The 71968-nt window shown below is 40.7% G+C and overlaps 2 protein-coding genes across 2 annotated transcripts; both read right to left on the reverse strand.

Annotated features, from left to right (window-relative positions):
- Window positions 1–4825: 4825 nt before the first annotated feature.
- Window positions 4826–26071, reverse strand: LOC100707516 (leukemia inhibitory factor receptor). The gene is made up of 17 exons (XM_019361350.2): window positions 25745–26071; window positions 22326–22477; window positions 22084–22234; window positions 21729–21992; window positions 21489–21615; window positions 18306–18442; window positions 18079–18224; window positions 17826–17988; window positions 17688–17749; window positions 17182–17404; window positions 8988–9167; window positions 8806–8907; window positions 8568–8726; window positions 7478–7606; window positions 7283–7376; window positions 7129–7186; window positions 4826–6772 (listed from the first exon to the last, which is right to left on the reverse strand). The coding sequence occupies exons 1-17, from the start codon at window positions 25806–25808 to the stop codon at window positions 6302–6304; spliced, it is 2682 nt and encodes an 893-aa protein (XP_019216895.1). The 5' UTR covers window positions 25809–26071; the 3' UTR covers window positions 4826–6301.
- Window positions 26072–28940: 2869 nt separating this feature from the next.
- Window positions 28941–60727, reverse strand: LOC102080920 (uncharacterized). Its single transcript, XM_019361349.2, has 39 exons — window positions 60106–60727; window positions 58702–58847; window positions 58460–58610; window positions 58108–58371; window positions 57882–58008; window positions 56904–57040; window positions 56680–56825; window positions 56428–56590; window positions 56279–56340; window positions 54789–55011; window positions 54196–54375; window positions 54014–54115; window positions 42198–42343; window positions 41956–42106; window positions 41605–41868; window positions 41158–41284; window positions 40286–40431; window positions 40061–40206; window positions 39809–39962; window positions 39663–39724; window positions 39143–39365; window positions 38549–38728; window positions 38367–38468; window positions 37089–37234; window positions 36847–36997; window positions 36496–36759; window positions 36049–36175; window positions 35177–35322; window positions 34952–35097; window positions 34700–34853; window positions 34554–34615; window positions 34034–34256; window positions 33441–33620; window positions 33259–33360; window positions 33021–33179; window positions 31719–31847; window positions 31524–31617; window positions 31362–31428; window positions 28941–31031 (listed from the first exon to the last, which is right to left on the reverse strand). The coding sequence occupies exons 1-39, from the start codon at window positions 60212–60214 to the stop codon at window positions 30564–30566; spliced, it is 6129 nt and encodes a 2042-aa protein (XP_019216894.1). The 5' UTR covers window positions 60215–60727; the 3' UTR covers window positions 28941–30563.
- Between the last annotated feature and the right edge of the window lie 11241 nt (window positions 60728–71968).

A 71968-nucleotide genomic window follows, 5' to 3' on the forward strand; every position in this document is an offset into this window, starting at 1 on the left:
CAGTGTGGAAAAAACTGCAGTTCCTCCAACATCCACTAGAGGCAGGATCTAAAAATGAGTCAGTCCCGTTAAAAAGTCGAATTTCACAGCAGAAATAAACACGTTTACAGAGAAAGGTTTTGCTATCTATAGACAATTGGATCCTTCTTAACTACATGTGGGGAACTTTTACTTAACATAATTGTTTGAAAAATTAAAATTAAAATGTGGACTTAGCTGCTGGCTATTTCGCCTGTTCTATTTCCTGGAGATAAAATACTGCCGTTTTGTCAAAGCGTAAATAAAATGAATTGCTCTCAATTTAAATATGTTCCAGTTTTTGTTGTGAGGGGTTTTATTTTTACATAAACCATAATCTTTTCATCTAAACCAGGGGTGTGAAAATCATTTTACATCCTGGGCCACATACAGACCTGTTTCCTTTTCATGTGGCAAACCACTAAAACTGCTGCCTAAAGATCTATGAAAAACACACGCCCAGTTACTTAAAGTACATAAAGCAGTTTAAGAACACGTCAAACACTGCTCAGTTTTTCTACCATATAAAAAAAATGTTGCTGCAGTAAATCAAAGAAACCTGTTTGTGAAGCTCACCCTAAGAAAAGATTGTGGGGACTGATTCTCTTCTGGAGCCAACCTCATGTGGACGTTACAGGAACTGCAGGTGTTTCTCCAGTGTTTCATTTCTCATCTTGGTCAGAAATCGCATGTATTTCCTCGCTGACTTGTTTTTGTTAGGTTTTTTTTCCTGTGTCATTCCAGGAGGGCTGAGGACATGTAGGAGCACAAAAAGAAGGTTAAACTGTTTTTCTCTTTATCCATCAAATCCTTTTGTTATGCACAGTAAGTACAGCCAAGCAATTTGGGATTTCAGTGATTTTTTTTTTCTTTTCAACAAACAAGTCATCTGAAATGTGAAAGAGTGCCTGACTACACCGCTGAAGTTAAGGCGATTCCTGCCTGCGGCGGTTACTGAAGCATGTAGCTCTTTTAAACAAAAGACTCTGTACATGCAGAAAGAGTAGAAGTACGTCAGAAATACAGCTAAGTGCAAAAATGTATGAAAATGTGTAAATGTATACATTGCACTCCTAATGTGTGACAGCTCTGGCTGAAACAAACTAAAATAAAAATAAAATACATTTAGAGTGTATAGGATACATATATTCTGAAATCTCTTGGTAAGCAAAGTACAATACAAAGAAGCTGAAGTTTGTTCTCTTGGTCTCATGTAATAGTCTTTATGTACTTCCACATTGTCTTGTACCCATAGATTGGTATATGCTTTTTTTTCCGTCTGAATGTAATAAAATTCCTTCCCTTCATAAACAGTCAACAGCCAGATGTTAGAAATGTACATGTCCTGCAGAACTAGTCAAAATGTGCAAAAATATCTCAAAATGTGGAACAAGGAATAAAATAGAACAAAAATGTAGCGCTTTCTCACATGAAGAGGGACACTTAGCCCCCCAAGTGACAGCTCACCCTCATCACTAATGCTGCACTGGCTCCCTCTAGTGTTCATTACTCATTATGACAACATCAGTGCAGGCGGTCACATGTTCTTCGTGGTGCTTTACTGTCAGTTGGAGCTGTTTCTTTACAACTTTTCAAGTTTCATTGGTTTACAGCATTGAATCAAAGGTAATTTCAGGGTTTTTATGAAAACAAATCAACAGAAGAGACCTCTCAGCAGCTACATAAAAGAATTCACAAATTTACAAGGTATTTAAATGTGTCTCCACCTTGCTGAGGTCTGGAAGAAGACCCAGATTGTCACCCTTAGATGAGAGGAAGTTGGTTAGATTTTATCTTTAGGAACAACCCAGGAACTGCCAGCGATCAAGCCTTGCATGAAATGTAAACTCACGAATCACCAGCATGACTGTACACAGAGAAGCCAGTTTTACATCTTCATTGCCTGAGAGGTAGAAAGAAACCTGTGCTTCAAAATCAACATTTTCAAGTTCATCTGAAAATTGCAGCTGCCCACATGGATGAGCCAAATGCCTTCTGGAGAGGTTTTCTCGTCAGACATATTCGAGATTGAGCTATTTGGCCACAATGACAAAAAACATGTTTAGAGAGGTAAAGATGAGGCTTTCAACCCTAAAGGCACATATGTGGTGGTGGTAGCATCATCCAGTGTTTGCTGCCAGTGGTCCTGAACATTGACAAAGTGGATGAAATAACGTATGAGGAGCCTTCACCTCAAAAGTGAAGTTAAAGGTTGGACAGGATTGTATTTTCCAACAGGACAATGACCCTAAACACAATCAAAACTGTTTTTCTAATGGATACGGCAGACTGACATTAAGCTTCTGGAATGGCCTTCCCAGAGCCCCGACTTCAACGCTATTGAAAATTTGTGGACTACTCTAAACAGCTGGGTCCGTGCCAATAAACCAATCAGTTTACACCCTCTCTCTCAACTCCTCCAATCCTGCCAAGAACGGTGGTGAAATACCGAGCCAGAATTATGCCAGAAGACTGTTGATGGCTACAAGAAGTGCCTCATTGAGGTCTGAGTTGCTAAGAGACATAAAACCAAATATTAGGGGGGGGGGTAGGCATTTATTTGAGCCTCAACAATGCAAGGATGTTGCTGTGACTTATAAAATTCCTGCTTTTTTCTGCTCTTTTCTTTTTTCCTTTTTTTTTTTGTTCTTTAAGGCAGGTCAAAAACGTTAGCAAATGTAGGCTAGATCACTAGAAATTATTAGCTAATTTTAGCTTTCGGAGTCATTGGTCTGGTGGCATATCTCTAATTGCTCTGCCAAAGAGCAGATGTACATTGTTATTTTTGTTTGTTAGAGATTTCCATTCCTCTGTAGGGTTAAACTGGGCTACAGTGCTTGGCCTGTCACAGCAGAACAAAATCATAGCGGTGATAGGAATAATGACAGGTCCTTCCAGAATCCAGAGGGTGGTGGTTGGAAGGTAAGATTAAGAATTGGATGGAGCACTGAGCAGCCTGGGTTGCACAAAGGAGTCTGCAAGACGGAGTGAGAGATGAGCAGTGCGATTTAAAGTATGTTGAGTGGAGGCTGATTTGCTTGAAGAAGGCGGGGAGAAAGATGATTAGAGGAGAGCAATGATGTCAGCATGGAGTTTTACAGTGTAGGGAAGTGGAAGTGATGCAAAGAATAGACCAGCAGCCAAACAATATAAAAGCACTTGCATACTTTGCACTCCTGCCATGTAATTTGTGAAAGCTCAGTGTCATCACTAATGAAGTGCTGACTTCCTCTAGTGTTCACTATGCAAACATCTACACAGCAGGTCACCGTCTTCCTTTTGCTTTACTATTTCTCACAACCCAGCACTCTTTGAAGGTAACCAGACACAATCAAAGCATCACATAAAACACTTTTCCTTGTTTTATTGGTTGACAGCATTGAATCAAAGGTAATTTTGTGGTTCTTAAAAACGCAGATCAACAGAAAAGACCTCTTAGCAGCTACATGAAAGTTTCTGTAGTGATGACAGAGTGACTCAGACACACCAGTAATAAAATAAAAGTGCAACCAGCTTGCGTAGACTTCTGAGTTAGCTCTGCAGAGATTTATTTAGATCAATCATAATTGATTTTTTCTCTGCAGAGAGTAAATCGAGCTTTAGAAATACATTTTCTTTATTCACAGTGTTGGCTTTAAACTGTCCAAAACCCCAAAACAGTTAACAGCAAACAAACCTTTAGTGTCCTAGAAATCAGGCATTACCCCCGAGTGACTGGCGAGAGGTTGCTGGAGGTCACAAATCCAGACTGACGACAGATGTCGCCTGTAGTTTGCATGAAAGACGCAGACATGTCTGATAACTTCAGGCTACGTCCACACTAGCCCCGATAGATTTGAAAACGGCGTTTTTGTCTGAAAACGCTCCGCGTCCACACTATCGTTTTCAGTCGTTTTCACAGAGTTGTGCATCCACATTGAAGCGGCCGAAAACGCTTACGTTCCAGTACTGCGCATACGTGAAACGCAAGAAGATTCGGCCTGCCTCATCTGTCTGCCGCTTATTTACTTCCCGGCTCTTTGTTGCGGCAAAATGTTGAGGAAAAGCACCGAGTTTTTTAAATGGACTAACAATGAGGTGGAGTTGTTGCTGGGAGTAACACAAAAGTACAAAGTTGCAAAAGTGAGTGAGAATTAAAGAATTTGAAGAAAAGCTATCTGGAGCATGTACAGACTGATATTAATCTTTAATAGGGCTGTCAAAATTGAGAGCAAACAAAACATCTGCTGTATAATGTACTCTGCTATCTTTGTTTAATTGGTCACATGACTGCATCACATGCCTAACATGCGTCATTGTTTTCGCTGTCCACACTGCGACGCGAAAGCACCGTCTTCAAATGTATGTTTTTCCTTCGGGGAAAACGCCGTCTCAGTGTGGACGGGAGGCCAAAACGGAGAGAAAACAATTAGTGTGGACATAGCCTCAGTCAGAGATAGAGAAAGATGGTGATGTTCACGGTAAGTGTAAGTGTTAGGTCTGCGCATGCAGGCCCCGCTGGTTCAGAGACTTATCACCCGTGAACAAAGCAAGACAAACAGAGTTCAACTGGTTTTTAACTTGCGCACAAGGGAAGCCTGGTTGGAATCAGGCTCTTGGAGCTGAAAGCTCCTCCACCTGTTCCCAGCCAACTCCAAAGAACCAGTATTCCCTGCAGCCTTTATTCAGTGAACACGCACCACCCATTGTAAAACCCATATGGTCATAAAAGGTTAAAACACTGTGTGCGTGTGCATACATGTGCGAGCACGTGTGTATGTGTGTCTGTGTGTGTGACTTCCTGGTTACAACCGTTTTAACAACAACCCTGGTCATAAAAAGGGTCATCTCCCCCCACCCCTGTATACGGTTTAACCCCTTTAACAGTCCACCATATACAAGCATAGGTGAGCTCTTAAATGGCAGGGAGCAAACATCCTTTACCAGATAAGGAAACCAGAACCTTTAGATGGAATGTGCCTGCAGTTAAACACTATAGCTATAACCTCCCCCACCATCTTACATGTGGGGGAGGAGAACAGAAGAATATCTAAACATGCAGTTTAAGGCAAGGTTTACAAGTTTAAGCACAACAATGACAACTTTGATCAAAATCACCCTAACAGTAAGGTTACATCAAGGGTAGCAGAGAATTAAATTTAAGGTGACAATGCTGATTAGTTTTAACTTTAATAGTATAAAACTGTAAGGAGTGTGAAATCTGTCACAATCAGCTGTTTATGATGAATTCAGTCTGATAGAAACACAACGAGCAGCAGCACAGCTCAGCTAATCCCTCTGTACATAAAATCTACTGGAGCTTATGATGTAGATTATTTTGGCTCTTTTTAGAGTCTTTGAGTCGATACACCTGCTGAATCTCACGTTACCCCTGAATGTGATCACTTCTCTTTTAGGTGTGAAGGAAAGTTACCATTTAAAAAAAATTCCTTTGCTTGAGTTTACTACATTCATTAGAATAAGTTGAAATAAAGTTTGCATTTCCTTGTATGTTTTTATTGTTATACAGCATTACAATGACACAAGGTTCAGTAAACTTGACGACAACAAAACAAAAAAACAAACAAAACAAAAAAACTCTAACTGGTAGAAATGTTCTCCGAAGCTACGTTTTACTTCTGATTTTGCACCTAAACAAGTTGAAGAATTGTTGTTAATATGGACCTTTTACCTCTTGGCAACATATATGTGCTGCTTTGGCCTTTAAAGAGGTACACATGCTTACCTTGAAGTCCACTAATTAACCCTAGGGAGGACTTTCCTGTAGGAGCTTTACTGTTCTGCTGTTTCTGAGAACATTCGTTTCTTCTGTACTGACAAAGTGGTGACGCATCCACACGTGCCTGGCATGCAGTATCTTTCTATGGATCCCAGAGCTGTGTTAGTTGGAACAGTGTTTCAGCTGTATCTTTTTCATTCTTAAAATATGTGGTAATGGTGGCTCACAATTACCTGAAAGCATGAAACCAAACAGATTACTCACTATTAGAAAGCTTGTTTATGACTATAATTATCACTTCTATAGAGATTCATACATGCGTGATATATAGTGATCATACCCAGCATCCACCAGGTTAGAGCTGGGCAGTGAGTCTGAGACTTTATTGAAAGGAAACATCTTTTACATTTAAAATGATGCCTGTTTAGCGTGTGACTAAAGCAAAACCCAACCCTAACCCTGGTTGGCTCAATGATGAACTGGTGGATGATGGATGAACTATACAGCAGTTAGCAATGCCTGAAGTACTCACATAAGTTTTAAATGTGTTCACACATGCAGCAGCTACTTGGACATCTTCTGTGGCAACAAAATGTAAGTGGACGAATATGAAAGAGGACTGTCTGGCACGTCCTCGGGCTCAGTTGCGGTAAAGGTCTCTTCAGGACTCTGAGGCTGGTATCCGCTATCAATTATAAGCATCCCGTCCTGGATCTCAGGATGTGATTGTGACTGCTGGTCTTCACCCTGCACTATCAGGTTATATGAAGGGTTAGGAAATACATCATTTCCTGGAAAAAATGGAACGCCTGGCCGAGATGTGAGGCCTGTAGTGGGTAAAGTAAGGCATGGCTGGAGTTTTTTCATAGGCTTATTATAGTAACCTTTGGGAGTCTGAGAGAAGGTAAAAGAATGCATGTAGTCCTGGCCAACAACAGGCTGTGGTGCACTAAAATAATCGTGCAGCTCAGGAACATCCAAGACCTCGCTGTAGTGACTCTGATCAAAGTGAAGATGACAAATGGTATGTTCATCCTGAAAAACAGAGTAAATGACCTCACATTCACAAGAAAGACATCGATCCATATCGATTATGATAATGAAACCAATAAATAATTAATTAGTACAATAGAAGGATGTATAGATGTAGTATTAGTCAGCCAAACACTCCTTAAATGGCTCCAGAAGTGAGTCAGTAAAAGAGTTTTAATTTGCTTGTTTATCACAAAAAACTTTAGAAATAAATTTGGTGGTATTAAAAAAAAAAAAAAAAGAACTTTTACTGATGCAAACATTTTAACTTGAGTTAAAGTCATGTTTGGCACCAGAAACTAATTGGTTAGGTATTGTTAAGTGCCCCATCAAAGCTATCCTATAATGTGACAACTTACTGTTAGCCACTCAGTCAGCACTGGCTTTGGGATTGGAGGACAGACTTTGTGCTTGATGCTGTTGGGTTAAAAAATGAATATAAATAAATGGGGGAAAAAATGAGAAAAAAAGAGACTGAGACTGTTACACTGAAAATAAATGTGCATTGCTTACCATGCCCAGTGTCTGTAGCAGATGATTATGCTGACAGACACAATAAGAAAAACTGCTCCCAGGGATATCAAGGTCAGCATTATCAGTTGATCAGCTGGTGAAAACAATGAATCACATCGAGTAAATTAAAGAAAATGACAAATGTTGACGGTCTTACTAAAGAAAATAGTCCATATGGGGTAATAATTAACCTACCCAGGGGATTCAAGATGACAATGATGGATGTATTACCACAAAGTCCAACTGCTGTTAATGCTGTCACTGTGAAGGTGTATGTACTGATGTTCAGGTTCTTTGCAGTGAGGCTGGTGGCGTCAGGATCATCTAAATCAACACAGAGTGAACACCATTATTACAACATAAATACATGTTTATGATCATTGGGCAACGCTGGAGACTAACTTTATTTATCTCAGTCACAAGCTAATCTTTATGTGTGAAGAAACAAAACCAGGACTTTGATATCAGTAGAGAAAATTAATAGTGTGATTAAGTGTGTCAATCAATTCCAATCAATTTGTAAACGACGCATTGGCAACATGTTCAGGTTACTGTAAGGGTGCAAAAAATGGTGTCTAAGAATTTGGATATTTTGGGGGTGATTTGTGTGAAGAATTTTGTGGTCTGCAATCATTTCAAACATAATTTTTTAGTGAATTTTTGCAATCATGTTTAGCCTAAATCTACAGGCTGAGACCAACAAAAAGGAGGCTTGTTTTGTTTTCTTTTTAGACTACCACAAGGGGGCATTATGTCCATTTGTTAATTCTTGTGTTATTAAATGGTAAATGGCCTGTATTTGTATAGCGCTTTACTAGTCCCAAAGGACCCCAAAGCGCTTTACACATCCAGTCATTCACCCATTCACATTCACATACTGGTGATGGCAAGCTACATTGTAGCCACAGCTGCCCTGGGGCACACTGACAGAGGCGAGGCTGCCGGACACTGGCGCCACCGGGCCCTCTGACCATCACCAGTAGGCAACGGGTGAAGTGTCTTGCCCAAGGACACAACAACCGAGACTGTCCAAGCCAGGGCTCAAACCGGCAACCTTCCGATTACAAGGCGAACTCCCAATCTTGAGCCACGATCGCCCCAAATTAGCCATTTCCTGATCCAAATACTGGAAGAGGAAGGTCATCATATGCCAGGAGGTAAACACTAACAATGCATCTATGCATCTATGCAGCTAACAGAGCATCTATGAAAAAGTGCTGATCCTATGCTTAATGTCCACACTGAAATCTTAGCCGGCCTGAGTGAGTATGCCTTCATACTGTACCTGTGCTCACGTTAAAAACATCCCCGCTCTTGTCCTGGTAGTAGAGAATATATCCATGGATGGAAGCTGTCTGCTTTTCCAGAGGTATGGGCTCCCAGGATACCTCAACAGCCGAGTCTTTCTGTTTGTATTTGAGTTTAAACAGCTCAGCTTCTATTTCTGGAAAGATGTGACATGCATAAAATGAACTGCTGATTGAACCATCACATTTTGTGAGAAATCACTGAATCAGTCTTACTGGTCTCTCTGACGTAGCCCTCTCTTCTCTGTAGTAGCACCGGAGCGCTCTCTGTGCAGGCGTATATGGACAGCAGGTATCTCCGACCATCTTCAAAGTTCTCTGGAATAACAAAAGGAGCTGTGCTGAAACAGATGCAAATATGATCTGCAACAATTTTGTAGGCAAAGATGAGGACGTACTTGAAAAAATTGTGGTAAGAGTTCTGTTGGGAGGCACTTTCATCCACTCGAAGGTGCAATTACCGAAGACTGGACACCAGTCCACTATGTAGCCACAGCTGGCGTTAGGACTAACAGGCCAGGACAGGAAAAAGCTACCATTGCTGCCACTGATCCAGGAGGTCTTCACCTCGGATTTATCTGAAAAATGAGACTCGTTAAAAAACAGTTTTACCCATGACTCTACATGAAAAATGAACATAGTAACTGTGAGACCATCCATTAGTGATGGCCCGCTTGAAGCTGACGCTCCGGAGCGTGTGTCGAAAAAAACAACACACTGGTTCAGAAGCACTGTGTCGAGGCTTGCTTCGTTTGGCAAAAGTCACGTGACCAGTGACGTCCGAAGCTTCATTACGCACGTAACTGCTTCGGTACCTGATTCAAATGGAACGAAGTGAATCATTTGCGGGATTTGTGGAGTGTCTTGATGGTGACAGATAGCGAACCACTGATCATTCTTCTGACAGATTTGGTTCTGTTGTGTGGGAGTATTTTGAGTTGATTCTGGTCAATCGGGTGGGTTTTCCAGCTTTGTGTTCTGGCTGTTTGCTTTTGTTTTGTGCGTGTTTATTTTATCTGAAAATGGGAAAAACTTAAAATGTAAAAAATCTGCTTTTCATAATATAAATATCATTAAATAACTTCCATTTGACTCGTAACATTTAATGTTATAAAAAGATATATTTTATTTAAAAAAATAATCTTAAAATGTTAGTCTACAAAATGTGCAGCAATTTAATTTATTTATTCTCTTTAGCTGATAGTTTGTGGAGCCATAACTGCATCTCTACCAGTTTCTCTGCACTCCAGCCTCTTCTGTGCCATGTGAAGGGATTTTCCTTAAGGCAGGAGAAATTATCTCCACGAAAAGGAACAGATTCGGCCATCGCACAGTGGAACTAATTTTCTTCTTAAATAAAAATGAAAAAGGGTTTCCTTAAATGCATCATGTTTTTAATTTGCAAGTTCATAAGCATTTTCCCTTTCCATTTCACAATCAATTCTACCCCCAGGTCAAAAATATGTGTAGGAAAATTTCCCTAATATAATATTATTTATAAATATACCCCTCTAGAGATTAAATGCATAAGTAGGCCTACATGGAGGCAGGACCTCACAGCAGAAGCATACTGCATAATGTGCATTATTATATGTATGTTATATGTAACGCGGTATTTTTCAATTATTGTATTTACCAACATCAAGAAGTCACAAGCAAAGAAAGACCAAACCATGGTGCATGTTCACACAAGGAAAGTTTACTGGTCAAAATTATTTATTAGACAAATAAACTACATTTTTTAACACCAAAAAATACATGTTCAAAGCAACACAACAGCAGCCCAATATGAGACAGAGTTCCACTCTGTAGAGTGGGCAATCATTATGATGCAGTTGGTTTTATTTTGTGGATTCAAGCTGCTCTTCATATTTTTGGCCACCAGATGTCACCAGAGAGGACTGTGTTGAAAAGCTTCGAGTAATGAACCGTTTTTCAGTACAAGCTTCAGTGCTTCAGAAAGCTTCATTTGGCCATCACTACCATCCATTGTTTTTATGACCTGACTGAAGCAGAGTGACTCTAGGCTGTGTCCCAATTCAGGGTCTGCATGCTTGAAGTACGCATTTCAAGTGCGATTATGTCACCGCCACGTGACTACGGCTGTCCCAATTCAAAGTGCACTTCAAATCCATACTCCAAATGCGCGGTCGATTTCCCCAAATATCAAGCGTGGTCCGGTGCACGCTTCGTGGTCCCATATATCCCACAATCCATAGCGCGGCGGTGAGTGTGGATAATTTTGCCGCAAAATACGGCAGAAGGGAGCAACTGTCAAACGTAAGTACTGAATATTATGTCACTTATTTATGTGCGAATGTTTAAGAACATTAAAACATTACTGTTGGCCACATGTCGGGAAAGTCATGTGACATTAGTGATATTTGTACTTTAAGCGGTAACTTGGTTTTAAAGCCTCTACTTCTAAATATATATATAGGGAGTGCAGAATTATTAGGCAAGTTGTATTTTTGAGGAATAATTTTATTATTGAACAACAACCATGTTCTCATTGAACCCAAAAAACTCATTAATATCAAAGCTGAATGTTTTTGGAAGTAGTTTTTAGTAGAGATGGACCGATCCGATATTACGTATCGGTATCGGTCTGATACTGACCTAAATTACTGGATCGGATATCGGCGAAAAATAAAAAATGTAATCCGATCCATTAAATATCAAAAAAAGCATCTCACAAAACTTGCAACACGGCGTAACTCGGCTCATAACCTTAGCACATCGGAGCAGTATGCCTCACGTGATAGAGCGGCTGTGTGTATTTGTAGCCTCGCTACCAAACCAGAATTTCATCTCAGAGGAAGTTATCCCAGAGAGAAGTAAAGCAAGTACGTAAGTTCATCTCTGAATGTTTGTAAAGCATTCCCACGTTAAGCTTAACAACTGATATATGGAGCGACTGCCTCTCTTTCTCCCTCTGCTGTTGCTACTTCAATCATGAAACTTATTAATGATCAGCTGATCGGCTTTTCTGTCGCGAGTCCGTCTCTCTTCTTTGTTTTTGCCCCACTTTGCACCAGAAAGAGGAAACCAGCGGCGGAACAACAGCAGCACGTTTAAGCTTGATAAGATGTTGTTAGAATTTATTTAATATTACTTTCTACACCAGGATCCTTTTCTACGTAGCTGACAGCTGTGCAGGGGCGGATCTAGCAAAGTTTAGCCAGGGGGGGCCGATAGGGCATGAACAGGGAAAAGGGGGGCACAAAGACATACTTTTCTTTCTTATTCTCATTTAAAATGTCTCTCTTTTAATAAATAATTATCTGAATCTTACACCCAAAATTTTAATCTGATGAAAAATGTATAGAAGTCCATTACTATATATAGTAACTCTTAAGTCTATACCCTAGTAAGCTATAGTACTTTTTCCTTTGGGAAGGTTCCATCTATGAATTCTGCAAATCTGTTGAAGAAAGATGTTGAATCTATTTAATTATTCTTGAAAAATAATTTGTTTCTGTGCATTTTTTTTCACCCTGCATCAAATTAAAGTTGATTACATCGATTAAGCATCATGAGGTGGAGGGTGGGGGGTGGTTCCCTATTTTTTTTTTTTGCTGGGAGTTTACAACCCTATTAGTTAGGTTGCTTAATATTTCTGCTAAGTACTCTTTAAAATACCAGAATAGGAAGGATGGAGTAGGTTTAAGTTAGGTTTTAAGTTAGGTAAGGTTTATTAGATTGATCAGTGTTGCTGAACTATGAAATATTTTGGGCGCAGTGTATTTTTTACACACAGGTATAACAGAATAGCTTTAGTGTTGTTGTTTATTTAAACTTGAGTATGAACTTATACAAAATGCAGGAAGATATTAAAAAAACAGTTTTTTTGATTAAAAAACACACAATATCAGATTCATATCGGTATCGGCAGATATCCACATTTATGATATCGGTATCGGCATCGGACATAAAAAAGTGGTATCGTGCCATCTCTAGTTTTTAGTTTGTTTTTAGTTTTAGCTATTTTAGGGGGATATCTGTGTGTGCAGGTGACTATTACTGTGCATAATTATTAGGCAACTTAACAAAAAACAAATATATACCCATTTCAATTATTTATTTTTACCAGTGAAACCAATATAACATCTCCACATTCACAAATATACATTTCTGACATTCAAAAACAAAACAAAAACAAATCAGCGACCAATATAGCCACCTTTCTTTGCAAGGACACTCAAAAGCCTGCCATCCATGGATTCTGTCAGTGTTTTGATCTGTTCACCATCAACATTGCGTGCAGCAGCAACCACAGCCTCCCAGACACTGTTCAGAGAGGTGTACTGTTTTCCCTCCTTGTAAATCTCACATTTGATGATGGACCACAGGTTCTCAATGGGATTCAGATCAGGTGAACAAGGAGGCCATGTCATTAGTTTTTCTTCTTTTATACCCTTTCTTGCCAGCCACGCTGTGGAGTACTTGGACGCGTGTGATGGAGCATTGTCCTGCATGAAAATCATGTTTTTCTTGAAGGATGCAGACTTCTTCCTGTACCACTGCTTGAAGAAGGTGTCTTCCAGAAACTGGCAGTAGGACTGGGAGTTGAGCTTGACTCCATCCTCAACCCGAAAAGGCCCCACAAGCTCATCTTTGATGATACCAGCCCAAACCAGTACTCCAGCTCCACCTTGCTGGCGTCTGAGTCGGACTGGAGCTCTCTGCCCTTTACCAATCCAGCCACGGGCCCATCCATCTGGCCCATCAAGACTCACTCTCATTTCATCAGTCCATAAAACCTTAGAAAAATCAGTCTTGAGATATTTCTTGGCCCAGTCTTGACGTTTCAGCTTGTGTGTCTTGTTCAGTGGTGGTCGTCTTTCAGCCTTTCTTACCTTGGCCATGTCTCTGAGTATTGCACACCTTGTGCTTTTGGGCACTCCAGTGATGTTGCAGCTCTGACATATGGCCAAACTGGTGGCAAGTGGCATCTCGGCAGCTGCACGCTTGACTTTTCTCAGTTCATGGGCAGTTATTTTGCGCCTTGGTTTTTCCACACGCTTCTTGCGACCCTGTTGACTATTTTGAATGAAACGCTTGATTGTTCGATGATCACGCTTCAGAAGCTTTGCAATTTTAAGACTGCTGCATCCCTCTGCAAGATATCTCACTATTTTTGACTTTTCTGAGCCTGTCAAGTCCTTCTTTTGACCCATTTTGCCAAAGGAAAGGAAGTTGCCTAATAATTATGCACACCTGATATAGGGTGTTGATGTCATTAGACCACACCCCTTCTCATTACAGAGATGCACATCACCTAATATGCTTAATTGGTAGCAGAGATGGGCAGTAACGCGTTACTGTAATCTGATTACTTTTTTCAAGTAACGAGTAATGTAAGGGATTACTACTGCAAAAACGGTAATTAGATTACCGTTACTTTCACGTAGGAACGCTGCGTTACTGCGTTACTAAAACCGTGATTTTTTTGCGAGAACGTCTCATGACAGTGACGTAAGCGAGTGTGACGTTCGTGACAACAGCTGTGTGCAGATCATAATATATTGAGTGTAGCATGCAGCGTTTAAAGCGTGGAAGTACTGACCTTATTTTGAGTTTGATTCCATAAAAAGTAACAAAAACATTAGTGTCCGTTGTGCGTGGGAAGAAAACTTCTTTTTACAGCGAAAACCCCCTAAACTTCCAAGCAAGCACCGAGTGTACTACGACGTAATGTGAAATTCACAGAGAAACTCGCGGATTCTTCCACTGACTGCTGCAGCACACCTGCACCAGGGTAAACCTCCGCCTACCCCAGTCCTGCTTTACAGGTGAAAATAGAGCAACAGGACCGCTAGTCTTTGATTTTATTTATTTTCTGCTGTGTTTTACTTGCATCTATTTGAAAGAGTGAGTGTAAACACAAAAAAATATTTTATTTTATGTGCTGGAATATGCAGAAAATAGGTTTAAATGTTAAACAAATTTCTTCCAGTCAGAGAATGTTGCATATAATTAAGTTTTTGCTTGATGCATAAAGTTAAAAGATTTAAAGTTTTAAGTTTTAAAAAGAGACGTTTCCATTTGATTACATTTTGTATGATGGATTATGCAGAAAAAGTAGAATTGGGCTGAAAGATCTATCGCTTTATCACCTATTCAGGTTGTAAATCGTGTTTTTAAAAAGTAACTAAGTAACTAAGTAGTTAATTACTTTTGAAAATAAGTAATCAGTAAAGTAACGGGATTACTTTTTGGGGGAAGTAATCGGTAATTAGTAACTGATTACTTTTTTCAAGTAACTTGACCAACACTGATTGGTAGTAGGCTTTCGAGCCTATACAGCTTGGAGTAAGACAACATGCATGAAGAGGATGATGTGGACAAAATACTCATTTGCCTAATAATTCTGCACTCCCTGTATAGTTGACCTTAATCTTACAGAGAATGCGATGATTTTATGGATAATTAAAGTCAGTCATATATCCACAAACACAACAAGCTGAAAGTCAGTGATGCTGCTCGGTTTGCAGTCCTGAATATGCACAAGCAGGATTCACTGCACTGTTAATGTTAGCTATGTTATATTGCTGCCTCTGTTCGGTGGTGTCGAGCCAAACGGACTTTAACGTGTGTTTGAACGAGCTGACGGTTCACTCGTTAAGCTCAAAGAAAGATGCTTTAATCACAGGAGTCACACATGTGTCCACTGGACCATCTGGGAAGTCTTCTTGTTTAGCACCTGTAATAACACAAACACTAAATCCTCCTTCTCTTGTGCTGTTTTGTAGCAGTGTGTACACCTGAGACTGTCACCTGTCTGTCTGTCCTGCACTCTCTCTTTTTCTTTCTCTCTGATTGTGGAATAAAAGTATGAACATGTATTTACAAGTTACACTTGTGTTTGAATCCTGCAGCTTATCACACATTTGATTTCCATGTGTGACAACTGCAAGTATCCAGAGTGAGGACAGACTGAGGGACCCACTGCTGCACATCATCTGTGAGGCTTTGCACCCCTGATGATCCACCAGGACAAACTCAGCAGTGTGTGAGGAAGAGGAGGAGGAAGAGCCAGCAGCAGCTGACAGATGGAGAGAATAGACAGACTGTTCCCTGTTTGTGAAGGACTGCTAGGAAAGTTTAACATAACTAATTGTCTGTCCTGAATCAGTCTTATTAGGTAATGTTCAAATAATGTGATCATCCCAGTGTTTTCAGTGTAGGAGAAAGTACTCAGGGCCTTCAAGTTACACACTATGAAAGGCAGCAACAAGTTTAATGTTCAGAAACCTAAAGTATGTATCAGCAGCAGAATGGAGCTAAAAATAAATGTTTGTTTCAGTTCTATGAAGCTTTGAGTATTTTGGATTAGTAGCACTGCTGTGTTTGTTGCATCACATTGCTGTAATTGTTTATATGCTTCATATATTCTGAGGTAAGTTGATCTATAGTGTTACATCATATTCTATAAGGATGTTATGTGTTTGTATACTTTCTGCCCAGTTTGACCCATTTAGCAGAAGTCAGCCTGTTTAAGGCTCTGATATCTATTCTGTATGACTTAAAGCAGTTATGACATGGTCTGATTTTCTCACCCAATAAAGGGATATTTAATATATCAGTCTACTCTTCATTCTATCAGAAACAGTTAGCACAGCTCGTACATTTTCTTTTTACACATATATGTAAGCATTGAGCCAAATTTAGTAATGCCAACATATTAAAAGAACAATGTTTGTTTCTTATATATAATACATCTGTATATACACTGTCAGAGATACTTGTCTTTGAGTGAAGATTTAAGGTGATAGGAGATATAAATAACTGCTACTTGCATCTTTGACACAGTTCAAGCTCATATGTACATATATATATATATATATCTGACAATACATATAATATTGTCCATATTATATTAACATTACCACAGTGAGATGACTTGAGTCTCATGAACAACATTAGCTAATTATTATTTACTAACTAATCTTAAAATGACTGTTCAGTACAGAAATGAAGCCCAACTATCATGTTTTACAGTCCTGTGGTCTCAACTAATCAAAGTGATGTCGTGTCAAAAATGAATGACCAACAACACATTTTTTTCTCCTTCATTTCTGTCAAACAATGCTGTATGAAAAGTTTCTTGCGGTTAGTATCATGGTTGCTAGGCAACCTGAACAGCGCGACGAAGGCTAGACCGTCCCATTTCACAAGCCTCTCACTTCCGCACTTCCCGTACTTGTAGTACGCACCGTACGTAGTATGCGTAGTGTACGTAGTGTGCGTACTTCAAGCGTGCATACCCTGAATTGGGACACAGCCTTAGACTCTCAAACAAGGAGATGCCCCCTTATGGGCATTAGAAAGAATGAAGTGCAGGTTTAGGGCATTTGGCTTCCCTTTTAAGATGAGGCCACAATTTCTATACTCTTCATGAATCACTATTTGTATACTTATAATATATCACATTATTTGAGCAGGAAAATTAATTTTTAAAATTCTGTATTTGTTTGGAAAACCCTTTGCTTACAGGCATCTGCACAGATTAGATAAAATCAAACCTCTTCCCCAAATGGAAATCAAAGTGAGCTTATCTGTAATGTGTGGTGCTCTGTTGCTTCATACCTAGATTGCGGCGGGGGATGATGATGGTCGATGGGGATGAGCTGCCGTTTATGTTTCTAGCCGTGACGGTGACCATGTACTCCTCACTGGGGTCCAGCGTGAGTGTAAGACTGTGATTGCTTCTGGACACGTTGGTTTGGTTTGACTGATTTTTCTCTTTGGTCTTTGCCCAGGACACTTTGTAGTCAAAGATTTCTCCATGGCTCTGATTGGTCAGTGGCACCTGTGGAAAAGTAACATCAAGACCTGAAATGGTAACAGTGTCCTCTGAAACATCACTTTCTAACTGTATAAGTTGTTGCACTGATATTTTTTCAAATAGGTTTATTAAAGATATTTTTTCCACATAAGTTTATTAATATTTAGTATTGCTTTGCAGACTAGCTGTAAGTAAAAGTGTATTTGTAATTCCACTGGTGACCACTTGAGACTGGCTACCAAACTGAGTCAGTTTCCAGACTTAGTGACTTAAAAAAAACACTTTGTAAAAGGCAACTTGGACTCACCTTCCAGGAGATTACAGTCTGGTCTTCCTTCACCTTCATCCACACGTCAAGAGCATCTGGAACTGTGGTGCAACCAGACAAACAACATCTGTTACATTCACACATTTTTAAAGTCTTTTTCTCTTTAAAACAACTTACCATCACCCTTTGTGTGGATTTTGACACTTCTGCTCCAGTCACCCCATTTCCAGAAATGCTGTGCTGTTCCACATCGAACCCTCATGTCATAGTCCCAGTGTGGTATCAGGTCCTTGATAACTGCAGCTGTGAGGCCAACTCCAAAGTTTTCAATCTGGAAAACCTGCAAGGACAAGAATTATGTTAGCTGACTTCAGTGAAGACTTTTACTTTGAAAAGCCGATATGTAAACTTTCTTTTTTAAACTACTCACTGTGGTATTAGAGTCTCCATCGCTGACATCTACTTGGCATGTGAGGTTGAGATTACTGTACTTCTGCACAGTCCAGCTCCATTTCAGACTGATGTTCCTGGGGTTCACAGTTGAAGCTGCCACTTTGTCTGGAGCAACCATGTGCACTAAAACAAGAGATCACAACAATCAGCTGATCTTAAGGACTAAAAATAGTCATTTTTCCCTCATTTTTTCCAAACCTCTACCTCTTTTGGTCAGGTCCGCCTTGTCATGGAGCTCGAGCTTTCCCAGAGGATTAGTAACTGTTAAGGTCCAGTTCCTCTCAGCAGCATCCACCTCCAGTTTTTGGAAGCATTTACCCAAATGTCCACTGATGCATGGGCTAAAATGTAAAAATATACATTGCTTAAATATTAACAACAACACAGAGGCACAAACATACAAAACAATATAAAATCAGGAATGGGGGAAAACAGTTTTTCACAAGTCTACTTAGCTGAAAGCAGTGCTGTTGTAGACCATTCCTTTCAAGGTTAGCCGAAGTGCCAAAAATTGCATTTTTGGCCCTAGAATAATTCAGGCCCCAAAAAAGTGCAAGTTAACACATCAAGTTAAAGCTACTGTCAGCTATTCCCTTTTCACAAGGGGTTACCAGAGCATGTACCCCTGTGTTTTGATTTGGAAGGCTTTTATACTGGATGCCTTCCAAACTGCATCTGAAAAGGTACTGCACTGCAGTGGTTTGTATCATATCTATCTAATAGACTCCAATTTGTACATGTAAATGGAGAGTCCTCTTCACCCACTAAGGTCAATTATGGACACAGGGTTCAGTGCTAGGACCAATTCTATTTACATTATACATGCTTCCCCTAGGCAGCATCATTAGAAGACATAGCATAAATTTTCACTGCTATGCAGATGACACGCAGCTCTGTCTATCCATGAAGCCAGGTAACACACATCAATTAGTTGAACTGCAGGAATGTCTTACAGACATAAAGACCTGGATGGTCGCTAACTTTCTGCTTCTTAATTCAGATAAAACTGAGGTTATTGTACTCGGCTCTGAAAATCTTAGAAATATGGTATCTAACCAGATTCTTACTCTGGATGGCATTACCTTGGCCTCCAGTAATGCTGTGAGGAACCTTGGAGTCATTTTTGACCAGGATATGTCCTTCAATGCACATATTAAACAAATATGTAAGACTGCTTTCTTCCATTTGCGCAACATCTCTAAAATTAGAAATATCCTGTCTCAGAGTGATGCTGAAAAACTAGTTCATGCATTAATTACTTCCAGGCTGGACTACTGTAATTCATTATTATCAGGAAGTCCTAAAAACTCGCTGAAAAGCCTTCAATTAATCCAAAATGCTGCAGCAAGAGTACTGACAGGGACTAGAAAGAGAGAGCATATTTCTCCTGTTTTGGCTTCCCTTCATTGGCTTCCTGTTAAATCCAGAATTGAATTCAAAATCCTGCTCCTCACATACAAGGTCTTAAATAATCAGGCCCCATCTTATCTTAATGACCTTGTAGTACCATATCACCCTATTAGAACACTTCGCTCTCGCTCTGCAGGCTTACTTGTTGTTCCTAGAGTATTTAAAAGTAGAATGGGAGGGAGAGCCTTCAGTTTTCAGGCCCCTCTTCTGTGGAACCAGCTTCCAGTTTGGATTCGGGAGACAGACACTATCTCTACTTTCAAGATTAGGCTTAAAACTTTCCTTTTTGCTAAAGCATATAGTTAGGGCTGGACCAGGTGACCCTGAATCCTCCCTTAGTTATGCTGCAATAGACGTAGGCTGCCGGGGATTCCCATGATGCATTGAGTTTTTCCTTTCCAGTCACCTTTCTCACTCAGTATGTGTTAACAGACCTTTCTGCATTTAATCATATCTGTTATTAATCTCTGGCTCTCTTCCACAGCATGTCTTTATCCTGTTTTTCTTCTTTCACCCCAACCGGTCGCAGCAGATGGCCCCGCCCCTCCCTGAGCCTGGTTCTGCCGGAGGTTTCTTCCTGTTAAAAGGGAGTTTTTCCTTCCCACTGTCGCCAAAGTGCTTGCTCATAGGGGGTCATATGATTGTTGGGTTTTTCTCTGTATGTATTATTGTGCGATCTCCAGTACAATATAAAGCGCCTTGAGGCGACTTCTGTTGTGATTTGGCGCTGTATAAATAAAATTGAATTGAATTGAATTGAAAAAAGGGAATTTGTATCTCTTGCTGAAATCAAACCAGTGGCCTTTACACTATTTTAAAAAACTGGCCTAAAGTTTTCAGAAATGACCTGTGGAAATGAATCTTTGGCTCATCTTTATTTGTTGATGTATAAATGCATTATTGCTGTTTCAATTTATTATTATTTTTTAAATTACAACTCACATTAAAAATTATTTTATCCAGAGAAGAAAATAAAAGCCTTTTGGGTGCATTTGACCATCATGTTGACAAAGGCTTATGTCAAACCATCTCCAAAATACGTCAAATTATCTGTTTTATTATTGATTCACCTTTAATCTAAACACCAACTGCATACTGTAAGTTTGGGGACTCTGATACAACAACATAAAACATTTTAATAGATGAAGTGTGTATTACAGTCATGTAATGACCTTTGTTGCTTAACTGCATAACAGGCTTGTTAAATAATTTGAAACAAATTATAGAAATTAAACAAAGTCAAAAATGAAAAATGAAAAACCATTAAAGGCAGGTAGGTATCATTCAGATCTACAGATGAGATTAACACAAAAGAGGCTGACACCTCGAGATTTATCATTTTTACAGTTTCTACTCTTCTGTATGTATGTTACTAACAAGCTTCAAAAAAAGTTTCAGGATCAAGATTATAACAGTGTGCAGTTCTTAAATTATTAATTTTTATTTTAAAGAATCCTGATAGGTGTCTGATTTTCTTTGTGAATATTAATCACAGTGAGAATAAGGAAGAAATGCTTTAAAACACACACACACACACACACACACACACACGCACGCACACACACAAACACACGCACGCACGCACACACACACACACACACACACACACACACACACACACTGTGAAGTCATCAACTATGCTGCCATTCCAGTTTTAGAAAGACCATCCTCCCACACTCGGACGTCTGGACTCTGTAGTGAACTTTCCAAGTATGAACTATGGGTACTTGATGTCAAGGAATGCTAGGGATGGTTTCTCCCCCCCCCCCCCCCCCCGTTTATATTTCAGTGCTTTCAAGGTTTAAATTTAGCAGTGAGCCATGATCTTCCGACCTCTGCTACATTTGAACAGGGGTTCCTAATAAAGTGCTGAGTGAATCAGTGAATCCTTTGAAGTTGTCAGATTACGTTTTATTTACTTGTTTATAAGTAAACAAGTTAATTGCTTCCATAGTGAACCCTGTGGTTGTATTATACCTTCCATGAAGCTGGTATTTTCTTCTCACTATGTCAAGTTCCTCCATTTTCCTTCCTACATTCCAAAAACAATCGACAGATTCCAGATCCCGGGTTTCACACTGAAGATCACTGTCACCAGGGGGGTCTAAATTTATTTCAAATACCAAGAAAAAACCATAAGAACCAGCAATCTGTATTTAGAAGATAAATTTGAAAGAAAAAAAAAAATATTGTCTCAACCTGCTGCTTCATACTTACAGCCAGCGTGAAAACTGGCTCCACTGATCTCTCCTTTGGTTGTTTCACATATTACATCACTCCAGTTTTCTGATTGTTTTTCCAGGTGAACAGTCAGGGCATGCACATGTTCACTGATCTTTTTTTCGATGCCTTTATACCCATTTACATACATTCTCTTGAAACTTTTTCCTTCTGGCACAATGCAGCAGAATGTGGCTCTGCTGCCTACTTCAAGTATTTTGTCCTTTGGGAAAACTGATATTTCTGCTGGGCTTTGCATCCCTGCCAAACAACAACAATGAAGCATAATAAGCAAGACTGTAAAATGTGTAAGAATTATGAAAATATAAAATGATTTGAATTCAATATTAACCAGGTAGTGTCTTCTGCAACCATGGGCTTGATTGGTTGTTGTATTGGGACCTGAGCCGGACTGAATGGCGAGCACACTGCGATGGTAAATGGGAAGTCCATTTCCAGGAATGAGTAGATCCTATCTGTGCAGGTGTCACAACAACTTCACCCTACAACATTATCATAAACAAATTAGAGCAACAGTTCTTTGTTTGGAGGCTACAGAAATGAGGATTATAGTTACCCATAATAATCTCTTACACTGTGTACAGGTTTGTCTGCAGTGAGAACCTGCAGCTCGTACACGAGCCCATCTCGTATCACAGAGCAAGAAGGGTCATCTTCCCACTTTAACAGGAGTGTCTGATCGTTGTGGGCAAGAGTTACATTCTGAGGTCCACAATGCAACACACCTAAAGGAGAAATTCCATGGTTAAAGTGGAACACTGAACAATTCTTGAGCTTAAAAATGTAATTGTTGGGCTATTTGAACAGCAGTCAGTGAGGACACAGGATAGTGGTCCCAATAGCGTTACACTATTCTCAGTACTGATGTTTTGTTAAAGCCTCTGGTTTCTAGTGATGTCACCTTTAGTGCTGTTGCCTTTATCAGTGGCAATCCACTTCTTCGATCTGATACTATTAGTCATTTCCAGATCAAAACACTCCTTAAACTCATAAAATAAAACAAACACTGAGCCACCACTGAGAGTTAAAAACCAGTGTGGCTTTTCTCCTGGGTGCTACAATAAAGTTTAACACCCTTAAAAAATTACTGTACTGTATACAGTCCTTGTATTCCCTGAAACAATATTTGCTTTTCTGTGAACCTGTATAGAACTGGATCTATTATTTGAATCTGCAGCTACTTTTTTTTTTTTACACTTTTTCTCTCAGATCAATCTTCTGATTTAACTTGACAAGACTGCTCAAAGACATTTTATATCTATCAAAGGACTGTACCACAGATCTTTATGGCAGGGTAATTAAACTACTACTTAAAAAGCAGTCACTTGACCCAGCTAATTATTATAGGCCATTTTCTTCTACAGAAATTCTTGAAAAAGGTTGTTAAACAGCTAATAGTTTATCTGCAAAGGAATGGTTCATATGAAGAGTTTCAGGCAGGATTTAGAATTCATCACAGTGCAGAAGCTGCTAGGCTACTGCTGACCGTAACATTTTATTACAGGGATTAGAACATGCTGTAGGTATTACAGGTACTGCACTGCAGTGGTTTGAATACTTATCTATTTAACAGACTCCAGTTTGTTCACGTAAATGGAGAGTCCTCTTTACACACTAAGGTTAATTATGGAGTTCCACAGGGTTCAGTGCTAGGACAAATTCTGTTTACATTATACATGCTTCCCTTAGGCAATATCATCAGAAGGCATAGCATACATTTTCACTGCAACTCTATCTATCCATGAAGCCAGGTAACACACACCAATTAGTTAAACTGCAGGAATGTCTTATAGACATAAAGACCTGGATGGCCGCTAACTTTCTGCTTCTAAATTCAGATAAAACTGAGGTTATTGTTCTCAGCCCTAAAAATCTTAGAAATATGGGATCTAACCAGATGCTTGATCTGGATGGCATTACTTTGGCCTCCAGTAACATTGTGAGGAACGTTGGAGTTGTTTTTAACCAGGATATGTTTTGCAATGTGCATAATATAACACAAATATAACTAATATGTGGGACTGCTTTATTCAATTAAGGTGATATCCCTAAAAATAGAAATATCCTGTCCCAGAGTGACGCTGAAAAGCTAGTTCATGCATTAATTACTTCCAGGCTGGACTACTGTAATTCATTATTATCAGGATGTCCTAAAACTCGCTGAAAAGTCTTCAATTAATCCAAAATGCTGCAGCAAGGGTACTGACAGGGACTAGAAAGAGAGAGCATATTTCTCCTGTTTTGGCTTCCCTTCATTGGCTTCCTGTTAAATCCAGAAGTGAATTCAAAATCCTGCTCCTCACATAAAAGGTCTTAAATAATCAGGCCCCATCTTATCTTAATGAGCTTATAGTACCATATCACCCCATTAAAGCACTTCAGGCTTACTTGTGGTTTCTAGAGTATGGGATGGGAGGGAGAGCCTTCAGTTTTCAGGACCCTCTTCTTTGGAACCAGCTTCCAATTTGGATTCAGGAGGAAAACACGATCTCTACTTTTAAGATTAGGCTTAAAACTTTCTTTTTTGCTAAAGCATATATTTATGGCTGGATCAAGTGACCCTGAATCCTCCCTTAGTTATGCTGCAAGCTACTGGGGCTTTCCGCGATGCACTGAGTGTTTCATCTATAGTCACTATGTGTTTATACACCACTGTGCATTAAATGCAGTACTTATTAATCTGTAGCTCTCTTCCATAGAATATGTTTGTCCTGTCTTTCTGCCCTAACCCCCAAAGGTTCGGGTCATTTGCCTTGTTCTGTCAGAGGTTTCGTCCTGTTAAAAGGGAGTTTTTTCTTTCCAGCGTCATCAAGTGCTTGTTCATGGGGGAATTGGATTGGATTGGACTGAACTGAATTGAACTGAATATGTGTCTTTGTGGATTATCAATACACACTGATAACCTTCTTGTCCAAATGTGATCACGTCTGGTTTCAGCATGAACATGGTGATGGCCAAAATGCCAGAGTACAAAACTTGCTCTTATAGATTACATGGTGGCTCCATCAAACTTGTATCTGTGTCAGCTTGTTATGTGCTCAATGAAGTAGATTGACCTTAAGTAAATATAAACATCTCATAACTCTTAATACGCGAAGCAATCTGACATAGCAATGTAGAGTTTAAGTTTTCTGGTTCTGTGTCAAACATCCATTCCTGTGCATCTTTTTGTTTTTGTTTTTAAATTCTTTGTGGGAGGAACTCAGAGGGCACAGGAAGTGTAAAACTGGGCAATGACAGCTCTGCCCTATTACTGCACTTAAGACGTTATGCAAGAGAAGATGGGGAATTAGCATCTGATTGCCTGCATTATGTGTGAGGATAAAAAGCAAGATAAAAAGAAAAGCCACAATGCAATTATGTGATGTTGTATAATCAATACAGCTAACTGATTCTCATGATAGCAGCACAGTGTTAAGATGATGTGTAACTGGACACAGAGCAAGTCATATTATTTCTAAAACATTTTCATTAATAATTCTCCAAAATCCAGCTACAGCACAAACAAGGTCAAGAAGTTCACACAAACTAGTGAAAGTAATGCCTAAAAGACACCTCGGCTTTGTTCTTCAGCGCAGTGATGCTTGTTTAGTGCAAACTGTGCATGATATCGATAACACTATTACTCAAAGCCAACCAATTTTCTTTGGCATTCCTGTGACCAGTGATGAGGAAAATAATATAATTTACACACACCTACAAAAATAGTTAAAGACAACACTTATAACACCTGCTTATAATCAAATAATCTCAAATCACTCAATGAACGAGATGATGTAGACATACTTCAAAGTCCCTGAAAATGAGTTGCACCTCCACTGTTGCATGCTGATGTAAATTAAGCTTGCTGATGTGACCAGTAAAAAAAGACTCCACATAAAAATGATCTTGTATGCACAGGCAGCTGAAATCAATATTTCTTGACTTTATTAAACATATCAGATACCTTTCATACCTGTAGATTATCACAGGTCAGATGACGACATACTCACCGTTTTCTTGTCCATCTTGTGTACTTTTTCCGAAGAGTGACAGCAGCAACAACCATGCAATCATTATCGTAATAATCCTGATAATCCTCTTGTGTAGAACTGTTTATTTCTTGACAGAAAAAACTGTCATGAATCAAGCTGACTTGTTGTGATAGCTGTGGCAATAAACATCAGCTCGCAGGTGGTATAAAAGCAGATTTCTGAGGCTTCTTTTATAGAAGCAAAAGCATTTACACAAGGAAGTTCGGGTTCTGTTTGAAGACTCCAAGGGCAAATCAAACAGCAGACAAATGTCACTGTCTGTGTCAGGTTACTTCCTGTAGCCTGCCTTCCTTCATAAACACAGTTTGGAAGTGCATTTGATTTCATAATGATTGTGAAATCCATGCGGACTCCACCACAGGAAATGGAGCAGTTATGTTCTCGTAACTGTGACTCACAGCAGCAAGATCAGACATGCTCTGAGGCTGTTTACATACCTGGAAGTCAATTACTATAAAAACATCAGCCAGAGAGAGAATCCACCAACAGATCAAACAAACAAACAAACAAATAAACAAATCCATCTATCTATCTATCTATCTATCTATCTATCTATCTATCTATCTATCTATCTATCTATCTATCTATACATCCATACATCCATACATCCATATACACCATATTCAATTCTTTATTATTAACTTTGTATTTAATGTAGAAAGTCCACTTCTAGTTCACTTCAAAGTCACTGACAACTAAAAATAAATCAAAAATACAGAAACAAAAGATGCTGTTTTAAAGCATTTATTCTAACACTTGTTTATGCCCTGTACTGCTCACAGTGCATAAACACTCACTCAGTTTCATTTTTTATAGTGCCAAATCACAACAACAGCTGCCTCAGCCTCAACTATCATATGACCCCCTTTGAGCAAGCACTTTGGTGACAGCGGGAAAGAAAAACTATCTTTTAACAGAAAAACCTCCAGCAGAACAAAGCTCAGTGAGGGGCAGGACAGGAAAAAGACGAGCTGTGGAAGAGAGCCAGAGATTAATAATAACTAATGATTAAATACAGAGAGGTGTACAAACACAGTGAGTAATAAAGGTGACTGAAGAGGAAACACTCAGTGGATCATGGGAATCCCACAGCAGCATAGATCTATTGCAGCGTAATTAATGGAGGGTTCAGGGTCACCTGATCCAGCCCTAAGCCATATAAGCTTTATAAAAAAAGGGAAGTGTCAAGCCTAATCTTTAAAGTAGAGACGGTCTCTGTTTTCCGTCTCTATCCAGTTCAGGGAATTCAGGTATTCCAATCACCTCCATAGGTACAGGTGTACGAAATCAAGAATGTAGACTGCTTCTACAAACATTTGTCAAAGAATGGGTCGCTCTCAAGAGTTCAGTGAGTTCCAGGGTGATACCATGATCGGATGTCACCTGTGCAACAAGTTCCGTTGTTAAAATTTCCTCACTGCTAAATTTTCCACTGTCTGCTCTTCGTGGGATTATAACAAAGTGGAAGCGATTGGGAACGACACAGACACAAACGATCCTTGCAAATGATATTTTTAGCTTGGCATGACTTGCAATGAGGGGGAATTCTGTGGAAAATCACCCAAGTCATGTGATTTATTTCACATTATCTCAATAAATTTTTCCTTTGTCAGTCATGTAAACCAGCGCATGGTTGAGGACTTTGTTGCTTACACAGACCACAAAGAGAAAGTTCAGCCTTTCCTGTTCACGCTCACACACGCTTTCTAGAAATTCCCAATCAGAGAAAAATGCTGTTGGTCAGGATGTGAGATTACAGTTATGGTTGTGGTGGTGAACCACACACTTTGAAGATATGTCAGCTGTTGGGAAATGTTTTGCGTTTCTTATTTCCTGACGAATATCCTGTAGAGTTCTCACTGATCACAAGAACCTTCTCAGATTTTAGCATTTAAGACCCTTTAAGTTGGTTTTTGGAGTTACTCTTCTGTAGGATTTAGCTGAAATTGTTTTTTTAACTTTATGAAAACTCAAGTCTCAGGTTGACTTCAGTTGATATGCAGATTGTGGTCATTTCTTTACATTCTGATCACTTCAGTTACACTGGGGAGGTTTTAAACCTTTTAAAAAAGATTATTTACCTAAAGTGCCCATAAAGGGGTCATTAGCTGCTCATTCATAACCCAAGATTATCTAAATGTTGTTACGCAAAAAAAATTACAGTTGACCAGAGTTCAAAACCAATGTGACAGACTTTCATGTTATTGAGGTATACTAGGGGCATAAACAGTGAATACTCAACAAAAAGGTTTTAAGGAAAAAGAACAAAAAGTCTGTGGGCTGAAAATCACCAAAATTCCAGTCAGAAACTGCACATTCACTGACGTGAGTAGAAAATTTGTACCAACAGACAAATTATATTATATTTACTTTGAATGGTCATGTATCCCACTTGTGGTACTGAAGGTTATCCAATATCTTTTTACATGACAAGACCAAGGTCTATTAAGTTCTCATTAGTGATCATGATAGACTACAGCTAGTAGTTTTGAAAGGGATTTGTTTAAAATTGTGAAGATCTCTTAAAGTCCAGACTCATTTTTGGAGCCAGCCTCGAGTGAGCACTGTATTAGCTCTTGGCACTTCAGTGGTGGTTTTCTGCTTGTTTAGGTTGTACATCTTTTACCACCCATGTGGGCTCCATGGAGACACTAATATGTGTAATATAAGGCGACCGTGGCTCCGGGGATTGGGAAGCTCATCTGTAACCAGAAGGTTGCCGGTTAGATCCCCCTGCTCTCTCTGTCTGGTTGTTTTGTCCTTGGGCAAGACACTTTACCTTACCGCCTACTGGTGTTGGCCAGAGGGGCCGATGGTGCGATATGGCAGCCTCGCTTCTGTCAGTCTGTCCCAGGGCAGCTGTGGCTACAACTGCAGCTTGCCTCCACCAGTGTGTGAATGTGAGAGTGAATGAATAGTGGAATTGTAAAGCACTTTGGGTGCCTAGAAAAGCGCTATATAAATGCAATCCATTATTATTATTAATTTCAGGAAGAAATAAAGTTTTTCTTTTTATGATGCACATCAAGTATAGCCAATCAACTTTCGACTTTATGTTGTTTTTCTTTTTTAGCCTTCTTATTTAAAATTTGCCCTCTGAGATCAGCTAACGAGTCATCGAAATGTGAAAGGGTGCCTCGACTACTCAGTTCTCGACTCACTCTTGAAGCTTCTTGTTTTATTGGTTTACAGCATTGAATCAATCGTAATTTCTTGGTTCTTATAAACACAGATCAACAGCAAAGACCTCTCAAAAGCTACATGGAACTATTCACATTTTTCAATAAGGTAGGGCACTCATAAATACATAAAATACACATAAATCAGTCTGTCAGTTCTGAGCTCCTCTATTGTTCATTTTCTCTTCGCTCCAACATGATGAGCTCAGTTTCTGTGGTGATGACAGTCTGATTCACACAACAGCACTAAACTGAAAATGCAAACAGCTGACATTTGTACAGACTTCACAGGATTCACAGGAAAACAAATCAGACTTTAGAAAGGCTTTTCTCAAATGTCTGAGTGGAATTTCTACATACATTTTCTTTATTTACACGGTTGGCTTTTAATTGTCCAACAAACAAACAAAATGAACAAAAAGCAAACTTTAGACTGTTCTAGAGGCCAAGTGGGGACCTCATGGAAACCTCTGGATGACAGGGAGAAATGTGTATTCACTGACAGGTTTCTGTAAACCCAGATAGACAGCAGAGTGCTGCAGTCACCTGCGGTTGCATGGAAGATATTGACTTGTCTAAAAACACATTTGTTCTACTCTTCAAAGTAAAATTTACACAGTTGGAAATGTGTTGTTTGCAATGTAAGGCACAACTTTTACTTTGAAGGCAAAGAGTCAGTTTTTAGCATCATACTTTTCACAGTTTCTCTTGAGCTCAGAGGGTAGTTATTGAGTGTTTGCAGGCAAGGCGGTATCTTCCATTCAAACTACTGGCAACCTGCAATTGCAAGATTTTCGATGCAGCACTGTATAGCTTGTTGTGACCAGTTTCATCCTGTAATGCAGACCAGGGGTGCAGTCCTCAACTTCTCCTAGTTGTTTCCTCAGCATGATGTGCAGCAAATTAGTAAAAGCAACAATCACCTGCTTATAAGCTTCTGGAGTAAACCAATGTGCCACAATAGGGGAGTTTAGGTTTGAGTGTTTCCATTATCCATCACTGAATAAAGCACAAATGTTGTTGAAGTATTTATAGGAGTTTGTATATGTGTAAATATGTCTTCTTTGTATTATATTTTGGTTCAGTTTTTGTTTATGTGGATGTTTATTTTTTTCATTTCTTTGTTACCCCCAGATTTAGGTTATTCCAGAGTCTCACCTGAAGCGAGTAGAGTATAAAAGGAAGCCAGCTGCAGTCACAGGGGTTGGTTAGTGTGTTGGTGTTACTTTTTATTCTAGCTTGCTGTTGTCTGTTTGAATCCACAACTGACCGCTGGCTAAAGTGACTCAGCTGTAACCAGTAAGGAATCACACATTTTACTTTCGTGAGAAATGGTTGACAGATGATTTGAACGCACAACCTTCCTGCAACAAGGTGACAGTGCTAACGAGCACCACTGCACCACAACACCACCAATGTACAAAACTGAACTAAAATGTATCGCATGCTTTGATTGAAGCTAAACATGAAAACAGTAGAGCTCCTTTGAACATCTACCAGGTCACTGTGTGGATGGGGACAGCTTGTGTTTTCTATGCAGTAGTTAAGGTCGCTTCAAGTACGTGTGCAAGGCTTAAATGTGTCCACACATGTAGCTGCTATTTGGAAGTTTTCTGTGGCAACAAAATGTATGTGGACACACAGGAAATGGGACTGTCTGGTTCCTCCTCTAACTCAGCTGTGCTAAAGCTCTCTTCAGGACTCTGAGCCTGGTATCCACTATCAATTATAGGCATCCCGTCCTGGATCTCAGGATGTGATTGTGACTGCTGGTCTTCACCCTGCACTATCAGGTTATATGAAGGGTTAGGAAATACATCATTAATTGGAAAACATGGCAAGCCTGGCCGAGATGTGAGGCCTGTAGTGGGCAAAGTGAGACATGGCTGGAGTTTCTTCAGAGGCTTATTGTAGTAACCTTTGGGAGTCTGAGAGAAGGTAAAAGGCATGTAGTCCTGGCCAACAACAGGCTGTGGTGGTCTGAATTTATCATGCAGCTCAGGAACATCCAAGACCTCACTGTAGTGACTCTGATCAAAGGGAAGAGGACGAACGGTATGTTCATCCTGAAAAACAGAGAAAATGACCTCACATTCACAGGAAAGACTGGATCCATGTTATATTATGATGATGCACTATACAAGGAAACCAATAAATAACTGAATAATACAAATGTGTAGTGGACAGATTTAGCATTAGCTAGCTAATCCTATAATGTCCAAAACACTTCAAATGGCTCTAAAAGTAAATCAGCAAAAAGTGAGTCAGTGTGCAAACATTTGAATATCCTGTTAATGCGCCCAACTCTACATCTGAAATACATCTGAGAGTTAAGTTGAACTTAAGTTTGGCACTAGAAACTAATTGCTTAGATTTAGGAACCAAAAAAAACTTACTGGTGATGCCAGCCAATTTTCAGTCAGCACCGGCTTTGGGATTGGAGGATACACTTTGTCCTTGATGCTGTTGGGAGAAAGAATGCATTAAAATAAATGCCAGACAATGATTGGAAGCAAAAGTGGACAATATTTCACAGAAAATTAAAATGTATTGCTTACCATGCCCAGTGTCTGTAGCAGATGATTATGCTGACAGACAGAATAAGAAAAACTGCTCCCAGGGATATCAAGGTCAGCATTATCAGTTGATCAGCTGGTGAAAACAATGAACCGCATCGATTAAATCAAAGAAAGTGACAAATGTTGACAGTCTTACTAAAGAAAATAGTCCATATGGGAAAATAATTAACCTACCCGGGGGATTCAAGATGACATTGATGGATGTATTACCACAAAGTCCAACTGCTGTTGATGCTGTCACTGTGAAGTTGTACGTACTGATGTTCAGGTTCTTTGCAGTGAGGCTGGTGGCTTCAGGATCATCTAAATCAACACAGAGTGACCGCCATTATTACAACATAAATACATGTTTGCGATCATCGGGCAACGCTGGAGACTAACTTTATTTATCTCAGTCACAAGCTAATCTTTATGTGTGAAGAAACAAAACCAGGACTTTGTTATCAGTAGAGAAAATTAATAGTGTGATTAAAGGCCATTACACAACAAGTGCTTTGCAAGAAAATGGCCCAAAATTCTAAATATTTCAGATGTGAACTCATGTTGTGTATATACACACAGAAAGCTTTGTGTTTTTCTGAAAAACATGTCCTTAAAAAAATCACAATGTGATAGCAATGAAAACATGAAGTGATGATAGCTGGTCCTGAAGTTTTGAACAAGAAAAAGAAGAAAAGATTCTGGTTTAAACCAAAAGGCTGTATCACAGCCACATTTGAACACACTTAAGGATCACAGTGTGATATTTGTGTTGAGCTACAGCACACTAAATGCAGTGGTCTAATTGGTCCAATCTGTGTCTTTGCATCCATAGAAAAATGTTTCATGGTTCAAAAAAAGAAAGGCCATAAATTAATCAAACGAAATTACGTCGTTGGTGTGAACGACTGGATTAAGAATAGGTAAATCTGAAAAATATTTGCACAACCTTTGTGCATCCAGTGTGTGTAAAGGCTTTAAGTGTGCCATCCTACTAGTGCCAGCGATACATTTATAAACAAACTCAGCAAAATATTGCAGTTAAGTGTGCAAAAAAGAAAAAAAGGATTTGGCTAAGAACATAATTATTAAAACTTTTTTGTGTCAGAGACTTCCCCCCCAATCTGATCTTTTCGGCAACCAACTTAAACCATTATAATTCTTAGTTAACTTATCTGATTGCAATCATACTTTGCTTAAATCTACAGACTGACACCACAAAAAAGGGGGGCATGGTTTCTTTTAAACTTGCACCACAAGGGGGCATTATATCCATTTGTTAAGTCTATGTTCCATCCAAATACTCTCTTATTTCCCAAACTCAAACACATTTGAGGCACCACTGACAGTTAAACAGATGCTGGGAAGAATAACAGTTCATGCTGAGGATCCTCGTAGGTGGAGAGAAAGCTCATCATATGGCAGGAAGTAAACATGAAGCTGATCCTATGCTTAATGTTCACACTGAGCCTGAGTGAGTATGCCTTCATACTGTACCTGTGCTCACGTTAAAAATGTTCCCGCTCTTGTCCTGGTAGTAGAGAATATATCCATGGATGGAAGCTGTCTGCTTTTCCAGAGGTATGGGCTCCCAGGATACCTCAACAGCTGAGTCTTTCTGTTTGTATTTGAGTTTAAACAGCTTGGCTTCTATTTCTGGAAAGATGTGACATGCATAAAATGAACTGCTGATTGAACCATCACATTTTGTAAGAAATCACTGAATCAGTCTTACTGGTCTCTCTGACGTAGCCCTCTCTTCTCTGTAGTAGCACCGGAGCTCTCTCTGTGCAGGCATATATGGACAGCAGGTATCTCCGACCATCCTCAAAGTTCTCTGGAATAACAAAAGGAGCTGTGCTGAAACAGATGCAAATATGATCTGCAACAGTTTTGTAGGCAAAGATGAGGACGTACTTGAAAAAATTGTGGTAAGAGTTCTGTTGGGAGGCACTTTCATCCACTCGAAGGTGCAATTACCGAAGACTGGACACCAGTCCACTATGTAGCCACAGCTGGCGTTAGGACTAACAGGCCAGGACAGGAAGAAGCTACCATTGCTGCCACTGATCCAGGAGGTCTTCACCTCGGATTTATCTGAAAAATACTCTTTAAAATTAGATTTTACAACATACTCCATGTAAAAAAGGAAGGGGTTAAATCAGTAGATATAGTTAAACCTTGAGAATTTTTCATGGGTTTTGAAAGCAGTTTAATGCACTTTTAAGGCATTTGGCTTCCCTTTGCAGACCAATAAAATCTGCAAAAATGTATATACTCATCATGACTTGGATATATAGAGTATAAACACACCAATTACAAATTTGTATACTTATAATAGCTATAATCTCAATCATGTGATCATGAAAACTGCTATTCCATTTCTGCATTTGTTTGGAAAACCCTTTGCTTACAGGCATCTGCACAGATTAGATAAAATCAAACCTCTTCCCCAAATGGAAATCAAAGTGAGCTTATCTGTAATGTGTGGTGCTCTGTTAGCTTCATACCTAGATTGAGGCGGGGGATGATGATGGTCGATGGGGATGAGCTGCCGTTTATGTTTCTAGCCGTGACAGTGACCATGTACTCCTCACTGGGGTCCAGCGTGAGTGTAAGACTGTGATTGCTTCTGGACACGTTGGTTTTGTTAGACTGATTTTTCTCTTTGGTCTTTGCCCAGGACACTTTGTAGTCAAAGATTTCTCCATGGCTCTGATTGGTCAGTGGCACCTGTGGAAAAGTAACATCAAGACTTTAAGTTTACCTGAAATGGTAACAGTGTCATCTGAAACATCACTTTCTAACTGTATAAGTTGTTGCACTGATATTTTTTCAAACAGGTTTATTAAAGATATTTTTTTATTGCATCAAGTTGTGAGGCAAAAAAATGAATCCAACATGCAAGTACCAAAACCTCTAGTTTCTCTAATGACCACTTGAGGCTGGCTCCAAAAGTAAGTCAGTTTCCAGATTTAGACCTTACCAAGAGGCCTCATAAAAGCCTTGTAAAAGGCAACTTGGACTCACCTTCCAGGAGATTACAGTCTGGTCTTCCTTCACCTTCATCCACACGTCAAGAGCATCTGGAACTGTGGTGCAACCAGACAAACAACATCTGTTACATTCTCGAATTTTTTAAGTCTTTTCTCCTAAAAAAACAAACAAATACTTACCATCACCCTTTGTGCGGATTTTGACACTTTTGCTCCAGTCACCCCATTTCCAGAAATGCTGTGCTGTTCCACATCGGACCCTCACGTCATAGTCCCAGTGTGGTATCAAGTCCTTGATAACTGCAGCTGTGAGGCCAACTCCAAAGTTTTCAATCTAGAAACATTGCAAAGATAAAAATTATGTTAGCTGACTTCAGTGAAAACTTTTACTTTGAAAAGCCAATACCTTAGCTTCCTTTTTAATCTACTCACTTTGGTATTAGAGTCTCCATCGCTGACATCTACTTGGCATGTGAGGTTGAGATTACTGTACTTCTGCACAGTCCAGCTCCATTTCAGACTGATGTTTCTGGGGTTCACAGTTGAAGCTGCCACTTTTTCTGGCGCAACCATGTGCACTAAAACAAGAGATCACAACAATCAGCTGATCTCTGATTAAAAATAATCATTTTACCCTCATTTTTTCCAAAGTTTTACCTCTTTTGGTCAGGTCCGCCCTGTCATGGAGCTCGAGCTTTCCCAGAGGATTAGTAACTGTTAAGGTCCAGTTCCTCTCAGCAGCATCCACCTCCACTTTTTGCGAGCATTTACCCAATTGATGCATTGCTCCAATTTTGCATGGGCTAAAATGTAAAAATGTAAGCTGCTTTAATCTTAACAACAAAAAAATCGAAGAACCCAGCAGGACTGCACATTTTTTATGGAAGCAAATAAAGGCCCTTTCCTCTCACCAGCCTCCACCGGCAGGTTTTATGAGCATTTTCTCAATGCTGTAATGCAAAAGCATAAGTAGCTTAAATCTTTACCACAAAGGCTTCTGTTGGCTTCTCTGTTTACCACAAAGTAAACACAAAGTATGACGCAGTACTCGATACTACTGTGCCTGAGCATAGTATCCATTTAGCCCATTAGCTTTCATAGTGAGAGAAAAAGAAAAAGACAAACTAACCAATGTTTGTGCATTTTGGACTGTATATAACATATACACTATAAACATAAGGGATTTTCAGTGGTCCCAACTGCGGCCATTCTGATATTCCCCTCTACCTCACTACTCCAACAGAGGTTGCTTCATCAATTATTCAGAAAGAGAAAATGAAATGAAATCTAGTGCAACAAAGACATTTACATCTAAAGCAGGGAGTGAGTGTATAATAGCGCTGATTCATACTGCGCATTGTTAAAGAAGAGTGAACCAACTGGAAGTTTATGGGAAAGACTATTTTTATGAAATCAGTAGTCAGATTACATTTTATTTACTTATTTCGACACTCAGATCCTTAGAGCCTTTCTTTAGTCCCATACTGGATCTCATTGTTACATCAGAGGTGTTGTGTATTTCATATCACCTTCCCTGGAGCAGGTATTTTCTTCTCAGTTTTTCAACATCCTCTGTTTTCCTTGTTATATTCCAAAAACAATCGATGGTTTCCAGATCCTGGGTTTCACACTGAAGACTACTGTCACTAGGGGGGTCTAAATTTATGGCAAATTTCAAGAAAACAAAAAAGAAGAACCAGCATTTAATTATCAGGTACATTTGACAAAACCACAAACCACCCTCAAATGCTACAGTGCAGTGAAAAAGTATTTGGCCTCATTTATTGCCACATTTAAATGTTTCAAATCATCAAAAAAAAATGTTAACAATAGACAAAGACAAAAAAGAGTAAATACAAAATACAGTTTTTTAAATGATGGTTTTGTTTATAAAGACAAAAAGGCTATCAAAAGCTTCCTGGCCTTTGTTGTGTGTACAGTAATTCCTTTTTCTCAGTACTTTGTGTCATACTTACATCCAGCATGAAAACTGGCTCCACTGATCTCTCCTTTGGTTGTTTCACACATTACATCACTCCAGTTTTCTGATTCTTGGTCCAAGTGAACAGTCAGGGAATGCACATGTTCACTGATCTTTGTAGCATTTACATTAGCGCCTTTATAGTTGAGTAGAAACATTGTTTTAATACTTTCCCCATCTGGCACCGTACAGCAGAATGTGGCTGTGCTGCCCACCTCGAACATTTGGTCTCTTGGGAGAACCAGTATTACACCCTGGTCTGAAGAAGCACAATGATAAGAATAAACAAGACTGTGAAATGTTTAAGAATGATGAAAAGATCAAATGATTTGAATTCAATATTAACCAGGTAGCGTCTTCTGCAACCATGGGTTTGATTGGTTGTTGTATTGGGACCTGAGCCGGACTGAATGGCGAGCACACTGCGATGGTAAATGGGAAGTCCATTTCCAGGAATGAGTAGATCCTATCTGTGCAGGTGTCACAACAACTTCACCCTACAACATTATCATAAACAAATTAGAGCAACAGCTTTTTGTTTGGAGGCTACAGAAGTGAAGATTATAGTTACCCATAATAATCTCTTACATTGTGTACAGGTTTGTCTGCAGTGAGAAGCTGGAGCTCGTACACGAGCCCATCTCGTATCACAGAGCAAGACGGGTCATCTTCCCACTTTAACAGGAAACTGTCGTAGTCAAGAGTCACATTCTGAGGTCCACAACGCAAAACACCTAAAGGAAGTGACCACATGACATTTTATGGTTAAAGTGGAACACTGAACAATTCGTGACTCAGGACACAGACTCATACTGATATTTTGTTAAGGCCTCTGGTATCTAGCAGAGATAAACAGTGTCATGAGCAAGCATTATTATAGGCACATCCATTATGGCTGCCAGATGGGGGCGACTAGGACACTAAAACAATGAGGCTTAAAAATCCAAGTCCAAAATCAGCGGGTAAATCATGGTGCCTGTATCATTTTTGGGAGGAGGACCTAAAAGTAAATATAAAAACAACTTACTAACTAGACATTTGAAAGCTCTGCTCTACTTTTAGACTTGACTGATGAGGAATAGCGAGGAAACACTTGAGTTATGGGGAATGGAGTTGGTGATTTTCTTTACTGATTATGTTTATAAGAAGCAAGATAAAAAAGAAAAGCCCCTGTGCAGTCATGTGATGTTGTGCAGCTAACTGATGTGTGATTTAAGGGCAAAGATGATGCGCTGCTGGTTTGTAAAGTCTTTTTTCAAAGCCACTTCATCAAGTCATTGACATCTTGTTTTGTTTTTTAGAGCCCCATTGAACATATGTGTCCACACATGGATGTCTGCTATATATTTCTGAATAATAAACTAACATTTTGCTCTACAAAGCTGAAACAGACTTTTTGGATTCTGTCAATAGAATTAACCACACAGCAAGCAATATTATTTGTCAGATATTTGCATTAAAAATGCTCAAAAACTGATAGACAGGAACAAGAAGTCCACACAAATTAGTTGAGGTAAAGAAGATAGCTTGCAGACTTGTCTGCACCAGCCTGCCAGTCACAATGGCCTTGCTTCTGAAAAATTGCAAACTTTGAACATTTATGTGAAACAAACTTGAATTTTCCCTTTGATTCAAAACAGGAATTAAGAAAAAAATATCATTTTTACACAGACAAAATGTTTAAAAAGAAATGATGCACACGTCCATCCACGAAAATGAGTTTTTGGGCTACCTATTATTTACACACTAAGGTTAATTATGGAGTTTAAACAGCTTGGCTTCTATTTCTGGAAAGATGTGACATGCATAAAATGAACTGCTGATTAAACCATCACATTTTGTAAGAAATCACTGAATCAGTCTTACTGGTCTCTCTGACGTAGCCCTCTCTTCTCTGTAGTAGCACCGGAGCGCTCTCTGTGCAGGCATATATGGACAGCAGGTATCTCCGACCATCCTCAAAGTTCTCTGGAATAACAAAAGGAGCTGTGCTGAAACAGATGCAAATATGATCTGCAACAGTTTTGTAGGCAAAGATGAGGACGTACTTGAAAAAATTGTGGTAAGAGTTCTGTTGGGAGGCACTTTCATCCACTCGAAGGTGCAATTACCGAAGACTGGACACCAGTCCACTATGTAGCCACAGCTGGCGTTAGGACTAACAGGCCAGGACAGGAAGAAGCTACCATTGCTGCCACTGATCCAGGAGGTCTTCACCTCGGATTTATCTGAAAAATACTCTTTAAAATTAGATTTTACAACATACTCCATGTAAAAAAAGGAAGGGGTTAAATCAGTAGATATAGTTAAACCTTGAGAATTTTTCATGGGTTTTGAAAGCAGTTTAATGCACTTTTAAGGCGTTTGGCTTCCCTTTGCAGACCAATAAAATCTGCAAAAATGTATATACTCATCATGACTTGGATATATAGAGTATAAACACACCAATTACAAATTTGTATACTTATAATAGCTATAATCTCAATCATGTGATCATGAAAACTGCTATTCCATTTCTGCATTTGTTTGGAAAACCCTTTGCTTACAGGCATCTGCACAGATTAGATAAAATCAAACCTCTTCCCCAAATGGAAATCAAAGTGAGCTTATCTGTAATGTGTGGTGCTCTGTTAGCTTCATACCTAGATTGAGGCGGGGGATGATGATGGTCGATGGGGATGAGCTGCCATTTATGTTTCTAGCCGTGACGGTGACCATGTACTCCTCACTGGGGTCCAGCGTGAGTGTAAGACTGTGATTGCTTCTGGACACGTTGGTTTGGTTTGACTGATTTTTCTCTTTGGTCTTTGCCCAGGACACTTTGTAGTCGAAGATTTCTCCATGGCTCTGATTGGCCAGTGGCACCTGTGGAAAAGTAACATCAAGACTTTAAGTTTACCTGAAATGGTAACAGTGTCCTCTGTAACATCACTTTCTAACTGTATAAGTTGTTGCACTGATATTTTTTCAAACAGGTTTATTAAAGATATTTTTTTATTGCATCAAGTTGTGAGGCAAAAAAATGAATGCAACATGCAAGTACCAAAACCTCTAGTTTCTCTAATGACCACTTGAGGCTGGCTCCAAAAGTAAGTCAGTTTCCAGATTTAGACCTTACCAAGAGGCCTCATAAAAGCCTTGTAAAAGGCAACTTGGACTCACCTTCCAGGAGATTACAGTCTGGTCTTCCTTCACCTTCATCCACACGTCAAGAGCATCTGGAACTGTGGTGCAACCAGACAAACAACATCTGTTACATTCTCGAATTTTTTAAGTCTTTTCTCCTAAAAAAACAAACAAATACTTACCATCACCCTTTGTGCGGATTTTGACACTTTTGCTCCAGTCACCCCATTTCCAGAAATGCTGTGCTGTTCCACATCGGACCCTCACGTCATAGTCCCAGTGTGGTATCAAGTCCTTGATAACTGCAGCTGTGAGGCCAACTCCAAAGTTTTCAATCTAGAAACATTGCAAAGATAAAAATTATGTTAGCTGACTTCAGTGAAAACTTTTACTTTGAAAAGCCAATACCTTAGCTTCCTTTTTAATCTACTCACTTTGGTATTAGAGTCTCCATCGCTGACATCTACTTGGCATGTGAGGTTGAGATTACTGTACTTCTGCACAGTCCAGCTCCATTTCAGACTGATGTTTCTGGGGTTCACAGTTGAAGCTGCCACTTTTTCTGGCGCAACCATGTGCACTAAAACAAGAGATCACAACAATCAGCTGATCTCTGATTAAAAATAATCATTTTACCCTCATTTTTTCCAAAGTTTTACCTCTTTTGGTCAGGTCCGCCCTGTCATGGAGCTCGAGCTTTCCCAGAGGATTAGTAACAGTTAAGGTCCAGTTCCTCTCAGCAGCATCCACCTCCACTTTTTGCGAGCATTTACCCAATTGATGCATTGCTCCAATTTTGCATGGGCTAAAATGTAAAAATGTAAGCTGCTTTAATCTTAACAACAAAAAAATTGAAGAACCCAGCAGGACTGCACATTTTTTATGGAAGCAAATAAAGGCCCTTTCCTCTCACCAGCCTCCACCGGCAGGTTTTATGAGCATTTTCTCAATGCTGTAATGCAAAAGCGTAAGTAGCTTAAATCTTTACCACAAAGGCTTCTGTTGGCTTCTCTGTTTACCACAAAGTAAACACAAAGTATGACGCAGTACTCGATACTACTGTGCCTGAGCATAGTATCCATTTAGCCCATTAGCTTTCATAGTGAGAGAAAAAGAAAAAGACAAACTAACCAATGTTTGTGCATTTTGGACTGTATATAACATATGCACTATAAACATAAGGGATTTTCAGTGGTCCCAACTGCGGCCATTCTGATATTCCCCTCTACCTCACTACTCCAACAGAGGTTGCTTCATCAATTATTCAGAAAGAGAAAATGAAATGAAATCTAGTGCAACAAAGACATTTACATCTAAAGCAGGGAGTGAGTGTATAATAGCGCTGATTCATGCTGCGCATTGTTAAAGAAGAGTGAACCAACTGGAAGTTTATGGGAAAGACTATTTTTCTGAAATCAGTAGTCAGATTACATTTTATTTACTTATTTCGACACTCAGATCCTTAGAGCCTTTCTTTAGTCCCATACTGGAGCTCATTGTTACATCAGAGGTGTTGTGTATTTCATATCACCTTCCCTGGAGCAGGTATTTTCTTCTCAGTTTTTCAACATCCTCTGTTTTCCTTGTTATATTCCAAAAACAATCGATGGTTTCCAGATCCTGGGTTTCACACTGAAGACTACTGTCACTAGGGGGGTCTAAATTTATGGCAAATTTCAAGAAAACAAAAAAGAAGAACCAGCATTTAATTATCAGGTACATTTGACAAAACCACAAACCACCCTCAAATGCTACAGTGCAGTGAAAAAGTATTTGGCCTCATTTATTGCCACATTTAAATGTTTCAAATCATCAAAAAAAAATGTTAACAATAGACAAAGACAAAAAAGAGTAAATACAAAATACAGTTTTTTAAATGATGGTTTTGTTTATAAAGACAAAAAGGCTATCAAAAGCTTCCTGGCCTTTGTTGTGTGTACAGTAATTCCTTTTTCTCAGTACTTTGTGTCATACTTACATCCAGCATGAAAACTGGCTCCACTGATCTCTCCTTTGGTTGTTTCACATATTACATCACTCCAGTTTTCTGATTCTTGGTCCAAGTGAACAGTCAGGGAATACACATGTTCACTGATCTTTGTAGCATTTACATTAGCGCCTTTATAGTTGAGTAGAAACATTGTTTTAATACTTTCCCCATCTGGCACCGTACAGCAGAATGTGGCTGTGCTGCCCACCTCGAACATTTGGTCTCTTGGGAGAACCAGTATTACACCCTGGTCTGAAGAAGCACAATGATAAGAATAAACAAGACTGTGAAATGTTTAAGAATGATGAAAAGATCAAATGATTTGAATTCAATATTAACCAGGTAGCGTCTTCTGCAACCATGGGTTTGATTGGTTGTTGTATTGGGACCTGAGCCGGACTGAATGGCGAGCACACTGCGATGGTAAATGGGAAGTCCATTTCCAGGAATGAGTAGATCCTATCTGTGCAGGTGTCACAACAACTTCACCCTACAACATTATCATAAACAAATTAGAGCAACAGCTTTTTGTTTGGAGGCTACAGAAGTGAAGATTATAGTTACCCATAATAATCTCTTACATTGTGTACAGGTTTGTCTGCAGTGAGAAGCTGGAGCTCGTACACGAGCCCATCTCGTATCACAGAGCAAGACGGGTCATCTTCCCACTTTAACAGGAAACTGTCGTAGTCAAGAGTCACATTCTGAGGTCCACAACGCAAAACACCTAAAGGAAGTGACCACATGACATTTTATGGTTAAAGTGGAACACTGAACAATTCGTGACTCAGGACACAGACTCATACTGATATTTTGTTAAGGCCTCTGGTATCTAGCAGAGATAAACAGTGTCATGAGCAAGCATTATTATAGGCACATCCATTATGGCTGCCAGATGGGGGCGACTAGGACACTAAAACAATGAGGCTTAAAAATCCAAGTCCAAAATCAGCGGGTAAATCATGGTGCCTGTATCATTTTTGGGAGGAGGACCTAAAAGTAAATATAAAAACAACTTACTAACTAGACATTTGAAAGCTCTGCTCTACTTTTAGACTTGACTGATGAGGAATAGCGAGGAAACACTTGAGTTATGGGGAATGGAGTTGGTGATTTTCTTTACTGATTATGTTTATAAGAAGCAAGATAAAAAAGAAAAGCCCCTGTGCAGTCATGTGATGTTGTGCAGCTAACTGATGTGTGATTTAAGGGCAAAGATGATGCGCTGCTGGTTTGTAAAGTCTTTTTTCAAAGCCACTTCATCAAGTCATTGACATCTTGTTTTTGTTTTTTTAGAGCCCCATTGAACATATGTGTCCACACATGGATGTCTGCTATATATTTCTGAATAATAAACTAACATTTTGCTCTACAAAGCTGAAACAGACTTTTTGGATTCTGTCAATAGAATTAACCACACAGCAAGCAATATTATTTGTCAGATATTTGCATTAAAAATGCTCAAAAACTGATAGACAGGAACAACAAGTCCACACAAATTAGTTGAGGTAAAGAAGATAGCTTGCAGACTTGTCTGCACCAGCCTGCCAGTCACAATGGCCTTGCTTCTGAAAAATTGCAAACTTTGAACATTTATGTGAAACAAACTTGAATTTTCCCTTTGATTCAAAACAGGAATTAAGAAAAAAATATCATTTATACACAGACAAAATGTTTAAAAAGAAATGATGCACACGTCCATCCACGAAAATGAGTTTTTGGGCCACCTATGACCACACCTCCACCTTCGCAGGCTGTAACTTAATCTTGCTGACACGCACTGTGTTTGTTTGTTTTATGACCAGTAAAGATCTGCACATAAACAATATCCTGTATGCACAACTACAGCCTTTACTCACTGAGGCAGCTGAAACAGAGACTTCTTTACTAAAAATATCAGAATCTTTTTGTACCTACAGATTGTCACAGAGGTTAGAGGCTGACATACTCACCGTATTCTTGTCCATCTTGTGTGCTTTCTCTGAAGAGTGAGAGCAATACCAACCACGTGATCATGATAATAATAATCCTGATAATCCCCTTGTTTAGAGCTGTTTGTTTATTTAGATAGGAAAAACCTTTATGAATTCAGCCGAGTAGTTGTGGCAATAAACATCATCTCGTCAGAGTGGTTGAAAAGCAGATTCCTGAGGCTTCTTTCATAGAAACAAAAGCATTTTCATGAGGAAGTTCGGGTTTTATCTGAAGAATCCGAAAACAAAGACTCAAACAGAGAAGAGTCACAGTGTTGGTGTCAGGTTACTCCCTGTAGCCTCCCTCCCTTCCCATATACACTATGGAAATCCATTTGATTGTGAAATCCATGTGGACCCCACCACAGGAAATGGAGCAGTTGTGTTCTCGTAACTGTGACTCACAGCAGCGAGCTCAGACATGCTCTGATGCTCCAGAAAAACATAGGTTAGGGAGAATCGGGCATCCGATTCTGAAAAACATGATCATTCCAAACTTGGCATAATGACAGGATCTGCTGGCTCTGATTTTCAGACCAGTTATTGTAAAGATATAATTTAAAATTGATTCTTTGCTAAGTTCTCTGTGTAGACACAACACTTGTTCATCCTTCTAGTTAAGTGTTTTTTTTTTCTGCATGAATGATTCATAGGCCGGTGTTAAGTGGTAAAACATTTCTCTGAAAACAGCCAGGTACGATGTCTGGACTGAAAGTGAGTGCAAAAGCAGACAATGTCCAAAGGAAAATGCTAGAAGACCATCAAAAAGCCTGAAGAACTAATGGTTAAGCTCACTTGACCATTTATACTGGTGCTGCAGTTGTGACATCACTTTTAGGGCACACTGCTTTTTATGAAGTTAATAACTCGGCACGCCAGCATCAAATCCAAATACTTCTGTGAGTTCTTGCACAAAGTAAATAAACACCAAAAACCACATAATAATAATAATAATAATAATAATAATAATAATAATAGTGATGATGATGATGATGATGATGATGATGATAATAATAATAATAACATGCCAGACAAAAAGGCTACTGCTGATGCTTCAAAATGTGGAGTCCAAAATGGTAGCACTATTGTTTACATACAGTCTATAGCCAAAATTATGCATGCACATTTTTGTGATTAGATAATTAAATGTTTGCACCCTTGCTAACCCTGCAGCCAAAACATTTCATGTATCCATAAATAAGTAGGCGCCTATCAAAGAAAATTCCTGTTATCAGTCTCTCCTGCACAACAGAGTGTAAACCACAGAGGGTTTTGCATGAATCAAACTCTCTGCAAAGAAAGCTCTTACTGCCTCACGCACAAGTATGAGATTTCCATTAGTTTACTCCAATAACTGAATCAAAGAATTATTTCTCTGCATAAAAACGGAAGACCATCAGCAAAGGAAGCGGAGGCCACGAAGTTGCACAAGACCAATATTAACACTACAGTTCTAGGGAAAAATAAATCTCATTAACATGTATGTACATGCACTTTGTCTCTTTTACATTAAATTGCACAGAAATTAGCGAAACTAAATCCCTGACCTCCAAACTCATATTAAAAACAATTTTAATCCCATTTGTCAAAATTTTATGGTAGGTAATATGCAGAGGTGGCAAAAGTACAGACTTTCTTTACTTAAGTAGAAATAAACTGTGTTAAAAAATACTCCAGTAAAAACTGAAGTATTGAAGAAACTTCTTAAGTAAAAGTGAAAAAGTACCTACTCTGAAATGTACTCAAAGAAAGAAAGTAAAAAGTAGCTCCTTAAAGGACAATTCTACTAACCATTTGTGTACAACTGAACCTTGTATAGTAATGTAACAGTAAAATGATATTTTAACATATCTAGAATAAAAAATTCTTCTAATCTAAATTCTAATTCAAATCTGGTATGTAGGACACAAGGAAAAAAATAATTTAAAAAAATACCTACTTTCTGCTGCCTACATGGTAGAGGGTGACTTTGCCTCCGTACCAAAACAGTAAAATGAGAACAGTCAGTGTTTACAGTAGGATTCAGCAGGTGGGGAACACTATGATCTCTGTAGTGGCTCAGCAAAAGGAGCATATTGTGAAGTTAATAACTAAGTTAGAATTCAGCGAATTAAGCAAATTCTCTTCTACACTTGATGTAACCTAAATCTGACCATGAGTACCAAAGCCATTGTGCACCAGTCCAACACAGAGCTTCACTGTGAGCTCACCACATTAATGCAAGCTAACCTGTTTATCTTTAACAAAACTGCACAGAATTTTCATGCTACGTTTGAATAAAACTGAGCAGAAACTTCACGCTGTGGGTTTCTATGCCTGAGCAGCTCTTGTAGGCCATCCAGCACCTTTGTCCTTCAAAATCACTGCCTTAACAGTGAATTATTATTGATTCAGTTTGATTACATTCTTACATTGCATGGGAGTTTATACACAAGACTATAACAAAGATCCATAGATTATTTCTCTGCTGTTGGCTAACAGCAGCTAACAGATAAAAACAGCAGTTCTTTCTGACAGAAAAGTTCAGGATATTCTCAACAACTAACCCTTAGTATTAATATCATCAGCCAGAAGCGAGTCTCACTGACTCATCATCAGCCCATCCAGTAAACAGTGGAATGACAGCCTACCCGGTCCAACAAAGAGCTTCAGGGTGGATCAGGTTGGGAGCAATTTTGCTGTCTGAATACACTAACTACAGATGAACACTGGCCAGTTTTTGAGGTAACTCTGGGACAAACATGTATAATACTGACAAATATTAATTGACAAAGATCCAGTTTATTATTTAGTGCTGATATTATTCAGATATGATAAAATATTGTGCATATACAAACAGTACTGGAAACACACCACAGAAACACACACAGTACGAGCCTCCTCAGATTTCAGCATTTAAGACCATTAAAGTTGCTTTTTTTTCTGTCAGTTTTAGCTGAAGTTTCATGGCCAGGGAGCAGCTGTTTACCTGTAATTGCACACACATGGGGGCATAGTGGCATGGAGGTTAGCACTGATGGATCACAGTGGGTACTCTCGGGTACGCCAGCTTCCTTCTACAGTTCAAAGACATCCAGTTAGTGGGATTAGGTTAAGTGGTTATTCTAAATGGCCCACAGGTGTGAATGTGAGTGTTTATGGTTGTCTCTCTTTCTGTCTTAGCCCTTTGACAGACTGGCAACCTGTCCAGTGTGTGCGCCGCCTCCCGCCCTATCGCAACTATGATAGGCTCAAGCCCCCCTATGACTTCGATAAGCAGAATAGGATGCATGGCTGTACACAGATGTTTCCAGAGATGTGCTGCTGATCTTTAACTTTAAACATTTATTTTTAGCCGACATTTAGTTGCGCACCATCAAAGTGGTGTGACAGCTTGACTTAGCTGTAGCCTTGAGTTATTTTGGGATGGTTTTAAACTGTTTTCTGTTAACACTAAAGTTGCCTTTAAAGGGGTATTTTGCTTACAACTTTTTTTTTTATTGGTGTATTTCCAGGATTTTCTAAAAGTTGTTGCACAACAACAATGAAGTGTGGCCAGAGGAATAAATACACACTCAATGGGCATGTCAGCCTTTTATGATCTTGAGGGATAGTAGGGGCTCAAAAAATGAATATTTAGTCTGTTCATTAACAATATATCTGGCTCAGTTGTAAGAATGATTAATAAAAAGTTTGTGGGCTGAAAAATCATTTAATGATATTTATCTCTAATGGTCATGAATAGAAACCCCAAAACAATTTAAATTTCAGATGACAGTTTCCCTTTAGTGGCCTCAACTAACTGGGCTAAAATATACATACATTCATTTAAAGAAATTTAAGAAGTGGTTTTGAAGGTTCTATAATGTCTTAACTTGACAAGGCCAATGCCGGTTAAGTAACTAATGATCATGGTTGACAACAACTGGTTGTTTCTCTTTTCCAGTATAAAAGTGATTTGTTTGACACCACTCATTGGATTTACTCAGAATCAGAACACTTTATTAATCCCAGAGGAAATCACGTAATAACTGGAGAATAATGATAGAATAATAGATAATAATAAATAATTGGAAAGCCCAAGGAACTGAGTTAAGATCTAAGAAGGAAAATGTAGATTTAGGTCTCTTGCAGCCATTTATAAACAACGGGCAATTCCAAGATTATGACTTCAAACAATTATACATAATTACATGTACATAATAAGCTACAATATTCAGCACATAAAATGTAACTAATGACACAGTCAAGTTTCCCACTTGGAAAAGGGATAAAAAACACAGTCCAAAGCCGGATCCACCTGTGCCACAATTCCACATAACTGCACTGACAATTTCAACAGGCAACAGCTGTTGTCCTCTGAGACCATGTACCCTGTAGGTAGTAAGCCAGCAATCACCTTCAGCAAGTTTGTAGACCACACCATATGGTAAGCCCAGCCTGCACAGAGAGATAGAAAAAATAACAGCAGTGTTATATACCAGTCTGCCATGTTACATAGATGGCTAAAACTTGGATAAGTCTGGATATTAATGATAATGAAACCAAAGACAAATTAAAACTGCTTTTGGAATTAATAAAGCAGACTAACTTCTGAATTTACTTTCCCAAAGCACATCAACCCTACTTAGAATTTATAAGGTTAGAAGCCAAGAAACAAACCAATTTAAATGAGCAATTCTGCCAAGAATGGTCAAATATTCAGTCAAAATTATGTCATGAATTTGTTATGGCTAACAAAAACATCTGGTCAAGGTGTAACTTTCCAATTGGACATTTAACAAAATATTAGCTGGGGGGGCTACATCAAGATACCATCCCAACTTGTTTAAATCTGCAATTCAACTTCTATGGGCTTCACTGAGTTCATTAGTCAATCCATTAAGTGCTGTCAACCTTTCCTTATTCCCAGAGAGTCAAATCTGTGATTGTTACACAGTGGAAATTTGTGTTTTTATGATTTATGTTGTTTTGGTCGTACTGTGAATTGGTGTATAGAGTATTGATTTTATTTTCATGGTTTTATTCTGATATTTATATTGCATGTTTTAGTATTGTTGTACTATATTCTTTTAATCCACTTGGATTAGGCGAACAATAGTAGGCGCCTATTGAGGTGTGGGCGTTCCCAAGTGCAGAGCATGGCTGGACTGCGGCCATCAAGGGTGGAAGGGGTCACAGTCCAGCCATGCTCTTGGCTTCCTGCTGAGCGTGGCCTCTGTTGTGGAAAAGGACTTTCTCTCCTGGTTTGTTTTTATATAAGGCACATTTGCCTGAGCGTGGCCGGATAACGGTACCACAGGACCCTGTACACAGGGTTGTGGTATATTGAGAACGTTCTTTTTATTGTATCAATATCTTTTGAAACTGTGTTTGTAAAGCTGGGGGTTTTTTTTCTTCTTCGCTGGAATAAATGATGTGTTAAAGGCCTACTTAGTCTCTGTGCCCTGAATGCTGACCCACTTGCTCCCCTTCTTCTTGTACGTGAACAGACTTCTGGTGGAGATTTGGATACTCCAGTTTTAGCAGTTACATGATGTTTAAACGCAACATATTTACTACTGTGATTGGCCAGCTGAGGTCACCCGGGCCATTATGCTTTCGAGACGTTCTAACAGTTTGGTGTGTATCATCTGTCTTCATGAATTGATAAAGCAGGATCTGCATAACAGATGAAAACATATGCTATGACTTCTAATAATACTGCCTAAGGGAAGCATGTATAAGCTCTATAATTTACTTTACAGCGTAAAGAACACTTCCCATTTACATGAATAAATTTGAATCTATTAGATATATGTAATTCAAACTACTGCAGCGCAGTACCTTTAATATCTGTGGTATAGTCTAATCTCTGTAATAAAATTTTGTGGTCAGTGGCATAAATGGTGTACTGAGGTCTAGTGGAATAGAGATTAATCCATTCTCTGGTCATTTGAAACCATCATTAGTGCTGTACTGGAATGAATTTTGAGTCCTGGCTGAAACTCTTCAAATAAACTATTCCTCTGCAAATGATCAGTTACCTGTTTTACAACTAACGTTTCAAGAATTTTTGAAATGGAAGAAAGGTTGAATATTGGCCTAAAACTAACAATGATTGCTTGGTTAAGTGATGGGTTTGGAACTAGTGGTTTAATTATCACCACCTAGTAAGCATGTGGTGTCACGGGTAGGGAGAGGACTCAGGCGCAGACTGGAATTCAAAGTTCAATACGAAAGTTTATTTACACAACATCAAGTGCACGATATATACATGTGGGGGAAGGGGGGTCCAGGGGTGATTTGGGAAAGGAAAGGTCCTCTCACACACTTGCATTTCACCACATGAATCCACACACCAACATGCTCGTAATCCAAAGCAGGAAAGTGGGCAGCAGGTCCGGGGAGACCATTCACAAAGAAAGAGAAATCTCAAAAGGCAAACTCACTCAAGAAATATCACGAAAGCTAGAAACTAACACTAACGTGTCTCAAGCAATCATCCAGCGATGACTGGCCTTAAATAGCCATGGAGTAATCAGCTGAGCAATTAGAGCCAGGTCCATGGGCCAAAGGCAGGAGCTCCGCCCAGGCAGAGTGACAAGGGGGAGAGAAAACAACCATAACAAATGTAGCCTCGCGGGACCGGCCGGGCAGACACAGGGACCATGACATGTTGTACATCGCCCAATAAGTGGCTGTACTGTTTCTCTCCAAATGAACAGACTTTGAAGGTAACCAGACACAATCAAGGCATTAAAAAAACACACTTCTTGTTTGAAGCTTCTTGTTTTATTGGTTTACAGCATTGATTCAAAGGTGATTTCTTGGTTCTTACAGACAGAGATCAACAGCAAAGACCTCTCAGTAGCTGCATGAAATATTCACATTTTTTAATAAGGTAGGACACACATAATCAATCGGTCGGTACTGAAGTCCTCTCTTCATTGTTCATTATTTATTTGCTTCAATATGATGAGTTGAGTTTCCGTGGTGATGGCACAGAGATTCAGACACATCATTAAAGTAAAAATGCAAACAGCTGTAACTTGGAAAGACTTTGCAGTCAGGTTTGCGGAGATTCAACACAGAAAAATAATTCAAGCTTTAGAGGGGCTTCTCTCAAATGTCTCACTCAGTGGAATGTCTAGATAAATTTAAAGAAATTTTTAGAATTTCTTAGAGATCGGTTTGAAATGCTCTGGGAACCTCTAGGAAAAACTATGTATTCACTGACAAAGGTTACTAAAGGTCACAAACCTAAATCAATTGCAGGTTTTTGCAGTCTCTCATAATTTGCATGGAAGATGCTGAGCTGTCTGCAAACACTCACCATTTACTCTCTGAGTAAGTGCAACAGAAACAGAAAATGTTCCCTTATAAAGTAAAATGTTAAATGTGATGATCCCATTAGTAAGACAAAACCTTTATTTAGAAGGTGAAGAATCTCCATTTCCAGTTTGCGGCACACTTTTCATGGTTTCATTACACTCCAGAGAGCAAGATAATGAGTTATTTCTAGACAAGTTCCATGCAAACTTCTGGCAACCTGCTAGTAACCAAAGCAGTTATCAGTGCAGCACTGTATAACCCTTTGTGACCAATTTCTTGTCAGCTGACAGTCAGGGAGCATAGCGACCAGTGGTTGCCAGGTACTCTCCGATGTGTCCCTAGTATTGTGGGACAGAGCCCTTAAAAATTAAGTACCTTGAGGGATACAGTGTCCCATCATGAGAGCAGCGTTTCCAGCTCAGTGATAAAGTGAATTCAAGTAATGCCCATATGGTGCCACTTGGACACCAACAAGAGAAACCTGTCCTTTTCATGTCTTAAAGAGAGCTTGATGTGAACCAGCCACAGCAATGACTGTACAGTAGTCTCCGAAAAGAACAGACCATAAGGGTTCAACAGCAGCATCTTAGAGCAGTGGTTTTCAAACTCACCATTCATACTGTATGTGCCACTGATGTGGTGACAAACAAAATAAATTTGCAGGGCACAAAATCTTTGAAAACCACTAATGCTCTGGTCCACTAACAGAATTGGCTAACAACAAACAACTAAGATTATAATTCAGGTGTGAGTGTATGAGCATCTAAACAGAAAAGCTTTAATGCCAAAATGTACTCCTAGGATCTCATTTGAAAGGAAACATCTTCTCTTTTCTGAAAATGTGCCTGTTTAATGTGTGAATGAAACTAAACTCACACCTAACCTTGGCTGAGTTGCTGTTGACCTGGTGGATGAAGCTAACCAACTATGTAGTAGTTAACGATGCATAAAGTGCCTGAATTAGGCTTAAATGTGTTCACATATGCAGCAGCTAGTTGGATGTCTTCTGTGGTAGCAAAATATACGTGGACACACAGGAAATGGGACTTTCTGGGTTCTCCTCCAACTCAGCTGTGGTAAAGGTCTTGTCAGGACTCTGAGGCTGGTATCCACTAAAGCTTCTGATGAAAGGTATTCTCTCATGGACCTCAGGCCCTGATTTGAATTCCCGGTCCTCACCATGCATTACCAGGCTGTATGATGGGTTGTACGATGGATTAGGAAATACGCCATTGATTGGAGAAGTTGGCAAGCCTGGCTGAGATGTGAGGCCTGTAGTGGGCAAAGTGAGACATGGCTGGAGTTTCTTCAGAGGCTTATTGTAGTAACCTTTTCGAGTCTGAGAGAAGGTAAAAGTCTTGTAGTCCTGGCTAACAACAGGCTGTGGTGGTCTGAATTTATCATACAGCTTAGGAACATCCAAGACCTCACTGTAGTGACTCTGATCAAAGTGAAGACGATGACTTGTATGTTCATCCTGAAAAACAGAGAAAATGACCTCACATTCACAGGAAAGATATCTTGGCGCTTAGAGATTAGGATAATGCACTATACAAGGAAAACAATAAATAACTGAATAGTAGAATATCCTGATGTATAGATGGATCATTAGCTGGCCAATGCTACATGATATACTACTGGCCATCTCAACTTACTGGTGATGTCAGCCACTGGTCAGTCAGCACTGGCTTTGGGATTGGAGGATAGACTTTGTGCTTGATGCTGTTGGGTCAAAGAATGCATCAAAATATAAACAAAAACAATGATTGGAAGCAAAAGTGGCAAATTTCACAGAAAATAAATGTGCATTGCTTACCATGCCCAGTGTCTGTAGCAGATGATTATGCTGACAGACAGAATAAGAAAAACTGCTCCCAGGGATATCAAGGTCAGCATTATCAGTTGATCAGCTGGTGAAAACAATGAACCGCATTGAGTAAATCAAAGAAAATGACAAATGTTTACAGTCTTACTAAAAAAAATAGTCCATATGGGGTAATAATTAACCTACCCAGGGGATTCAAGGTGACATTGATGGATGTATTACCACAAAGTCCAAATGCTGTTGATGCTGTCACCGTGAAGGTGTATGTACTGATGTTCAGGTTCTTTGCAGTGAGGCTGGTGGCTTCAGGATCATCTAAATCAACACAGAGTGACCGCCATTATTACAACATAAATACATGTTTGCGATCATCGGGCAACGCTGGACACTAACTTTATTTATCTCAGTCACAAGCTAATCTTTATGTGTGAAGAAACAAAACCAGGACTTTGTTATCAGTAGAGAAAATTAATAGTGTGATTAAGTGTGTCCTTGTCCGAGTGCCAATCAATTTGTAAACGACATGTCAGCAACATGTTTCAGTTAACACCTCAATACTATAAAAGAAAAAAAAATTGATGTCAACGAAATCAGTTGAAGACATAATTTTTGAATTTTTTTTAGTATTAAAGACTTTCCCACGAATCTGATATTTTCTACCACCAATTTGAAGAGTTATACCTATATATATTTCATCAAATTACAACCATAAAACAGGCATGGTTTCTTTTACATTTGTGCCACAATGGGTCATTATTTCCATTTGTTAAATCTGGCATTATTATCAGTTTCTAAGTTTCTAAGATAATGGAAAAGTGTGGGATCATGGTCAAATTAACCCAATAAAACTTCAAGTTGAGGATCCTCAATGGACAGAGAGGAAGAAGGAATAAGATACTAAAAGTGTCAGCTAACAGGGAAGAGGAAGCTCATCATATGCCAGGAGGTAAACACTAACAATGGATTATAATCAGCTAACAGAACACCTATTAAAAATGTGCTGATCCTATGCTTAATGTCCACACTGAAATCTTAGCCGGCCTGAGTGAGTATGCCTTCATACTGTACCTGTGCTCACGTTAAAAACATCCCCGCTCTTGTCCTGGTAGTAGAGAATATATCCATGGATGGAAGCTGTCTGCTTTTCCAGAGGTATGGGCTCCCAGGATACCTCAACAGCCGAGTCTTCCTGTTTGTTTTTCAGTTTAAACAGCTCGCCTTCTATTTCTGGAAAGATGTGACATGCATAAAATACACTGCTGATTGAACCATCACATTTTGCGAGAAATCACTGAATCAGTCTTACTGGTCTCTCTGACGTAGCCCTCTCTTCTCTGTAGTAGCACCGGAGCGCTCTCTGTGCAGGCGTATATGGACAGCAGGTATCTCCGACCATCCTCAAAGTTCTCTGGAATAACAAAAGGAGCTGTGCTGAAACAGATGCAAATATGATCTGCAACAGTTTTGTAGGCAAAGATGAGGACGTACTTGAAAAAATTGTGGTAAGAGTTCTGTTGGGAGGCACTTTCATCCACTCGAAGATGCAATTACCGAAGACTGGACACCAGTCCACTATGTAGCCACAGCTGGCGTTAGGACTAACAGGCCAGGACAGGAAGAAGCTACCATTGCTGCCACTGATCCAGGAGGTCTTCACCTCAGATTTATCTGAAAAATACTCTTTAAAATTAGATTTTACAACATACTCCATGTAAAAAAGGAAGGGGTTAAATCAGTAGATATAGTTAAACCTTGAGAATTTTTCATGGGTTTTGAAAGCAGTTTAATGCACTTTTAAGGCATTTGGCTTCCCTTTGCAGACCAATAAAATGTGCAAAAATGTATATACTCATCATGACTTGGATATATAGAGTATAAACACAACAATTACAAATTTGTATACTTATAATAGCTATAATCTCAATCATGTGATCATGAAAACTGCTATTCCATTTCTGTATTTGTTTGGAAAACCCTTTGCTTACAGGCATCTGCACAGATTAGATAAAATCAAACCTCTTCCCCAAATGGAAATCAAAGTGAGCTTATCTGTAATGTGTGGTGCTCTGTTAGCTTCATACCTAGATTGAGGCGGGGGATGATGATGGTTGATGGGGATGAGCTGCCGTTTATGTTTCTAGCCGTGACGGTGACCATGTACTCCTCACTGGGGTCCAGCGTGAGTGTAAGACTGTGATTGCTTCTGGACACGTTGGTTTGGTTTGACTGATTTTTCTCTTTGGTCTTTGCCCAGGACACTTTGTAGTCAAAGATTTCTCCATGGCTCTGATTGGCCAGTGGCACCTGTGGAAAAGTAACATCAAGACTTTAAGTTTACCTGAAATGGTAACAGTGTCATCTGAAACATCATTATCTAACTGTATAAGATGTTGCACTGATATTTTCTCAAATACGTTTATTAAAGATATGTTTTTGTTAGTGCTGTCAAAATTAACGTGTTAATGCAGATTAAGCCGTCATCACAATTAACGCGATACAAAAAATTTAACGCTACTAACGCATTTGGAGTGCAGAATGACTCAAAATCCCAAAATCCTTGTTTCTGTCAACGCATTTCGGGCAGTTTGTCCAAGTAGAGTTACCTTCACACATGCGCAAATGGGCAGTTGATCTGGTAGTGACGGGTAGCTGAACCAATCAACTCAATTTGGAAGACGATAAACGCACATTGGCCCTCTCGATGGGAAATTTGAGTATTTAAAAAATAATAAGACGGAACAGTCGACCGACATAAAGTATTATGCACATTGTGGAAGAAGGAATTTTATTTTCACCGAAGCAGTTAAAATATCACGCGAAGCATACGTTAGTCGTGGATGCTGCTAGCACTTTGGCTAACGCGTCACCCAGCTTGCGACAAACCACTCACGGAGGATCGGGGACCCATTAAGTCTACCTCGGACATATTGACTGACACAATTGCCAAGTGGATTGCAACAAACTGCAGACCTATTAATATCGTTGAAAACACGTGCTTTACATAGCTTTGGTTCCTCGTCTCAAGGACTTGAAGTGCCTCCCCAAGAGTGACAGAGAGAGAGTGGATAAATATTTACAGAGTTTTTTGTTAACATAATGTTCAAAATGTTCAATAAACATGGTAAGTGTGTATATTTTCCCTTTGTTTCAGAATCTGTTTGTTCATGCAAAATGAAATGCGACTAATATAGATTAAAAAAGAATGATGTTTGCTGCATGCTGAATGTATGCTTAAATTCTCTTTGAATTTAAGCATGCATTCTTTGTTTAGTCTCCATTTATTTCATTATATTGCAGAAATGTTTGTTACAAGCTTAAATATGAAGTTGCAAAAAGTGTCATTGCAGCCAGGCTATTGATCAAGTAATCGCGATTAATTACAGAAAATTCTGAGATTAATTAGTTAATTTTTTTTAATCTATTGACAGCACTAGAAGTTGTGAGGCAAGTACCAAAACCTCTAAATTTTCTAATGACCACTTGAGGCTGACTCCAAAAGTAAGTCAGTTTCCAGATTTAGACCTTACCAAGAGGCCTCATAAAAGCCTTGTAAAAGGCAACTTGGACTCACCTTCCAGGAGATTACAGTCTGGTCTTCCTTCACCTTCATCCACACGTCAAGAGCATCTGGAACTGTGGTGCAACCAGACAAACAACATCTGTTATATTCTCGAATTTTTTAAGTCTTTTCTCCTAAAAAAAAAAAACCCAAATACTTACCATCACCCTTTGTGCGGATTTTGACACTTTTGCTCCAGTCACCCCATTTCCAGAAATGCTGTGCTGTTCCACATCGAACCCTCACGTCATAGTCCCAGTGTGGTATCAGGTCCTTGATAACTGCAGCTGTGAGGCCAACTCCAAAGTTTTCAGTCTGGAAAACCTGCAAGGACAAGAATTATGTTAGCTGACTTCAGTGAAAACTTTTACTTTGAAAAGCCAATACTTTAGTTTTCCTTTCAATCTACTCACTTTGGTATTAGAGTCTCCATCGCTGACATCTACTTGGCATGTGAGGTTGAAATTACTGTACTTCTGCACAGTCCAGCTCCATTTCAGACTGATGTTTCTAGGGTTCACAGTTGAAGCTGCCACTTTTTCTGGCGCGACCATGTGCACTAAAACAAAAGATCACAACAATCAGCTGATCTCTGATTAAAAATAATCATTTTAACCTCTTTTTTTTAAAGCTTTACCTCTTTTAGTCAGGTTTGCCCTGTCACAGAGCTCGAGCTTTCCCAGCCGATTAGTTGCTGTTAAGGTCCAGTTCCTCTCAACTGTATCCACCTCTACTTTTTGTGAGCATTTTCCCGAATGTCCATTGATGCATGGGCTAAAATGTAAAAAATATAAACTGCTTAAATATTTACAAGTAAATAAATACAGAGACTAGCAGGACTACAAATTCACTAGGAAGCAAAGTAAGAGTACATTTTAAATTTGTCAATGACTGAACTCCGTATTGCTTAATCAATACTGTTGGTGCTTTAAAGTTTAGTTTATAAATCCCAAAATGTTTTCGTTTTGATGGTCTTTTTACAGCGGAGCCTTTCTCTGAAGTGCTTGAAACTACTTTAAAAAATATACTGGGTTTTTTTTTGTTTGTTTGTTTTTTGTTTTTTTTAAGGACTCTGGTGACGAGGTGTACCATGCACAGTTTTCACTGATAATAATATAAAGTGAAATTAAAGAAGAATATCCCTGAAAAACCCCACTGTGATTTCATCAAGTACGTTTTCTTTGTAAACTCACTTTGACTTTTGACCTACATGGCATTACATACTGTGAGAAGCTTAACTACTGTTTATTCCATAATTAATCAATTTGTTTATTGGATCATATTCATGCTGGGCACTTTATTTTAGTTTTCAAATAATGTGTTAATCATCTCTGCATGTGTGTGTGTGGCTTATGCTTGGACATGCATGGATTTTACAGAGGGGAGTGGGGCACTTTAAAGGGGAATGTTTTGACAAGGTGTGATATGTGGTAGATTTTCAGGTCAGAGTAAGCTAACGCTAACTAAAAGTAGTAAACAGGGCAGCCTGTCTGTCTGTGATTGCATTGGAGTCTGCATGCTCTCGCAGCAGAGCACTTTACTTCCTGACTATTATTTTTTGAGCTTGTTTTTTCTCCATAAACCATCCTGCAATTGAAGTTGGGTCTTATTATACCTTCCTTGGAGCTGATATATTCTTTCCATTGCAGGATGTTCATTTGCTGCCCTTCCTACATTCCAAAAACAATCGATTGATTCCAGATCCCGGGTTTCACACTGAAGATCACTGTCATCAGGAGGGTCTAAGTGTGTGGCAAATACCAGGAAAAACAGAAAAACCAGCATTTATTTACAAGATCAATTTGAGAAAACCACAATCTCAAATGCTACATCATACTTACAGCTGGCATGAAAAATGGCTCCACTGATGTTTCCTTTGGTTGTTTCACATATTACATCACTCCAGTTTTCTGATTCTTGGTCCAGGTGAACAGTCAGGGAATGCACATGTTCACTGATCTTTGTAGTCGTTACATTAGTGCCTTTGTAGTCATGTAGAAACATTGTTTTAATACTTTCCCCATCTGGCACCGTGCAGCAGAATGTGGCTGTGCTGCCCACCTTTAATATTTGTTTTCTTGGGAGAACCAGTATTTTACCCTGGTCTGAAGAAGCACAGTGACAAGAAATAAACAAGACTGTGAAATGTTTAAGAACGATAAAAACATCAAATGATTTGAACTTAATATTAACCAGGTAGCATCTTCTGCATCCATGGGCTTGATTGGTTGTTGTATTGGGACCTGAGCCGGACTGAATGGCGAGCACACTGCGATGGTAAATGGGAAGTCCATTTCCAGGAATGAGTAGATCCTATCTGTGCAGGTGTCACAACAACTTCACCCTACAACATTATCATAAACAAATTAGAGCAACAGCTTTTTGTTTGGAGGCTACAGAAGTGAAGATTATAGTTACCCATAATAATCTCTTACATTGTGTACAGGTTTGTCTGCAGTGAGAAGCTGCAGCTCGTACACGAGCCCATCTCGTATCACAGAGCAAGAAGGGTCATCTTCCCACTTTAACAGGAAACTGTCGTAGTCAAGAGTCACATTCTGAGGTCCACAACGCAAAACACCTAAAGGAAGTGACCACATGACATTTTATGATTCCAAGATATTTCTTTTTTTTGGCCACCATCGGTCCAGCAGTTACAAAGAAATTATTCTAAAAGCCAGAAACTACATGTTTCATTTCCTTTATGCTCCCTTCATAAATTCTTAGATCAAATAATGCAGCTTACCATATGTCTAATAATACTGTTTAATACATTCCACATACCCTTAATGTGTTTCTATTATTCTCTAATATTTTATTATAAATCTTTGTAATATTTTTTATATATATTTTCTGTTTCCTCTCTTCTGTATTGTTCTATCTACTATAATTCACCTGTAAACAACATTTACATTTCATCTGTAAAAGCCACTCTTCTGTCAGTGATCAATTTTATGTCCCATCGCTCTTTAAAAAAAAAAAATCGCAATTTTTTTGGGAACCTCAGAGGACACAAATAGTTTAAAAGCCAGTTCACTAACTGGCCACTTAAAGCTCTTCTCTATTTTTACACAATGCCTGTTGAGAAACTTGGAAGGAAGCATTTAAGAAGTTTTGCAAGAGAAGATGGGAAGTTAGAAGCTGACTGTCTGCATAAAGTATGTGGACATAAAGCAAGATAAAAAGGAAATCAGTCATGTAATATTGTAGATGCTGAAGACATACAGCTAACTATTGGGCTGCTATGATGGTTTTTCAGCCATCATAGCAGCAGAGCTTCAGGGGCAAACATCATAACCACTGTCATGATGCTGGTTTGTGAATTCTTGCTTTAAAGACAGTTCATCTAGTCATCAACCTCTTGGTTTTTCAAAGTGACCATATTTGGGCACACATCTAGAGTTTAGGTTCTGTTCAATTACACCCACAGAAAACCGTATCATTTGTCAGATATTTGCATTAAAAACAAACTGGGTCAAGAAATCCACACAAATTAGCGGCGGTAAAGCCTAACAGGTAGCTCACAGTCCTGCACCAATTTGCAAGTCAAAATAGCCATACTTCTGATAAGGCAAAGTTTAATCAAATTTAAACAGGTGGGTAGCAATTAGCAGCTAATGCTCACTGAAATCTGTAGTGTGTGGAAAGCATGACCCCCTGACACGCACTGTGTTTGTTATATGAACGGGAAAAACTGCACATAAAAATATCCTGCATGCACACCTGAGAGCATTTACTCATTGGAGCAGCTGAAACACGACATCTTCAATCAAGATTACTTTACATTCAGATAGTTTCATACCTGCAGACTATCATGGGTTAGACGATGAAATACTCACTGTTTTCTTGTCCATCTTGTGTGCTCGTTGTAGAGAGTGACAGCAGTAACAACCATGTGATCATGATAATCCTCCCGTGTTTATTTCTTTGTAGAAAAAAAAACTTCATGGATTGAGTCAAATGGTTGCCATAGCTGTGATGATAAAAATTTACAAATGGTTGAAAAGCAGATTCCTGAGGCTTCCTTTATAGAAACAAAAAACTTTCACACATAAAACACTTTTGTGAGTTTTATTTGAAAACTCTGAAGAAAAAAGTGACAGTGTCAGTGTCAGATAACTCCCTGAAGTTGCTCTCCCTTCTCATGTAAGCTTTGGAAAATCGTTTGAGTTCATGATTGTGAAATCCATGTGAGCTCCAGTACAGGAAACAGAGCAGTCGCGTTCTCGTAACTGTGACTCACAGCAGCGAGATCAGACATTCCTCACTTGCTCTAAGACTGTTTTCAAACTTGAAACTGACTTTTTAGAAAAACATTAGTCACAGAGAGAGAATCGGCCATCAGACTAAGGAAAACACTTGTTATCAGTTGTTCAGAACAAAAGGAGGGAGTTTTTTTAGGTAAACAAAAACAACACGCTCCAGATTAAATCTCTTAAACAGAGGCTTCTCAGATCTTGGCTAAGGATGAGATTTCTGTCAGTTCACCTATCAGTCAGTATGCTGCAGTTTTTCCAGTAATGAAAGGGAGGAACAGGAAGACTGGAATTCAAGGAAAATTGAAGATAAGGAAGCTCAATAAGTGCTACATTAAACAATACTTCTTATTGAGTGAGAACCTTCACAGACAAAATACTCCTTATTAAGAGGCTGTTACAAGCTGTACTCCTTTTGTCTGGCTTTCCTCCAACTCACCCCCTGACAGCAGTAAAACTGACTCCCTTCCTCAATTCTGAGTAAAATCCTTTCTGCCTCACCCTGCCCTCTGCTTCCTGGAGTGTGGACATTGGTTGAACATGTCATTTGGATCCAGTAAATATGGACAGTAAATAAAAGTGTTGTTTTGGAAGGGGTAAAGTGAAATCTATTCAATCAAAGTTAAGACTTTCAAATATATTGATTGATTGATTGATTGATTGGTAATTTATTTCAAACATGTAAACAATATACAGGTACATTTAGAAAAGAAAATAAGAGAGAGAAAAAAATACTATACAAAAAAATCAATACATTTCAATATAGCTGCCGTTCTGATTAATTTACATGTTGAAAGTGAGTGGGAAGAAGTAAACACTTATTTAATCCCACCCCTTTGCCATAAATAATCACTTAATATTTAGTTAGCTTCCTTACTGATATAATTTGTAATAAAATATAGTGAACAGATTTCTGATATACTATATACTATAATTGTCACGGTTTGCGGGTGCAAGCCGTGTGGAAGTTAAATTAGGACCGGGCAGCGGCAGCTCAAGTGCAGGTAAGAATTTATTAATAGTCAGGCAAATAAACAGAAATGGCGAGTGACAATAACAGGTAACCTAAACTGGGAAAACTAACAAAGCAAACCAGAAACGAAGATGCAGGGAGGTCCGAGGAAACACACATGGAGAGACGCAGGGACATCGAGGGGAAACAACACAGACGAACCAGCAATCACTAAGACAAAAGACACGACTAAAATACACTCAGAGAACACAGGGAGATTACACACAGGTGGGGGACACAGCTGGGAGAGATTAACATGACGAGACAAGGGAGGCAAACTAAAAACCACTCACATCAGACGCAGACCTTCACAATAAAACAGGAAACACATACACACAAAGACACAGACTAGGAAACGCAGACTTAACACAGGAGTAGACGGCAGAACGGAATAACACTAAACAGGAGGAAGAACAGAACCAAAATGACACTAATAGAAAACACAAAACGCTGGGTCAAAAGGACCCAGGATCATGACAGTACCCCCCCCTCAAAGGCTGGCCCCAGACAGCCCAAAACAAGAAAACCAAGAAACGCCCAAAACAGAAAACAACCCGACCAGGGCGGGCGGTGGGGGTCCAGGAAGGAGGGCTCGAAGCCAAAACAAAACAGGAGCACCAGAAAACACAACACGAGTCCAAAACCAAAAGACAACAACAAAAGGAGCCCCAAAAAACAGAGTCCAAAACAGAAGAGTTCAGGGGGCCGGCCAGGGGCCGACCGCACAGGAGTCCAAACAGTTCCGGGGGCCGACCGTGCGGAAGGCCACGGTGGCGATGTGGACCCAGGTCAGGGGCCGGCCCGGGGGCCGACAACCCAGGAGCCCGGACAGTTCAGGGGGCCGGCCGTGAGGACGGCAGCGGCGCCGACGTGGGCACAGTTCAGGGGGTCGGCCGTGAGGACGGCAGCGGCGGCGACCCAGGCGGAGGCGGTCCGGGGGCCGCCCCCGACGGCGATGTCGCCTGGCCAGTGGCCTGGAAGGTGGCCAGTCAGCTGCGGACCCCGACGGGGTAGGACCAGGCGACGCTGCAGACCCCGACGGGGTAGGACCAGGCGAGGCTGAAGACTCGGAGGCTGGACCAGGCGAGGCTGAAGACTCGGAGGCTGGACCAGGCGAGGCTGAAGACTCGGAGGCTGGACCAGGCGAGGCTGAAGACTCGGAGGCTGGACCAGGCGAGGCTGAAGACTCGGAGGCTGGACCAGGCGACGCTGAAGACTCGGAGGCTGGACCAGGCGAGGCTGATGAGGCCGCAGGTGACGGCGTGGAAGCCGGAGACGAAGAGGCCGCAGGTGACGGCGTGGAAGCCGGAGACGAAGAGGCCGCAGGTGACGGCGTGGAAGCCGGAGACGAAGAGGCCGCAGGTGACGGCGTGGAAGCCGGAGACGAAGGCACTGCAGCTGGCGGCGTGGATGGTGAAGCTGCAGCTGGCGGCGGCGTGGAAGCCGGAGACGAAGAGGCCGCAGGTGACGGCGAGGAAGCCGGAGACGAAGAGGCCGCAGGTGACGGCGAGGAAGCCGGAGACGAAGAGGCCGCAGGTGACGGCGTGGAAGCCGGAGACGAAGGCACTGCAGCTGGCGGCGTAGATGGTGAGGCTGCCGCTGGCGTGGATGGTGAAGCTGCAGCTGGCGGCGGCGTGGAAGCCGGAGACGGAGGCGCTGCAGCTGGCGTGAATGAAGAGGCGGCAGCTGGCATGGAAGCCAGAGACGGAAGCGCTGCAGGCGGCGGCGGCGTGGAAGCCGGAGGCGGCGGCGCTGCAGCTGGCGGCGTAGATGGTGAGGCTGCCGCTGGCGTGGATGGTGAAGCTGCAGCTGGCGGCGGCGTGGAAGCCGGAGACGGAGGCGCTGCAGCTGGCGTGAATGAAGAGGCGGCAGCTGGTGTGGAAGCCAGAGACGGAAGCGCTGCAGGCGGCGGCGTGGAAGCCGGAGGCGGCGGCGCTGCAGCTGGCGGCGTAGATGGTGAGGCTGCCGCTGGCGTGGATGGTGAAGCTGCAGCTGGCGGCGGCGTGGAAGCCGGAGACGGAGGCGCTGCAGCTGGCGTGAATGAAGAGGCGGCAGCTGGTGTGGAAGCCAGAGACGGAAGCGCTGCAGGCGGCGGCGTGGAAGCCGGAGGCGGCGGCGCTGCAGCTGGCGGCAGCGTGGAAGCCGGAGGCGGCGGCGCTGCAGCTGGCGGCGGCGTGGAAGCCGGAGACGGAGGCGCTGCAGCTGGCGGCGGCGTGGAAGCCGGAGACGGAGGCGCTGCAGCTGGCGGCGGCGTGGAAGCCGGAGACGGAGGCGCTGCAGGCTGGACGGATCCCTTGGACCCTCCAGCGACAACAGGAGGCAAAGGCCGGACGGATCCCTTGGACCCTCCAGCGACGACAGGAAGCAAAGGCCGGACGGATCCCTTGGACCCTCCAGCGACGACAGGAAGCAAAGGCCGGAGCGGTCCCTTGGACCCTCCAGCGACGACAGGAAGCAAAGGCCGGACGGATCCCTTGGACCCTCCAGCGACGACAGGAAGCAAAGGCCGGAGCGGTCCCTTGGACCCTCCAGCGACGACAGGAGGCAAAGGCCGGACGGATCCCTTGGACCCTCCAGCGACGACAGGAAGCAAAGGCCGGACGGATCCCTTGGACCCTCCAGCGACGACAGGAAGCAAAGGCCGGAGCGGTCCCTTGGACCCTCCAGCGACGACAGGAAGCAAAGGCCGGACGGATCCCTTGGACCCTCCAGCGACGACAGGAAGCAAAGGCCGGAGCGGTCCCTTGGACCCTCCAGCGACGACAGGAAGCAAAGGCCGGAGCGGTCCCTTGGACCCTCCAGCGACGACAGGAAGCAAAGGCCGGACGGATCCCTTGGACCCTCCAGCGACGACAGGAAGCAAAGGCCGGAGCGGTCCCTCGGACCCTCCAGCGGAAGCCATGACTGAGCCAGCGGTCATGGAGGCCACTAGCTGACACAGAGGTGACTGGCAATGCACCGAGCACTGGTTTTGCCCAGGCAACACTGACACGGAGGAGTTCTCTGAGAGCTGCTTAATCTTCAGGGGTCCAGAAACAGCTGGGGGGTGAAACCTAGCTTCTGGGGAGGCCCTGGAGTGCATTACTTCGCTTGAAGCAGCTAAAGCGCAGGAATCTCCCTGGGAGGAACTTAGACCTTCTCCCTGCATGAAGTGAGTGTGTGAGACTGGTGACGGAATGAGCGACGGAGCTGCGGGGGACACTGGAGCTGCGGGGGACACTGGAGCTGCGGGGGACACTGGAGCTGCGGGGGACACTGGAGCTGCGGGGGACACTGGAGCTGCGGGGGACACAGGGGCCTGAACTACAGGGGACACAGGGGCCTGAACTACAGGGGACACAGGGGCCTGAACTACAGGCGGCACAGGGGCCTGAACTACAGGCGGCACAGGGGCCTGAACTACAGGCGGCACAGGGGCCTGAACTACAGGCGGCACAGGGCCTGAACTACAGGCGGCACAGGGGCCTGAACTACAGGCGGCACAGGGGCCTGGGCTGCAGGTGAAACTGGGAGCACTGGAGACTGAGCAACTAAGTGAGCTACTGGAGGCTGGGCAGCTAAGTGAGCTACTGGAGGCTGGGCAGCTAAGTGAGCTACTGGAGGCTGGGCAGCTAAGTGAGCTACTGGAGGCTGGGCAGCTAAGTGAGCTACTGGAGGCTGGGCAGCTAAGTGAGCTACTGGAGGCTGGGCAGCTAAGTGAGCTACTGGAGGCTGGGCAGGAGTGGCGGAGCGAGGCTGGGACGAGGAGGCGGGGAGTTTGTGTAGCTCTGAACGTGGAAGTCCCAAGAACAAAGCAAAGGATTGCAGCGGAGTAAGCCCAGTGTCTTCCACCACATAATCCTTCTCTCGCCGCTGCTTGCTCCTCCTGCAGGGCCTGACTTCAGAAAGCAGCGGTGGAGTGACACCAGAAAGCTGAGCTGAGAGCGGCTGCTGAGCAGGCGATGAGCTGTTCTCGAAATCATCTGCCGCACAGAAGACAGCCCCAGAATGAACAGTCGAATAGTCCGAAAAAGAGCCCTCACTCACCACAGCCGGCGAATCAGAAGACCGAACATCCGGCTGTGGGGTGGCGCGATTGGCGTTTCCTCCCGCAGATGGCTCCGACGGGCCGGGCACGATCACATCCGGCGAGTCGGGCAGAGAGGCAGGGGTGGCTGAGAGCAGGTGAGGTGTGTGCCGGAGAAAAGCCTGCATGGTCGGAGGGAGAGATTCCAAAAGCCATGGCAGGCCAGAAAAGAGCCGTTGTAGCCGGCTTTCAACAGCGCGGCGCAGCTCGTACGGAGGGTTCTCCAGCCATTTCCCGAGGAGGATCTCCACATTATAAGTGATGTCATCTTGGAGCTCCTCGGACGGATTGAATGCCGCAGGGTCCATGGGGGCTGGTTCGTGCTGTCACGGTTTGCGGGTGCAAGCCGTGTGGAAGTTAAATTAGGACCGGGCAGCGGCAGCTCAAGTGCAGGTAAGAATTTATTAATAGTCAGGCAAATAAACAGAAATGGCGAGTGACAATAACAGGTAACCTAAACTGGGAAAACTAACAAAGCAAACCAGAAACGAAGATGCAGGGAGGTCCGAGGAAACACACATGGAGAGACGCAGGGACATCGAGGGGAAACAACACAGACGAACCAGCAATCACTAAGACAAAAGACACGACTAAAATACACTCAGAGAACACAGGGAGATTACACACAGGTGGGGGACACAGCTGGGAGAGATTAACATGACGAGACAAGGGAGGCAAACTAAAAACACTCACATCAGACGCAGACCTTCACAATAAAACAGGAAACACATACACACAAAGACACAGACTAGGAAACGCAGACTTAACACAGGAGTAGACGGCAGAACGGAATAACACTAAACAGGAGGAAGAACAGAACCAAAATGACACTAATAGAAAACACAAAACGCTGGGTCAAAAGGACCCAGGATCATGACAATAATATATAAATAAACAATAAATAAACAACTTGATTTTTAACAACAGAATTGTATTTGGAAAAATATTATCACTTAACTTCGTTTTTTTGGACATAAAACGTGGGAACTGCAATTGCTTTCTTTAAAAGAAAGTCCATGTGCTCTGTTAGCCCAACTGATCAATTCAATTTTTCAATTCAATTCAATTTTATTTATATAGCGCCAAATCACAACAAAAGTCGCCTCAAGGCGCTTTATATTGTACAATAGATCGCACAATAATAAATACAGAGAAAACCCCAACAATCATATGACCCCCTATGAGCAAGCACTTTGGCGACAGTGGGAAGGAAAAACTCCCTTTTAACAGGAAGAAATCTCCGGCAGAACCAGGCTCAGGGAGGGGCGGCCATCTGCTGCGACCGGTTGGGGTGAGGAAGGATCAGCCTAGGATGAGCTCTTAACAGTACAGTAGGACTCACATAGATTGCATAAATGGTGTTTTTTCAGTCTTATTGCCACATGTGTCACCTAGCCATGTAATTTGCCTTCACAGACATTTGTGAAAGAGCTCACTGAACTGGTCTAATATAGGATGCTACTATTGCAACATGTCAGTTTACTCCCTGTTGAATACTGAGGAGTAGTGTTACTGCAAAGCAGAAGCATTTATGAACCACAGGAAGTTGCTGAGGTGCCTAAAAATCGCCAATGCTCTGCTTACTCAGTGACTGCAGAGCTGCAAAATCTGCTGACATTAACATCAGCACAGAAACCCAGAGCCACGGTCAAGCAACTGCTTTAGGTGGTCAGGCACTTAATTTCTTCCCTTCATCCATCCTTTCCTGCATATCCAATTCAGGGTTGTGGCTTTAATGTTCCTTATACAGAAAATGACTGGAAGAAGACACTATGAATACATAAAACATTTAATTAAATAAGGGGAGATTTTTAAACAGGAAAATAAAACCATAAATCATTAAATAAAATTTAATTTTGTGATTTTTTTGTCTCTAATATGGTAATAATAAGATAATAACACAACAAAAACCGCTGTTTACACACACACACACACACACACACCTACACACACACACACACACACACACTTCTTAGTCCATGCAAAAAGCCACTTTTTACTTGTCATGAGTGACTGTGAGAAGGAAAATTACCAGAGTCAGTTATCTAATGAAATTCCTCCTTTATCAGTCATTTGAACCATATCGTAATGACAGGCTTAGTTTTGTTTTCATACAAAGACAACAAAGAAAAGGTTGAGTCTTTCCTTTTCCACTCAACATCTAAAGAATTCCCTCCACTCCCTGTTTCCACTGAATTTTCATTTTGGAACCACATAGCACTCCAGAAATTCCAGAGAAGACAAGTGAGTATGCGAGTTTATAATTGCAGTGTTGACTTTAAACTGAGCTACGAGCTGATCTGCAGCTGCACTGGGAGCCGCAGTGAGTCATTGGTTTTACTAGACGTGTATTTAACCACGTCTTCATGTGTCATGTCAGCTGTTGGGAATTTTTTCTTTCTTGTTATCTCCTATCCACAGAATTATGAAAGCACAACTATCCTATTCTAAGGTGTTCTCACCAATGACACACAGCTTTAAACAGCTTTCTCAGATTTCGGCATATAAGAACATTAAGTTGCTTTTTGTAGTTATCCTTCTGTAAGACTGCGTACACAGATATTGGCAGGCGTGTCCTTTTAAATTATTACATTTATTTTTATCACATATACTTACTCCACCATCTTGTGGTACAAATTAATACAATTCAGTTGATATACAGACGTTTTTAATTTTTTTTTCTTAACAGAATAATTTACCAAAAGTGACTTTAAATGGAGCCTTTGCTGCTCATTTACAGCTCTTTATTTTTTTGGGGGGTGGGGGGGGGGCGTTTCCAGGATTTGTTACTTGGTGTTTCAGAGAAACAATTAAGTTTGGCCACAGGATTGAGCGGACAACCACTGGGTGTGACAGAGTTTCATGACCTTGAGGCATACTAGGGGCTCAAAATTGGAATATTTATTCTGGACAGCACAGTGACGCAGTGGTTAGCACTGTTGACTTACAGCAAGAAGGTCCTGAGTTTGACTCCTCCATCTGGGCAGGGCCTTTCTGTGTGGATTTTGCTGGAGCTTCCTCCCATAGTCCATGCAATTAGTGGGGTTAGACTGCCTTAGATTTATGCAAAAATTAAGGTCTCAAAAGTCTGTTAGACTGGACTTTTTTGAAACACAAGTATTTAGAGGGGGGCGATTGTGGCTCAAGAGTTGGGAGTTCGCCTTGTAATCGGAAGGTTGCCGGTTCAAGCCCCGGCTTGGACAGTCTCGGTCGTTGTGTCCTTGGGCAAGACACTTCACCCGTTGCCTACTGGTGGTGGTCAGAGGGCCCGGTGGCGCCAGTGTCCGGCAGCCTCGCCTCTGTCAGTGCGCCCCAGGGTGGCTGTGGCTACAACGTAGCTTGCCATCACCAGTGTGTGAATGGGTGGATGACTGGATGTGTAAAGCGCTTTGGGGTCCTTAGGGACTAGTAAAGCGTTATATAAATACAGGCCATTTTAGAAAAGCGTTTGATATATGGAGCTAAAAATTTTATAGGAATCATTATATATGTCCAAATTTTGGATCATAAACTCTTTTTGCAAATCAGAGACACATAAGCAGAAAATATTTTGAAAAGCCGTTAATGAACCCTTAAAAAATTCTCCAACTTTACCTTGAACATCTTTATCCAGAAGTAGTAGATTCAACCATTAATTTTCACACAGTTGAAACTTGGACAGAGTTGGGTAATCCCAAATATACGTCAGCACTTATTTTGGTATTTTGGAATGAATAAGTCAGGCCAACAATAAGCTTCAGGAATAACTTTCCCAAAGCCCAACCACAACCCTACTGAAGACTATGTGATCCAGTCTTTATCCAGGAAACCAGTCACTTTAAATGAACTTCATCAGTTCTCCCAAGAAGGTCAAATCCAGCCAGAATTTTACCAGAAGCATCCTGATGGCAACTAAAAGCATGTGGTTGAGGAAGGAACTTGCTAATGGACAGTTAAACTGATATTAGTAGGAGGGGCTGAAAGGGTGCCTCAACTACTCTGCTGGAGTCAAAGTAGTCTGTACCTGTTGCTGATAAATCTAATACAATTAAAAGTACAACGAATCGGGACATGCAGGAGAAGCAGAAACACCTCAAGAAGTACACCTAAGTATAATAGCTGTGTAAATGTACTTTACACTCCTGGCATGCAGCGTGTGACAGCTCATCACTAATGCAGTGCTGGCTCCCTCTAGTGTTCACTACTCATGCCAAAATCAACACAGCAGGTCACACAGTCTTCATGGGGCTTTACTGTTTCTCTGGAAACCAACAACCAAGTTTTTGGCAGTAACCAGACACAATCAAAGCATCACATAAAACACTTTGGAAGTTTATTGTTTTATTGGTTTACAGCATTGAATCAAAGGTAAGTTCTTGGTTCTTATAAAAACAGATCAAAAGAAAACACCTCTCATCAAAATTTTCACTAACATAGGCTAAACATTAATGATCAGTCAGTCGGTTCTAAGGTCTTTACTCTGTTGTGCAATACCTGTTTAATTCAGTTCAATTCAGTTTTATTTACTCAGCACCAAATCACAACAACAGTCGCCTCAATGTGCTTTATATTGTAAGGCAGACCCTACAATAATACAGAGAAAAACCCAACAATCATATGACCCCCTATGAGCAAGCACTTTGGCGACAGTGGGAAGGAAAAACTCCCTTTAACAGGAAGAAACCTCCGGCTGGGGTTGGGGTGAGAGAAGGAAGACAGGATAAAGACATGCTGTGGAAGCTCCAACATGACCAGTTTAGTTTCTGTAGTGATGGCAGAGCTAGTCTGACACACGAACTGAAATCAGCTGAGCTGATCATATTGAGAGTGCAAGAACCAATAAACAGGATCGACAGGCAGGCAGACTAGTGATTCCAAGGAATCATTAGTACTGGATCCAATTCCCATCACTACGGTTGACTGTAGTTTCCATGGAAAATTTCTCTGTAAACACTTTCCATTTAGTTTCTGCCTAAGGGCAATACAAACTGTAAACACAGAAGATTCCTTTCAGAGTAAAAGCTGCATCATTTAAATGTGTTGGTTGCAATGGTAAGGCAAAGCTTTTACTTTGAAGGTGAACACTACCAGTTTCTGGTTTCTGTCACACTCTTCACAATTTCACAACTGCTCCAAGAGAAGTTTTAGAGATCTGCAAGTAACCAAAGCACTATATCAGTTTCATACTAGTGAGTTCCGGAACCCATTTGAAGCTAGTCAGGAAACACACATTTTTACATGGCAACCAGTGGTTGCCAGATGGTCTCTGATGAGTCTCTAGGGTTGGGTGACTGAGCTGTTAGAAAACAAGGTAACTTGAGGGATACGTTTTGTTATAGGAGCAGTAACCTGTCCTATTTGTGTCCTAAAGAGAGGCAGGAATGACTGGACAGTAGTCTGTGTAATGAACAGACCACGGAGGTACAACAGTGTCTTAGAGGAGTGGTTTTCAAACATGAAGGGATTCAAATCTCATAGAAAAAATAATATTTTACTAAATTTTTCCTTGTCTGTGTGGATAATATGTAGGGCTTGCATGATAAATAAGAGTGGCCTCTGTCCGCAGAGATGCAGCAGAAGAATAAAGTATGAATAGTTTGAGCAAGGGGGAAAATCATGTGAAACTATGGATCATGTGAAACTGTGGGGATAGACAACATAGGAAGAGAGGCGCCAGAATGTGTCCATATGTATCTGCACTGTGACCGCTCTCTGACCTGGCCTTAAGTAGGAAACAAGGAGGAGGAAATAAACAGGGCAATTTGACATTTTTCATTTCTGAGAATAGCAGGAGGAATGTGGAGCCAGGATATATGTAGGTAAGAGACAAGACAGCTGCACATACCGATGGTCATGGGATAGTGTGTATGGATTCAGTGATTATAGTCACATGTGGGGGTCAGGTCAAGTGTGTTCTAAATGTATTGTGGGCTTAGAGTATAAATGTAACAGACTGAAGGAGCACTGTGCACATCTCCCCATGTGCACGTGTAAATAAAGAGGAACATGGGAAGTGAAGTATTCTGTCTCGAGTCGTGTCTTACCAGGTCAGAATCAAAGGATCGGGAGCGACAGCTGGTCGCAACAGTCTGCTTAACCACGTGCAACCTTTTGATTTTGCACCTAAACAAATAAAAGAATGGGTGCTAATGTATACATTTTACAGGTTTTGAAGAAGTATGTGCCTCTTTGGTCCTCAGAAGGTACAAATCAATTCAGTTCAGAATCAGAAACTTTTATTGTCATTAAGCATCAGCTGTTAGAAGCAGCTCTCGGTAGCAGCATTTATAATAAATAACAATAAAACCAATAAATAGGTAACAATAAATACACATTTAAAAAGTACAAACTATCTAATCAATAAATTCAATTTTATTTATATGGAGCCA

Source organism: Oreochromis niloticus, linkage group LG7 (assembly GCF_001858045.2).
Source record: "Oreochromis niloticus isolate F11D_XX linkage group LG7, O_niloticus_UMD_NMBU, whole genome shotgun sequence".
Taxonomy (NCBI): domain Eukaryota; kingdom Metazoa; phylum Chordata; class Actinopteri; order Cichliformes; family Cichlidae; genus Oreochromis; species Oreochromis niloticus.

What these genes read in the sequence shown, in the direction of transcription:
- LOC100707516 (XM_019361350.2), bottom strand. Translation starts at nt 25,808, where the DNA reads ATGATTGCATGGTTGTTGCTGCTGTCACTCTTCGGAAAAAGTACACAA. An exon ending in ACAAGATGGACAAGAAAACG is followed by an intron (nt 22,478 to 25,744) that starts GTGAGTATGTCG and finishes TTTCTCCTTTAG; the next exon opens with GTGTGTTGCATTGTGGACCT. An exon ending in CAGACAAACCTGTACACAGT is followed by an intron (nt 22,235 to 22,325) that starts GTAAGAGATTAT and finishes ATAATGTTGTAG; the next exon opens with GGTGAAGTTGTTGTGACACC.
- LOC102080920 (XM_019361349.2), bottom strand. Translation starts at nt 60,214, where the DNA reads ATGAAGTTTTTTTTTCTACAAAGAAATAAACACGGGAGGATTATCATG. An exon ending in GATGCAGAAGATGCTACCTG is followed by an intron (nt 58,372 to 58,459) that starts GTTAATATTAAG and finishes GTGCTTCTTCAG; the next exon opens with ACCAGGGTAAAATACTGGTT. An exon ending in CAGACAAACCTGTACACAAT is followed by an intron (nt 36,998 to 37,088) that starts GTAAGAGATTAT and finishes ATAATGTTGTAG; the next exon opens with GGTGAAGTTGTTGTGACACC.